The 71,245-nt window shown below is 46.2% G+C and overlaps 1 protein-coding gene and 1 long non-coding RNA gene across 4 annotated transcripts; one reads left to right on the top strand and one right to left on the bottom strand.

Moving 5' to 3' along the window:
* The first annotated feature begins 754 nt into the window (after positions 1 to 754).
* Positions 755 to 32,326, top strand: LOC143442270 (uncharacterized). Of its 2 annotated transcripts, XR_013110303.1 has the most exons (4): positions 755 to 1,717; positions 19,585 to 24,206; positions 25,514 to 28,309; positions 32,312 to 32,326. It is a non-coding gene; the product is annotated as an uncharacterized LOC143442270 (long non-coding RNA). The 2 variants fall into 2 exon arrangements; XR_013110302.1 differs by lacking the exon at positions 32,312 to 32,326 and having other exon boundaries at positions 804 to 1,717; positions 25,514 to 30,347.
* Positions 21,524 to 36,168, bottom strand: Errfi1 (ERBB receptor feedback inhibitor 1). 2 transcript variants are annotated; one of them, XM_076933698.1, is made up of 4 exons: positions 36,048 to 36,168; positions 25,099 to 25,293; positions 24,924 to 25,000; positions 21,524 to 24,086 (listed from the first exon to the last, which is right to left on the bottom strand). In XM_076933698.1, the coding sequence occupies exons 2-4, from the start codon at positions 25,218 to 25,220 to the stop codon at positions 22,903 to 22,905; spliced, it is 1,383 nt and encodes a 460-aa protein (XP_076789813.1). In that variant the 5' UTR covers positions 25,221 to 25,293; positions 36,048 to 36,168; the 3' UTR covers positions 21,524 to 22,902. The 2 variants fall into 2 exon arrangements, with proteins under 2 accessions (XP_076789813.1, XP_034358830.1); XM_034502939.2 differs by lacking the exon at positions 36,048 to 36,168 and adding an exon at positions 34,943 to 35,184.
* Positions 36,169 to 71,245: the final 35,077 nt, after the last annotated feature.

Raw genomic sequence — 71,245 nt, forward strand, 5'->3', positions numbered from 1 at the left:
CCTCTGCCATGGTGACTTACAAAGGCCACGGGATGCAGCAAAGAAGCACATCTCTTAAGGCATTTAGTGTGTGGCCAACTGTGTCATCCTGGAGGCTAGTCCCTTGTCCCACGTTCTAGTGAAGGTGCACCGAGGATCAAGATCATTGACTTCCAAAGCTCATTCTGCAAAAGCGTCTGGGTGTTTTTAGGAAGTGTCTCATCTCTGCCTTGGTCAGTGTACTGCAGCCATGCCTCAACCCCCAAGGAGCTGGCCAGGGCTGGCTCACACAGCCTGTTGTATAGGCCAGCTCCATCCCTTGAGCCCCCATGGGACCAGAGAGTGAGGGCCAAAGGAGCAGGAGCCCTTCCAATTTACCTGGGGCCTGCGAGTACATTTCCTGGTCCCCAGTGTGCCCTGGGTGTGGAGCCCTGAGATGTCCTGAACAGTTCTGAGCCTCAGCACTGGGAAGGGGGCAGATTTGGGATTTGGCATAAACACCTTCACCATCACTAATGTGCTCGTGGGCTTTTATGTCAACTTGACACAAGCTAGAGTCATTTTGGAAAGCGTCCCCACCAGACTGGCCTGTGGTGTGTTTTCTTGATTGATATAAGAGAATTCAGTTCGCTGTGGGCAGTGCTACCCCTGGGCTGGTGGTCCTGGATTTTATAAGAAAACAGGATGAGCAAGCCAGTCAGCAGCACCCCTCCATCAGCTCCTGCCTCCAGGTTCCCGCCCCTGTCCTGACTTTGTTCAGTGATGGACTAGGCTATAGAAGTGTAAGCTGAAAGAAACTCTCTCCTAAAGCTGCTTTTGGTCATGGTGCTTTATCACGGTAATACAAACCCTAACTAAGACGAGTTCGCCCCGAGTTGTGGAGTGTTGCTGTGACAGACCTGACCATGTGTTTTGGGAAGACTGCAGAAAGATTTTTGAACGACTGGAAGAGCCGTCAAATGCTCGGATCTCACTGGGCTGTTCTGTGGGAGCTTGGCACACTGGAGGATTAGGTGGTGCACATGAGGGCATCCTGGCTGGCAAAAGTTCCAGAAGGAAGCTTAAGAGCCCCTTAAGACTCTCTCTGGGCCACTGCTTATTTTGAGTTAAGAGTCTGTGATTCTGGTCAGCTGGGGCTGAAGAGTGAGCTGTGATTAACAAGAGACCAGCACTACTAACGTGAACGAAAGCCTAGCTGGCCTGAGACAACTGGCATCGGTTAGCTGGAGCTGAGAAGTTAGCGCTGGTTACGTGGTTACGAAGAGACTACATCCTGGAGGATGGTAAATCCAGATGTGTTTCCTTAGGGTCAGCACACAGAAGCTGTGGTCCAGAGAGGGCCAAGGCTGCATCTCACGCTGTCGTTTGAACTTGATAATATGTAGGAGTCACCCAGGTGGTATTGGTTTTGAAGACATGAAGGGGCCATGGGGAGCAGCTGTGGCCTCGTGTGGCAAGGCCAGAGTCCCTGTAGAGCCCAGGAGAGGCGGTTGGTGAAGATGCAGCCTGGTGGGCAGGAGAAGCCCCAGGATTGAAGGAGTCATGGATACAAGTTAGAGTTCCCAAGATTGCCCGGGAGAGGCTATGGGTGAAGGTACAGCTGGTTGCAGAGACCAAGATGTTTTGGAGATGTCAGTATCATGGAACGGCCACCAAGGACTTTGGCAGTGTTGGTACGAAGCTGGCCTGAGCTTAGGAGACAAGCTGCCGTGACAAGCCCTTTGAAGCCCAGAAAATCGTGAGTATGGCAAGTCTGACTTTGCACCTTAACTATTAGACTTTGGGCTTTGCGTTGATCTGATTGTGACTGTGCCCTGGTTCTGTCCTCTCGGAATAAAAAAAATGTTTAACTCACTTTGATTTTTCTTTGCAGGAGCCCACAGTTGAGAGACTTTAAAGGGTCAGAGAGGTTGTGGATATTTTAGAAAGACTTGAGCTATGGAGAGACAGACTCTGGATGTTTAAAGGAGATTGGACTTTGAAAGTTTTTGACTTTGTAAAGCTGGGACTTTTGAAAGTTGGGATGGTTTGCATTGTGATATTGATATGAGATCTTGAGAATGAGGAAGTAAGGAAACTTACGGTTTAACAGTGATGCATTTGTGAGACAAGAGGTCAATTGAGCAAGCCATAGGCTGTGTTCTTTCCTAGCCTCTGCCTCAGCTCCTGCCTCCAGGTTCCTGCCCTGCTTGAGTTTCTGCCTTGACTTCCCTCGGTGATGGAGCCTGACCTAGAAGTAAGAGAATAAACTCTTCCCTTGGTCAAGGCATCATTGAGGCAGTAGAAGCCCTGACTAAAGCAACTATCATTACCGCCATTGGCACCTCCCTCATCACTGCATCCTCCCCTTCCCCCCCTTTCCCTCCTTATTTCTGCAGTGTTCAGGGTAGAGAGAGCTTCAGCCTCCCCAACAAGTCCTGTCACCAGGTCAGAGACTGCACTGCCCAGGGCTGCCCGCCTGCCTGTCTCCAAGGAGCCTCTCAGCAACTTGATGTTTTATTTTAACTTCGCAAGTTTTTACTTAAAAAAAAAATTAAGTATTTGGGTCTAGCACAAATGCATGCTTGTAATCTCAGCATTCAGGAAACTGAGGCAGGAGGATTGCCCCGAGTTCCAAGACAGCCTGGGCTTCGTAGAGTGGCCCTGACTCAAACAAGCAAGTTTTTGTTGCTGTTTTTTTTTTTTTTTTTTTTTTAATTCAGTTTGTTTGTAGAGGTTTTTAGGTGGCTTAAAATTAAAGTCAGAGGGACTGGAGATTAGATGGCTCAGTGCTGGCTGCTCTTGCATCTAGACAGTGAATGGGAGACTCACACTTTTAATCCCAGTACTCAGGAGGCAGAGGTAGGCACATCCTTGAGTTCAAGGCCAACCAGCCTGGTCTACAGAGTGAGTTCCAAGACAAGACAGCCAGCCTTGAAAGCTGCCCTGCTTGACCCTCTGTCTTCCCAAGCAGAATACTGGACCCAGCTGGAATGTGGTGGTGTCAGTCCTGTGCCCTACAGACCTCCCTTCTGCAGGGAGGTTTTCTTGGGCTGGTGAGCCTGCAGGCTGAGCCATGCTATGTGGTCAGTTTGCACATGCTGATGGTCGGTCAGCCCAGGAACCAAGTAGGGAGGCCTGGTCCCTTGTGTTCAGCTTGCACATCTACCCAGGGGAAAAGGAAGTGTGCACAGCTCACAAGCAAGAATGAGGTCACCGTGTCAAGGACCTGGTTATGTGGCCTTACACAGGAGCCACAGCCTCTCCATACACTTACAACAATTATCCCTGGTGGCTGATAATACCGTGTCATTTAGTCTGTGAGACATCAGCTCAGTGCCAAGTCGGTCTTAGAGCACTTTAAAATGTTTTAATCGTATACATATGTCTGTAGAAAGATCTCAACCCATGAAAGCTTTACAAAGAGAGATTTGGAATGTCTCCTTCCTCCCCGCCAGTGTCTTCCCTCCTCCTCTCCAGGGAAGCCCACCTTGTCCTCCTTCCAGCCTCTCTCTATGAACTTAGAAGTCGAGTAATGGTGCATGCTTCGACCCACAGGGTCGTGCTCTTCTCCACATGTGTGACATTTATTTTTAAATGGGTAAACAATGGAAGCCATTGTGTATACTGCAAACGGGCTTGTTTTACAACGCTGTATGACTTGGACCCGTGCCAGGGCCAGACTGCCTTTGCATGAGCGTGGGGGAGAATTTCTATGGGACACCTATGCTGTCTTGTGTTTAACCATACTTCTATCAATGGGTTAACTCTCTTAAAATCCAACATGCTGATCACAGGATATAGAGAAATCAAGCCGGGCTGACCTGAGAACTTCTTCCTGGTGCCGAGCATTTGTAGTGCAGGCCTCTGGGGAAGAAAAGTTGTCAAGGATATTACGGCAAGCCCTTCATGCTACAGCACCGAGCTGCCAGTCAAGATGAGCCTTGAAGGTTACAGGGATAACCAAACACTAAGACCTACCTGCAAGAGGGAATTCATGCTTGGCACTGTCAGCCTGGACGGAAGCCCAGGGCTCCAGAGGTTACAGGCTGTAGTAGAGGAAGATACTGTGGTTGTTTTGCTAACCGGACTGCCTTTGGAATATTCATGTTTATGGCCCATCTTAGTTAAGGTTTCTATTGCTGTGATAAAAGATCATGGCCTAAAGCACCTGGGGAGGGAAGGGTTTACTTCAGTTTACACTCCATCCTCCACGCACCATCACTGAGGGAAGGATGCTGGAGCAGAACTGAGGCCATGAAAGCAGACCGGTTACTCGCCTGCTCCCTGTGGACTGCTCACCTACTTTCTTATGGGAGTCAGGACTGCCTGCCCCAGGGTGTAGGGGTAGGGGTGGGGTGAGGAGGGAGCTGAGATCCAGAGGTCAGAGGAAAACCTGCGGGGGTGGGTTCCTTCCACCAACGGCCTAGTGACTGAGCCACCACACTTGGCTGTCAGAACCTGCTTGTTCTTATTCTTTTCTTTCTGAGCTTTTTTTTCTTTTCTTTTCTTTTTTTTTTTTTTTTGTCTAAAACTAGACACTTATCTCATTAATTTTGAGATTTTTCTTCTCAGCTGGGTGCGCACACTTTTAATCCCAGCACTCGGGAGGTGGAGGCAGGCAGATCCTTGAGTTCCAGGCCCGCCAGCCTGGTCTATGTACAGAGTGAGTTCCAAGACAGCCAGAGCTACACAGAGAATTACTGTCTCAAAATAAATATATTTAAAATAAATAACTAAAAGGATTTTTTTTCTCTTCTAATGTAAACATCCAACACTACATTTTATATATCACAAGACATGTACATGCAATTCTGATTATTTTCAGGTTTACGTAGACTTGGTTTTGTTTCCCTGGGTCTTTGACTTGAGTATAACCCAGTCAGGAGCCTGCTCTTGGTTCTCAACTTTACAGTGGATCATTTTGGTAAACACTTCCCTGTGTGGTGGGGAAAGAACAGGCCTTCTCCTGTCCGAGCAGCACCAAGCCCTGAGGCAGGGGAATGACTGGAACCTTATGCAGAAGCTGGGAATGAACCACTTCAGGCAGCTGCTTAGCCATATCTGAAATCAGCAAATATCAGTGAAGCAACCCACCCTCCCCCAAAGACCACGTACAAGAATGTTGTAAGACCGGATTCACCCTCTGCTCTGCCTGGTCCCCTGAAACAAGAGCCAGCCAGCCCTGTGTCCTGGGTCCTCCTCACTGTTATAGCATATGGCAGGTGGGAAGAGAGGGTAATGGGGTGAATATGGCCAAAGTGGGGGGACTGTGTACATGTATGAAAGCTCATGATGAAATGAAATATTATGTACAACTAAGAAATGCCCATTTAAAAACAAACCTTCAAATAGGGAAATGGAGTCTCAGGGTAGCGCTGGGTCTGGTCTCTTTGGTTGGTGTTCTGTTTGTGACATCCTAGTAGCTGGAAATGGTTTTTCCATCTTTTATATTTTGTTTGTTTTCTGTTTTGTTTTTTTGAGACAGGGTTTCTCCGTGTAGGCCTGGCCGCCCTGGAAATCGCTCTGTAGCCCAGCTTGGCCTCGAACTCGGTGATCTGCCTGCCTCCAGAGTGCTGGGATTAAAGGCCTGTGCCACCACTGCCTGGTTTCATTCTATAGATGTCCTCACTCCATTCAAGGTTCCAGGCTCTAAACTGTGAGGGATGAGGTAGCTTCCAGCTGCTCTGCTCTGCTTCCTCCGGCCTCAGGACTTAACCGTCTCTAACAAATGTGCTTCGCCATCTGCAGAAAGAGGCTTTGACCTATGGCAGGGCCCATCCCTAGGGAAGCCTTAAAAATAAGGGGCTTCAGCTTCCTTCTTACCTTTCCCCTCTTCCTCCCTAACACCCCCCCTCTTTTATAGAAACCATGGCCCCATGGTCAGGTGCCACCCCAGCTTCCCACCCCCCCATTAAAGCTGGAGGGTGATTTTGTATCAACTCCTTTCTCTATCCTCTTTCTCCATCTCCTCAACAATCAGAATGGTCCTCCTATCTCTCTCTAGGGAGGAGAAACTTAAATAACCATCAACTGAGTGATGGATAATTCTCTCTGGGTTTGCTTTAAAGAATGAGGCTAGGCGGTGGTGGCACACGCCTTTAATCCCGGCACTCTGGAGGCAGAGGCAGGAGGATCTCTGGGTTCAAGGCCAGCTTGGTCTACAAGCTAGGACGACACAGAGAAAACAACCATCTTTCCAAAAGATGAAAAAAAATTTCTGGTTACTAGGGTGTTGCAAGCAGAACACCTGCCAAATAAACCAAACCCAGTACTATCTTTTCTTTTCTTTTTTTTTGGTTTTTCGAGACAGGGTTTCTCTGTGTAGCCCTGGCTGTCCTGGAACTCACTCTGTAGACCAGGCTGGCCTCAAACTCAGAAATCCACCTGCCTCTGCCTCCCAAGTGCTGGGATTAAAGGCATGTGCCACCACCGCCCGGCTTCCATTTCTTTTTTTGAAGGTTTGTTTTTTTTAAATCAGCATTTATTAGTTGTACACAATGTTTCATTTTGTCATGACGTTTTCTTTTCTTTCTTTCTTTGTTTCTTTGTTTCTTTCTTTCTTATTTATTTATTTATCTATCATGTATACAGCATTCTGCCTGCATTTATACCTATTCACCAGAAGGGGGCACAAGATCTCATTACAGACAGTTGTGAGCCACCATGTGGTTGCTGACCTACATGTATGTCTCTGTGAAGGTGTCGGATCCTCTGGAGTTTTGTAGACAGTTGTGAGCTGCCATCTGGGTTCTGGGAACTGAACTCTGGTCCTCTGTGAGAGCAGCCAATGCTCCTAACTGCAGAGCCGTCTCCCAGCCCCCTAATCTTACTTATTTCTGCCCCCCCTGCTGCTGGTTTCTTCATATATGGGTACAGAGGTGGTGAATTTGGTGGTTGGTATGAAACTCTCTTTCCTTGGACAAGCAAGAGTTCTTTTGGGAGAGTTAGCAATTCAGCCTGTTGAGCAGAAGTCTGAGTCTGCAACAGTTCGCCACTAACTACTACATCTGTGACCAGACTTATGTCCAGGTTGATTAAGAGAGCATAAATGAGGTCAAACAGAGCTATAATTGTTTCCTACAACCATGTGAGGCGGTAGCATCCATCTCTTCATCCCCTTCCAGGAGGAGACTGGCAGGACATAAAGGGGCCTCAGGTGAGAAGCTTATGTGGGGCTGATCCAGCAGCAGGGGTTGAGAGTGGGTTATTGGGGATTCCAGATCCGTTGACGTGGGGATCCTCCAGGGATTCTCTCCATGGTATGAAGAGTTATGACGGTTAGATTCTGTCCTAGGGTCAATCTGCTGGCCTCCTTAACCAACAATTTCACAGCCTCAATGATTTTTAAACAAGGGGGAGATTTTTCAGATTTATTTGTTTTATATATGAGTTGCAGACACACCAAAAGAATGCATCGGATCCCATTACAGATGGATGGCTGTGAACCACCATGTGGTTGCTGGGAATTGAACTCAGGACCCCTGGAAGAGCAGTCAGTTCTCTTAAGTGCTCTTAACTGCTGAGCCATCCCTCCAACCCCAAGGGTCCCATCTGTTTGGCTATCCCCCCTCCCTTTTTTTTCATGTATGTACAGGGAAAAAGGTTTTTCAGTGGGGTTTTGTGGTGTAAAAGAACCTTGGCAGATGAGGGACAAGAAATGACAGAGATCAGACCACATAACAGACCCTATGCAAGAGATTTACTGGGGAGGTATGATGGTTTGTACATGCTTAGCCCAGGGAGTGGCACTATTAGAGGGTGTGTCTCTGTTGGAGTAGGTGTGTCATTGTGAGTGTGGGCTTTAAGACCCTCATCCTAGCTGCCTGGAAGCCAGTCTTCTAGCAGCCTTCAGATGAAGATGTAGAACTCTCAGCTCCTCCTGTACCATGCCTGCCTGGATGCTGCCATGTTTCTGCCTTGATGATAATAGTCTGAACCTCTGAACCTATAAGCCAGCCCCGATTAAATGTTGTACTTATAAGAGTTGCTTTGGCCAAGGTATCTGTTAACAGCAATAAAACCCTAACTAAGACAGAAGTTTGCACCAGGAGTGGGGTTTGCTGTGATAGGCCTGACCGTGCTTTTGTTTGGAAGAATGTGGATTTGGGGACTTTGGATTTGGAAAGCAGTGGAATGCTTTAAATGGGACTTAATGGCCATCCTAGTAGGAATATGGAAGACTTTATTGCTGAAGGTGATTTGAACTGTGCAGACCTGGTCCAAGAGGTTTTAGTGGAGAAGAACTTCGGTATGTGCACTAGAGACTGTTTCTGTGGTATTTTGGTGAAGAACATGGTTGCTTTTAGCCCTTGTCTGAAGAGTCTGCCTGAGGCTAAGGAGAAGAGACTCAGACTAATGGCATTGACAAAGGAAGTCTCAGAAACGCCCATCATAGACTTTGTTCTCTGGTTAAGTCTCATAAAGAACATTTTAAACAAGCATAGCAAGCTGAGAAAGGAAAAAAATATAAAATATATAGTTTGAGTGTTAAAGGGGCACCAGGAAGTGAAATGGAGCTGAACCCTGTGTTCTAGGAGATAGCAGATGAAGGGAGTGGGACTTTGGGGCAAGATCCCACCCAGCTAAGTTTAGATCCAGGCATGGTGGTACACACCTTCAATCCCAGGAGATAGGCAAGCAGATCTCTGAGTTCAAGGTCAATCTTCGGAGCAAGAGCCAGGACAGGCAAGCTTAGGCAGGGAAGGAGTTGGGAAAGAGGAAGCTAGTGATGAGGTAATAGAACAAGGGACCATGTTCCAGCTCCTGCAAGCCGCAGAACTCAGCAGCTTCCGCCATGTGCCTCTGGCTTTAGAGTCAGGAGGAGAAGGAGACTACTGGGACAATTGATGCGGGTCAGCTGGAGCTGAGAAATTAGTGGTGATTAAGAAGGGACCAGCACCACTGAGGTGAAATCTTCCGGGAAGTGTTTTCTGAGAGCACAAAGAAGCTGTGTTTTAGAGATAGCCAGGGTTGTACCTCATGCTGTAGCTGTACTTGGTAATGTGTAAGTCACCCAGGTGGTACTGGTTTTGAAGGCATGAAGGGGTCATGAAGAGCAGCTGAGGCTTGGCACTGTGAGGGGTCATGGAAGGCCATTGGTGAAGGTGCAGCTTCAGCTGCAGTTGATGGCCCAGGACTGAAGGGGTCATGCAAAGGAGCTGAGGCTTGGCACCATGAAGAGAGCCTATGAGAGGCTACTGGTGAAGCCTAGTTGCAGCGGAAGACCCCAGTGTATTGGAGATGGCAGTGCCATGGGATGGTCTCCAAGAACAGCAGCAGCAGTGGAGTGGATCAACCTGAGCTTAGAGTGCTACAGAGGGCAGAGCTGGAGAAGTGACACCAGCCATTAGAAGGAGCCTAGAAGATCGTGTGCGGATCCCAGACATTGAAACAAATAGCTATAACACTGAAGTTGCCTTGGAGACCCCAAGATGTTTGTGATGCGAGAGCTGCTGTCTATCTGCTGAGGAAATCTACTAACAGGGAGTAGAACCAGCCCAACAGAAAGAAGTGTGTTGCAGTCAACAAAGATGAAAAGGGAGTTGGAGATGTGAAGATGCCTTTGACATCAGACATTGATATTGCTACAGACTATGGGGACTTTTGAATTTGGACTAAATGTATTTTGCATTATACTATGTTTAGGTGCCCCCCTCCCCCCACTCATGTCTGAACAAGCCTATGGGGGCCAGGGAGTAGAATGTGATGGTTTGTATATGCTCAGCCCAGGGAGTGGCACTATTAGAAGGTGTGACCCTGTTGGAGTAGGTGGCCTTGTAGTGGGTGTGGCCTTGTTGGAATAGGTGTATCACTGTGGGCGTGGGCTTTAAGATCCTCATCCTAGCTGCCTGGATGTCAGTATTCTGCTAGCAACCTTCAGATGAAGATGGAGAACTCTCAGCTCCTGCACCATGCCTGCCTGGATACTGCCATGTTCCCACATTGATAGTAATGGTCTGAACCTGTAAGCCAGCCCCAATTAAATGTTGTCCTTATGAGAGTTGCCTTGGTCACGGTGTCTGTTCAGAGCAGTAAAATCCTAACTAAGACAGAAGGTGCCTCTCCGAGGAGTGGAGAGGGAGATGGAGAGGGTTAAGTGTTCTGGCTCTGAAGAGAAAGGCTTCCCCTACAGAACTTATGCTCCAGCTTCCAGGAAGGTTTTCCCAGCCAAAGAGTTAGAAAAAGTATCCCAAATATCAGGAGGCGAGAAATATCACAAAGTCACCACACACAACAAACCTCACACAAGAGATTTATTGGGACAGAAAAACCCAGGACGATAACTTCCTGTGCTTGGGCAAGAATCAGCAGCGAACTAGGCCAGACAGAGGGTTTATACAGGGTTTCTTGGGAAAGTAGGAGGTAGAGGGACCTTCTCAGGGTGGCCCGGGATTGGTGGGATTATGCGTGCGGCCTGATCTTTAGGACAAGCCTCAGGGATTTATGTGGGCTTGCTTGTTCTTCTTGTAGGGCTGGGCCTGGTCACTCTCCCTAGGGGCTGGGAACTGAGTGAGAACAACCCCAGAGTCCTTAAAAGTAACCTTAGGGAAGTCTGGTTAATGTTGCCTGGCCACTCTCTGCCTTAAGGCTGGGAACAGCAGACACAGCTGTTTTAAGAGCCTGAGGCAGAGGCAGGAGGACTTATGAGTTCGAGGCCAGCTTGGTCTACAGAGTGAGTTCCAGGACAGCCAGGGCTACACAGAGAAACCCTGTCTCCAAAAACCAAAAAAAAAAAAAAAAAAAAAAAAAAAAAGCCTTTCTGGCCAGGTAGGGAAGTCTGGGGGCAGGGTCTGGCCTCCCTGGAGCTCCTCAGACTCGGGGAGGGGTGGGAGGGGAGAAGAGGGGGAGGGGGAAGGGAGAGAGGGAGGGGGAAGGGAGAGGGGAAGGGGGAGGGGGAGGGGGAGGGAAGGAGGGGGAGGAGTGGAGGAGTGGAGGGTTGGAGGGTTGGCTGAAGGAGATGACTGGCTACTTCCCAGATATATATAATTTACAAAGGGAGTCCAGGCTAAGAAAAGCCTTCCCTGGCTGCCAAGGTTGGCACAAAAAGCCAACAGAGGGAGAGGAGAGTGAGAGCGGTGGCGTGGGCTTTATAAAGGGTACTCCATGTGTGACGGACAGTCGCCATCAGAGACAATTTATCAAGGGTATTTATCAAGGGTAGGTGGGGACGCATCTGGTTCCAGAAAGCAGGCAGTTTTCCTAACAGGTACAGTTTTCCTAACAGGTACACAGTGGCTTCTGAGGAGGAAAAAGTCTCAAAAAATTCAGACTTGCCCTAGGGTTCCGCGTGTGATCACCTAAATGCTCTGGTTAGACAGATGTTTCTTTCCTGGGGTTAGTTGATATCTTAAATAGATAATCGGTAGTCTACAAGTTTGGGACATACAAATCTATGTCCCAGTTTTCCGAGAAAGCTGAGGTTGAAGGTGCATCTGAACAGCTCTCCTCCCAGCCTGCCACCGGTCAGCTAATGGAGCGGGGTCATTTAGTGGGCCCAAGTCCATTCAAAGATGAAAGGAGTGGGGGAGATGCTTAAAAAAGGATGTAAGCGGGGGTTTCTGGAAAGACCGTTTCGATGCCCTTCTCCCCCCCCCCCTACTTCAGGGCTTTATCTTGGAATCCCGTCTTAGTTTTTTTTCTGGATGGGTTGGCGGGTAAAGAAGATGGACTCAAACAGAGAAATGGTTTTACTCAAACAAAAAAGGGTATGGCTCCTCCGACTGTGAAAGCAAAGATGGAGAAGAGAGCAACAGAGGCCCTGAGTGGTCACCTCTGGTCTCGCTGGGTCTGTAGCTGGTGCGGCTTGTCTAAGGAGGTAATAAGGTGAGGTGGCTCGGCTTAGGAGCGCGGATTGTCGCGCTCTTCCGAGGAGGTGCGTGGACTGGGGAAGAGAGCGTTCTGTTAGGGAGGCTTCACCACCCGATCGAGTCTCACAGGTTTAGGGACCTTCTTAGGGTGTCTAGGTTTCTTCTTCATTTTCCAAAAACACTATCCTGTACTCTTCATGGTACGGAAGGTTGGTGGTGCCCTGGGACAGCCAGCCGACAGCAAAGAGGACCCGTTCCAGTCGCTGAGAAGTCTGCAGGTGGTACTTTTCAACATTCAGGGCCCGAGGATTCTTCGGTAAATCATCCCTAGTCGGCCACCATGGCCTCAAAGTCAGTGGTGGGCTTGGGCTATTCTCATGGTGGGGAGAAATTCACAAAAACTAAAGAGAGGTAAGACAAACCAGAAATACAAGAACGGTCAGTCGAACCTGTGGCTACTGTGGTCTCATCGGCCACGCAGACCAAATCAGGGTCACCTGAGGGGTGGGGGTAGGGGCAGATTCCAGACATGCCCCTAAATGTTGAAAATAGGGGTATTCAGTCAAGAGGAGCTCTTTTTGAATTTGAGCCACACAGACCGGGCCATGGATTATACACTCCCACGACCACCAGCCCAGAGGCAGCTGGAGATTAAAACCCCCGATTCTGCACTTCAGATTAACACAGCTGTTGGTAAGCATGGCGGGATGTTAACCTTTTGACAGTAGGGCACAGTTGTGACACCACAGTGTCCCAGGAGCAGAAGGCCTTAGAAAGTTACTTTAAGTACCCTCCGTGCCTCAGGGCCAGCCTGACCCAAGGTCAGATCAAGATTAACAAATCTGTCACTGTCGCTTCACTGCTAGTTTTTGAGACTCTATGGATATAAATGTTAAAAAACAGTCGAAATTTGCGGGGTGTGGTGGCGCAGGCCTTTAATCCCAGCACTCGGGAGGCAGAAGTTGATCTCTGTGAGTTCAAGGCCAGGCTAGTCTACATAGTGAGTTCCAGGATAGCCAGTATTGTGACACAGAGAAATCCTGGCTTGGGAAAACAAAACAAAACAAAACATCATCAGCAACAAAAATCAAACAAAAATACAGGCAAAATGAATTCACGGCATAGGGAGTGCAGGGCGGTTGCGGATGAGGAGGGAGGCAGCTCTCTGGGTTCTGCGAGGTTCTCAGTCCTGGCTATACAGATTTTAGTCATGCATTTTTAAAACCTTGTGTTCTATTCTCTCTATTGTAGGGCCTCAACAAAAGCACGCTTATTGGATTGCTAGGCACAGCGTCTAATTTTCATTAAACCACGTTTGTTAATTCTGTTGCTCAAATTGGCACTGCCGACTGTCCTTTCTCATTACTTGTTGGCCGTTCTGTCAGGCCTCCAGTGTGTTAAACCATCCCGCTGTGATGGCGGGTTCCTCAGCACTGATCGGATCAACACCAACCCCCTAAGCACCCTTTACAACCCTCTGCTCCCAAGAGCCTTTGCGAATCTGCCTGGTCCCTGCCGTCCTGTCAGGAGGCTCTATCCATGGCAACTGAGCATGTGGCTCTGTTGGTGGGAGGGCTAGCCTTGGCACACATCCATTCTGCTTCAAAAGCTGACAGTGGCCATCCTCTCTCTGCATGGGTCATGAAGGAAAAGTAGATTTTTTATGACTCAGGAGATAATTTTGCTTTACTTAGGAAAGGGGATGGTGCTGACAGGAGTTAGAAAACAAGGCACCTGACTTTGTAGGCAGTTTAGGGTTCTGGGCCCAAGGCAAACATGGTGCCTGCGTGCCCAATGGTGTCAGAAAAGAACAGAACCGGCATCTAGTTCTCAGGAAAAAAATTATTTGGGCCTTAAAATTATTCTCAGCCAGATGGAGCATATTCTCGGATGGAGCATTTTAATTTTTAAGAGGTCTCATGTAGCCTAGGATAGCCTTGAACTTCTGATCTTTCTGCTTCCACTTTCCAAGTCCCAGGATACTGGGTGTAGCCTGGGTTTCTATTGGTTGTGGGCAGGGTGGTTCATCTGACAGGCATCTCTCCATCTCTAGAATCTTAATGCATATTTAACAGTCCCAACAATGTCCCGGATTGATCAAATCTGCCTTTGGATTCTAGAGAACAAATCTGTTCTCGCCTTACTCATAGCTTCTTTCTCCTCAGCTTAAACTGGGATGTCAGTTCCCATTAGTCACTGTCAGTCATGCATGGAAGTCATTTTATTAAGTTGTCGTGGCTGCTTTGCTCAGCACTGCCACTGGACACCCCGTCCCTCGACTTCTTAGATTCTCTTTTTTTGTTCTGCCGGATTTCAGTTTGTGTCTGTCCGTTTTACGTCACTGTGACAAATAACCTGAGACAAGTCAGCTTATAAAGACTGGAGGTTGGTTTGTGTTCACAGGTTTAGGTCCATTCTTTTGGACTCAAGGTGAGGTAGTTCATTATTGGAGGGAGAAGAAAGGGGCAGAAAGCCACTTGACATTCAGAGCTAGGACGAAGGAGGAATATTTGGGTCCCAAGCCCCCCTTTAATGACACAGTCACCAAAGACCAGAAGACCTGCCACTCTTCCCACTTCCTGAAACTCCTACCACCTCCCAACAGCCAAGGTGGGGAACCGGCTGTTATCAGCTCGGCCTCCTGGTATTCTAGGTCTCAAATGGGAGCAGTGTCTAAAAGCAGACTAGCATAATCTTTTAGATCCTGGGGTGGGAGTTGGGAACTCACACCTGTAATCCTGCAGTGCGAAGTCAAGAGCCCCTCCCTGCCTCAAAAGACTGTACAAAGCTGGTCTGTGAGCCCAGTCTGGGTAGAGGTGCTTGCCTCCAAGATGGACCACCTGAGTCTGATCCTCAGAACCCATATGGTAGAAGGAAAGAACTGACTCCCAGAAGTTGACCTCTGACCTCCAAGGATATGCTGTAGCATGTACACCCCTCACCCCCCTCCAATACATAAAATAAGTGAATAGAAATTGAACAAGAGTAAGTGAGGACTAGAAAATGCACTGAAGTGGACTAAGTACAAGATATTTGATTCAAGCACGTTTTTCTCAGAACCTTGACGACAGTCAGTCTCCTGTGCTAGGTTCCTCTTGCTAACTGCAGCCTTCATTCTTTCTCACACTGAAGGCTTTACTGCTCTCAGCATTGGTTGGGTGGAGTTTTTGGAAGATGTATCTAGGTGTGGCCTTGTTTTCCTGTATCTCCAGGTCTGGACATTTTTTTTATGTTCTATTTATTTTGTGGTACTGGGGATTGAACCCTCAGATTCACACGTGCTCAACAAATGCTCTGCCATTGACTTACGTCCCCAGCCCCTTTTTCCTATTTATTTATCGATGGATGTGCAAGGGTGAGTGTGGGGGTGTGGGGGTGTGTCCCCGCCCCCCCGCCCCCCCCCCCCCCCCCGCGTGTGTAAAGGTCAGAGGACAACTTTTAGGAGCCAGTGCTCACCTCCCATCCTGTTGAGGCGAGGTCTTTCTCGTTTCTGCCGCTGCACAGTGGACCACTGACTGTCTGACCTGTGAACTTCAGTCAGCTCTGCCACCCACCTCAGCACAGGAATGCCATGTTTAGAGAGTGATGCCATCACATCTGGCTTTTTATGTGTGTTCCAGGGATTGAACTGTAGCTATCAGGTTTCTGTGTCGAACACTTTTACCGGATAAGCCATATCCCCACCCAACCCCGCCATGTTGTTATTATTCCTCTATGCAGTCTGTCCCTCTCTTCTCAGAGTCTACCCCTTGGGGTTTTTACATTACGCTCTGTTCTTGTTTCATGGATAGACTGCTCTGTTTAACCTCTGAGGATTGTTGTTTTAACATCAGTTTGCTTTGTGAAATGTCTGCTTGAGGGTTAGCTTTGTGGGTTTGGGTTTTTGTTTGTTTGTGTGCCAGTGTTGGTGATTGAACTGGGACCTCATAGATGGTTGGCAAGTGCTCATCTCTGGCACAGTTTTTGTTTTCTGAACTTCTTCCTTTCCTCCATTTTTATTTGTTTGTGTTTGGAGATAAGGTCTCACTCTGTAGCCTAGGCTGGCCTTGAACTCAAGGTGATCTTTTCTCAGCCCTTCAAGTCCTGGGGTTACGGTGAAGTGCTGGGGTTACAGGTGAAGTCCTGGGGTTACAGGTGAAGTCCTGGGGTTACAGGTGTGCACTGCCATGCCCAGCTTTTGTACTTTTCTTGACACTAATTTTCCTTAAGTGCTTAGTGACTTGTAACTTTATATATATGCTTGTGTTTGAAAATGTCTGCTTTCCTGTAGATCAGAGTTTCCATTTGATGACTCTGTCAGCCACGGCAGCAGGAAGAATGAGGAATGGACAGGGCACGGACCAGGGGAAGAAGGCTGAGGGCGCACACACACTTTTTAAAACAATTGTTGGGGAGGGGGCAGGACCTGCTGCTAGGGGAGAGAGGGATTCTTCTGTCCTCTCTGTTCATAAATGCAGTCTGTTCTTCCTCTAAGAACTTGGCTTTCTTCACAGACAACATTTGCAGTCTCTTTTGTCTACTCTTTCCTTTGGGTTAATCTATCCATCAGATTCAAACCGTCCACTTTCTTTCATAGAGTCCTGAATCCATCCCAGAGGTGTAGACCCTTTGGGTGCCCACAGACACCACTGGGATCTCATCTTTCAGATTTCCAGGACCCTCTGAGTGCAATCTCCACCATCCCCCATCTCCCCGTCTGGCTAGGGACCCTGAGAGGTTGCTGCTCTAAACCGCTCTGAAAACACGGGGCCTCGCTGTAGTTAGGATTCTTGCTTAAAGGGAAAATATTCCCTAAGGTGAAGCTTTCTAGCCTCAGAAGGAAGTGAAACCAGGTCCTCAGAGGAGCCACTCAGGCAGCCTGGACCTCCCATCACAGGCTGATGGATGCACAGCACACAGCTTTATGTGCAGCTGAGGGTGTGGTGTTTATGTGTGATTCAGAAAGAATAATATGAGTTTGTGTAGCTGGAACTACACATCAGGCATTGGGGCTGGGAAATGACGTAAGAATGGTACTGTGTGTGCTGGGTAGGCAAGGGAAGCCCTTTTGTCTTTACAGGGCTGTTCACTGAAAGGACTCGAGACACTTTTTTTGGGGGGGGGAGGGTCACTAAAGACACCAAATCCTTAACTATACAATATATGAGGGAAAAAAAATCCCCATGTGTGGTGGCTCACACACCTGTAATCCTGACCCCAGCAGTCTATGGTAGGGGGTTCACTACAGAGTTTGAGGCCAGGATGAATACAGAGTAAATTTAGGTTATTCTGGGCTAAGTATGGCTCTGCTGTAAAATAACAACAAATATTACATGAATAGAAGTTTCCCATAAGCCAGGTATAGTGGCGTACGTCTCTAATCCCAGCACTCAGAAGGCAGAGGCAGGTGGATGGATCCTTGTGAGTTCAAGACCAGCCTGGTCAACACAGTGAGTTCTATGACAGCCAGGGCTATGCAGAGGGTTTTTTTTTCTTTTCTTTCTTTTTTTTTTTTTTTTCTTGTCTCAAACAAAACAAAACAAAAAACAAAAAGAAGTTTCCCTGAGACTGGTATTTCAGGTTATAGAGGGAAAAAAAATCCTCAAATGAGCATTTTAGTGGCATAAACTAGTTGGGTGTGCACTAGAATGTGTGTGCACACGCGAGCCAATGTGGAGGTCAAAGGGCAACTGACTTTGTGGCGTTAGTTTCTTCCAGGAATCAAACTCAGGTTGTAGGCTTGCCCATCTTGCCATCCCGCCAACCCTAAATCAGTCTGTGTTTGAGATTCTTATCAGCCTCGTTGCTAGACAACAAATGGCAATCTATTGTTGAAGTCTGGTGGATTTTTGCAAAAAGAACACTCAGATTCATCATCAGCTAAGTTGGGAAGGAAAAAAAAAATGACTTTAAAAACAAAACCAAACAGATCTCTGTTTGCTGTCTTGTTTTTCTTACAGGCTCAGTCTGTGGCCCACAGCATAGTTTTCATGGAACACTGGCTGGCTCTGGCCCGGGCGACAGTGACTTCTTGATCCCTCGCTCTTGTATAGTTCTCTTGAGAACCCAAGTCCTCATGAGTAGTACTGCTGTTCCCCTACCCCCAGCCCCCTTGTGCTTCCCTTGAAAGGAAGTCCTGGTACCACCACACAGGATCTGGAGCGCCTGCCCTGTGCTTGGCAGACAGCAAGTTCCCGAAAACTGTGAGCTGTTCACACTGAGACATCTGCAGGCAAGTCAAATGGGCCACAGCTCTGCCACATGAGCCACCCAAGACAATGCCATATTGTGTGAAGGAAAACACACACCCCTTAGCTTCCTACCAAGCCAGGTCGGTTTCTGACTATTCTTGGGGCACATGGGCAGGTCTGTAGGGAGATGGCATTGTGTGGCAGTGGGTTCAGAGAGGGGCGTGATGAAATTGGAATGTGTGTCTAGATCCTCCTGCTCTAGGGGCCTCTGCACCAACCTTCAGTGACAGCAGACCTGTGCTTCCCTCAACCTCATCCCAACCCCCGCCTGGGCCCAGGCCACCTGGGCTCCTGCAAACAGCAGACATGTAATTAGAGGCTTCTGGGCTGGGCTGAGGCAGTACACAGGCAAGTCTGGTCCTGTGCTGGCCACCGTGGGTGCTCCTGCTCCAGAACTGGGCTCCATTACTCAGCCGGCTGCAGAAGCTGTCAGCTGGCTGCTGCTCAGCCAAGAACCCTGATCAATGAGGGAGGAGAGACACTGTGTACAAGGACACTGGTTCATCCAAGAACATGAGGCTAGCCAGGAATTTCAGAATAACAAAGTACAGCTTCCTGTGTGCTGTGCCCGAGGCGGTGCCATGGCTAGGCCAGAGGAAGGCTTGGCGCGGGCCAGAATGACACCACTCATTCTGCCTTTCACAAGAGGGGAGTGGACAAGTCACGCTGTCTTGAGGGAAGGCACTGAATAACCCTCATGATTGTGGAGAAATCCACAGGAGGCGTGCGATTAGATGTTTGCTGAGGACTGAAGGTGCTGCCTGGATCTGTGATGAGAATGCTGGGCACATTCCTAAGCAGTTCCACTTAGCGGGAGCAGGAGGGGGAGCAGATATGTGGATCGCTGTGGGTAATTGCTACAGGCTTTTGTGCTTGGGGTTCCCGGGTGTCTGAACTTACAGGGTGAGAGATGACAGCATTCGAGAGGCACGCTAGCTAAGCCTCTAGCCTGACAGCAGCTCCAAGACAGGTGTCAACTAGTACTTGAAGCACACATTCCTTCCCATCCGTCCCCAGCCCCCCACTCCTTACCAAACCCCACCTGCTGCCGTAGGGTGGTGACTTTTGAGTCACAAGGTTGCTCTGATGTAAGCTCAGGTACAGAAAAACACAACACAAGTATGTTTGCTGCTTCAGATTCCAAGTAGACATCTCGAAAGCCGAGGGGAGCTTGTTTAAACCTGTGGTAGCCGCAGACTCCTTGTGGCTCGGACACGAGTCTCCTGAACTTGAATCCACACGGGTGAAATAAAGTGAGCAGGCTCACCCTCACAATACGCAGCGCTAGGCACGCCTGAACTGTGTTTGTGTAGTCATAGGGAGGAAGAGGTGAGGGCAGCGGTGTAGACAGATTCTGCTCTCTTCCCCTTCACCCCCCAGAGCCCCAAAAGAATGGAATGACTCACACGGCAGGGAGCAAAGGCGCCAGAACATTCTGTCAAATGACCTGCACTACAAAGAAAGCAAGTCCCCAAGCACATTTTTAGTCTGAAGAAAACGTATGGCTATAAGGGCAAGAATACCTCAATGCTTTAGAGCTCAATTAAAAATGAACACTTCCGTCTTTCGGCTCTTTCTCGTTTCAGGTGTGGTACCTCAAGGCTCTGGCTATGCAGAGGCTTAAGTCTTCCCAAGAACAGAGACGACTCTGGAGCCACAGCATCAGGTCCATCTTGTCAAGTATCACAAGCACTGCATGTCTTTGCGTGACAGCTTTTTAAAAGTTTCATTGGCTTTTAACCAAAGGCCTGACGGAATGGCCAAGTCAGTTTCTAGTTTTAAAGAGTATGACCCAGTATCAGTTTGCAACTAAACAAAACATTATACAAGGATCGTGCAGGTATCAATTCCCCATTTGATAATTACATAAGATATTATACAGGGCTGTAAAGATGTCTTAGCCACTAAGAGTACTGGCTGCTCTTTGAGAGAACCAGAGTTCAGTTCCCAGCACCCACATGGGAGGTCACAGCTGTGTGTAGCCATGGCCCCACACCATCTTTGGGCTTCTGTGAACCTGGTACTGCATGCATGTCATGCACAAACAGGCAAAACACCCAGACATATAAGTTGGGAAAAAAAAAATTCAACTTGCTTGTTGTGCTGGTGGGGGAGTGGGTAGGCAAGTAGATTCCTGGATATTTCAGCAGTGTGCCATTAGCATGGTAGGGAAATACATCTCTTTGGCCAGGAAAAACTATGAAAAGTATATCCCAGAAGTTTAAGGGAAAACACAGAAACAGGTAAGGAAATGAGGTTGTAACTGATATAAGTACCCATGGCTTCCTGTGCCAGCCATGCTCAGCGCAGTCTGGAGCCTGCCTGTCGTTCTCACAACTCTGAAAGCCATGTGTCTCTCTATGCCCCCTCTTGTCACTCTGGTGCCAGTTTTGGGCCCTGGCCTGTAGCTTTTAGTGTTTCTGCGAATTTTGCTTCTCTGAAATGTTCCCCACACAACAGCCACTGTCATCTTTCCTAAAACAAATCACATCGTGTTCCTCTCCCACTTAGGATCTTTTGAGTTGCACCCACTTCCCTTTTCCATTGCTCAGCCTACTCGCCTGTGGCCTTCAGCTTCTGGACCATGCCCAGCTTCTTCCTGGCCTCACAGACTTGCCTCCTTCTGCTAGCATACCTTCTAAATGGCTACCTACCTCCAACTCTGAACGTAATTTCCAGAGGTAAGATGCCCTTCAGTCGCCTGCTGGATACCTTTTTAACACTGCTGAATCATACCGCTGTAAGCGCCCTTCTTCCCATATCCAACATGAGGCTGCTGCTCGACAAGTATCTGTTATTGAATGAGTTCCCAAATGAGAGTGACACCTGACACAGGGCCACCAGCTCTGATACAGCAGCCCAGCAGACGGCAGTGTGCAGGGCTCTCTGTGATGCCTGGCAGTGGGGATTAAGGCCTCAAACAAGCATGAAGTGAAGGCCACAAAGGGCCCAGAGTAACCCAGACTTAGTCCCGAAGCTCAAGAAGTCTGTACAGTGAATCTACAGACTGTACAGCCCTGGCCCTACTCACGGTCCTGTTTCCACAGACACACCAGAATCAAGTTTTACTTCATTGTTGCAGGTAAGACCAAAAGGCTTGATTTTACCACACATTTTGATTTTAGGTGGGTTTTTTTGTTTTGTTTTGTTTTTGTTTTTGAGACAGGGATTCATGTGGGTAACCCCAAATGCCATATGTAACCAAAGACGACCTTGATTCTCCAGCCTCTGCTTTCCAAGTGCTGGGCTTATGGGCATGTACTACCATGCCCAGTTTATGTGGTACTAGGAATCGGATCCAGGGTTTTGTGCATGCCAGGCAAGCACTTTTAACAACTGAGCCAAGTCTTCAGCCCCCATACATTTTTATAATACCCAAGTCAAGTTGCCCAGATTGTCATTTAGAAATCTACAGTAAGTTTCAACATGTATTCACCTCAAACACTGTTCTGTCATGCTTTAAAAATATTATCAGTTGCTTGAGACATCTTATAAGAGTTTAGACAAGACACATTATTAACGGTGTCATAAATAAGTAATATAACTTTATTAAAATGAAAAGACAATATTCAAAATAATGCAACAAAATGAATAAATCCTTTGTCCAATACTGTACACACAGTGCGGAGATCAGTGCATTTTTCTAAAGCATGTTTTAACCTTCATTTAGTTCATACTAAAATAAAGTAAGCTTTAAATAGCTCAAATAATGTCATTCAGCAGTTTAAACTGAACAGCTCGTTGGGACGTGGCAGCAGTGTCCCTGTTAGCAAGCACCTTCTCTGTGTGCTTATCTATACAAGATAAACAATCAGAGGATGTAAAAACTGGACACAAGCTACGTGTCTCACTGAATCTCAGGGCAGTGAAGCAGCCAGCCATGAGTTTTCAAAGTAGGATGCTGAAGTGACCTCTGGCATTAAGACGTTCTGTGCTATTGGTCAGAAGTGTTTCACTTAAAAAGCAAACAATCCCCAGGAAATACTGAATAGGAACCAGCAACACAAGGCCAGCTTGTGTTGTACTTTATTAAGTCTAAAAAACAAAAAACAACGTACCATACATCCCCACACAGTAACTCTCAGTCATATGGCTAATTGCTGCACTAGTCTATAAAACTTGTGTCCCAGACACTGATGGCCAACGCAGCTCCACTGCACTCTTGATAGCCTCTTGCTACCACAGGCTGTCTCAGTGGATGGGAAAAGCAGGGATAGTGTGGAAAAGTTATTCACCAATTATAACGATTTCCAAGACATGAGACACACAGGTGATAGCAGGGTCCAGAAACTGCTGTCCTCTCCTCAACAAGACAAAACCCCAGAGCGGCAAGTATTAGGCCATAGAATGATTTCAACAAGACGTTACAGGCCTGGTGAAGAACACGCCCTGTCGTGTATGGAGAAGACTGCTGGTGGGGGAAGGGGGAAGAAAACAAACTATATATAGCAGGCCTGAATGCCAGGAATCTTTAAACTTAACAAATTTATAACCTGATCTAACAATACTGCTTTCTCCCATTTGCTCAATTTTCACACTATCAGGAGCTGCTCCTCCAGCTTGTTTGAATTGTTCTGAATATAGATTATTCTAAGAGTGACTAATTGGTTATCCTGCAGCTATGGTCTATGGTTACACCGCACGTTTATACATAGGTATATAATGTAATCAAATGTAAAAGTCCCCCATTCTTCCCTCCCCTAGCACATCTTTAAATCATAGACTTTTTCTCCTATGCTGATAGATCAGGGACTCCCAGCATTAACAGCACCTCATAACTGCTCTAAGCCTTTCTCATTAAGGCGGAGTCCACCAACTTCATTTGCAACTTGACATTGTTCTATGAACCTCAGCTTGGAAGCCATCCGTTCCATGTAACTTCTGTTGAACCACGACCCCCATAGTTATGGAGAGACCACATAGGATAAGTGTTTGCGCTTCCCGTGGCTACCCACATCCATCTTTACTCTGGAGGCCAGCTTTTCTGTGGCAGAGGCCATACCACAGGCAGCAGGTAATGGCTGAATTTGGGTGTTTGGGTTTGTTTCTTCTGCTTCCCTAAAATACTTTTCATATTTGTCCAGGTACGGTGGCCTCTCAGGTAGTAGGTAATAATGCGTGGAACTAACCTTCTTCCCATTTTCGATAATGGGCAGGATGCAAGGAAGCTTGGTGCCAGATCCTTCGCTGCTCTGTCTCTGCAGGGCTTTGCTGCTGACGTACTTGGGGTCAGGAGCAAAGCTCTGTGTTGGGGGCATGACCCCATTGAGGTAAGACGGAAGGCTTTTAGGACTTGGGGTACGGGAGTTACTCCGAGACAACGGTTCTCTCGGGGGGACTTTGGGAGGCCTGTCCTCATCACTGTAGGTGTTGGAGGTCACTTCCGCTGACCACCGTCTGTAGTCTGGCTTTGCTGGCCGAGGAGGTATAGGAACCCTGGGAGGGATCTCAGGTTTGTCTTCATCTGAGCTAGGAGAAGCTCTGTGTGTGCAGCTAGATATCCGGATAGCTGGCTTGTTAAATGACCCAGCTGGTCCTGAGTGAGACCTCCTTAATCTGCGATGGCTTTGAGGTGGGGGAGGGTTTGGATCTGGAACAACTCTGCTCTGGTCAGATGCACAGCTAAGATCTGCCACAGAAACAGTTGGGCTGTCAAAATATGCATAGTTGATCTGTCCGCACCCACGGAAGCTTCGCCTGCCAGGAACATCATATTTGAAATCGGAAGGTCCACAGTCTTCTAAAAGAAAGTCTGTATCTGAACTGGTTAGAAATTCTACCTCACAGTCGGCCTCATCCACAGATAGGTCTTCAGAGATGGGCAACGGTGGGAGTGGCCGAGAGCCCCGATCGCACAGAGCTGCACAGGGGAAAGGGGCAGGGCAACCTTTAATGGGTGTAAGTGGAGGTGTGGAAGTGCAGACCCCATTCACTGAGAGTTTCTTAAAACCACACATAACTTGATCCTCTTCACGCTGTCCCGAGCTTTCACTTGGTGAGATAACAAGAGGGGGCAAGCTTGACTTTGGAGATGGACCACATTCTGCAAAGAAGTGGCTGCTCCCTGGAGCAGCCCGAGAAGCATATCCTGAAACAACAAGCGACGCTCATCAAGGACTGCTCTCCTCTGTCCTTCACCCTGTGAGCGCCCAAGTCAGGGAAACACCTGAGTGGTGTAACCCCGAGGACACCCATGCAACCACCACAGGTATAATTAGAGCCAGAGGAGGGGAACACACGTGATCTGGTTCAAAGAACAAGTTATCTCTGCCATCTCCCTTGGACATGTGCTTGGCACACACCCACACGTCCCAGGCAAGTCCTGTGACGTGTACAGAATTCACAGGAGATGAGCAGTGTGTAATTTACACGAGTGCCATGCTATAGCAAGCTTACGACATGCAACAATACAAGGCATGCCGGTGTGAGTAAGATGAGGTGAGGTGAGGGCCTTCCTGCCGGCATATCATAATTGAGCGAATGGACTCACTTGCAATGTGTCACCTGATAAAAAGCTCTTGACATAAATCCAAGGGACATAATGTTCAAATTCAAATAACTGTACAGTTTTCTAAGTCTGATTACCATGTGACTACTTGCACCTATTGCTTTCAACTGTGCATTCAGTACTAGTAATACACAAGACAGATACTGCCCAAAGTTGTTAAGTCTGCATCATACCTGAGAGTAAATTAATTCTTGATGTGGAGAAATCATAGTTCCACAGTTCTGTTTATGAATCAATGGCTCAGGTAGTAAAGGGTAAGAACCAGTTATCTTCAGAATCTGCTGCCACTAGGTGTCAGACTACTGTTGGAAACTGCTTAGGTTTCCTGCTTTAAGACATACTGCTGGAGGGCAGGGCAGAGGCAATCAGACTGCCAATTTCTTCACAGGCTATTTATCCCAAAGGCTTTATACATACCAATAGTTGTTAGGTGCTCCTGAGCAGGGGAGTTCAGATTGTAGGCCATGGTTATTGGATCAATATTTAAAAAATTACTGAAAGCAAAAGAAAACATATTGGTCATGAACAAGGACAATCCCGTCACTGCAGTGTCAAGCATGCACACAGAGCACAGGGGCACACTCTGACTTACTTTTCAAACTCACTGCGACTGCCCCAGCAGCTCTTCATATTCCCCAAGGCCTGGCCATTATGGAGAAATCCAGTTTTTAATGGGACTCGAATATCCTGAGCAGCAACTCCTGCTGTTGACATTGTGCCCGACTCTGGGATGCCTTCAAATTTGTGAAAGCCAGGTGTTTTTAAGTCAACCAGTAGCTTTCATTCCCTGGGGAAATCAAGAACAAATGGGAGAATAAACAACATAACTCAGAAGTAGGATAGTCTGTATTGTAGCCAAAGTAATTAGAGGTGGAGGGAGATGGAAAAACTTGGTTGTAGACTTTAGTTCTTATCATAAGGATACTTAAAATTTGGCCGGCAAAAATAATTTTTGTGTTTGTAAATACTAACCCGACACTTGAAAGGTTCTGTTTTTGTTTTTACAGAATGAGAAAGAATCCATTGCCAGAAAAGCCAACCCTTGCTGCAGAGCTTACCAGCTGCTTAACAAATCCCAATTGCTTTCCACGGCGTGGCAGGACCAGGAAGGAAGCACAGTGGATCCTACCCGTTTCCCCCAAGCTAAAAAAGGAATTTCAAGCTAGGCATGGTGGTGCATGGCTGTAACCCCAGCTCTTTCAAGGCTGAGGCAGGAGGATGGTAGGTTCAAGGCCTACTTGGACTACATAGCAAGTCCTGCTTTACCCTCACTGATCCCCCACCCTGAAAACAAAACAAAACAAAAACCAAACCCAAGTAATTTTAGAAAGTCCCGAGCTCCACAGGCTGAGCTGTCACTGGAACCCACTGGAAAGTCTCCAGCACTGGAACCCACCTCTCCACAGCCTAACTTTTATTTGGACTCTGTATTTCAGGGTTGTCACAGGAGACATATTCTCCAGTTATTACTTGCTCAAGAAAGATAGTCATATATGTGGATACGAATTTCTATTATCTTGTAAAAATCAAGTTCTTCAAGATTACTAGCTTCAGTGTCAGCTCTGGCTAGCTTCCACCCTTTCAAAGACAATCTTAAGGGACATTGTTTGTATTCTCCTTCGTGAGACACGCAATAATTCATGTCTTACTCCCTATAAGGCATGGATTACAAAAGCGCAAAATATGTGTTTTTTTAAACTAGTAGCTCTTCAATTTTAGAAATCCCCCTGTATCAGATATCACAGGTCTGGAGTTCCCATGTGCTCATTCTAATTTTACTTTTATGATTCAGTACTCTGCAGATCCTAAAAAACACCAACTCTGCTGTCTCCGATAGTTACGTGCATTTAGGAAGCTAGGCCTTTCTCCTTTAGACAGCAGGATGTTATATGTTGGCTGCCTAGAACACAGACCCCTTTGAGATTTCCACACATATTGTCTATACAATGCTGCCATCAATACTTGCAGACCTACCAAGTTCTGACACGGTTTAGGACTAAGCATGGGACTAGGACCAATCTGCACTGGAGGGGCTACACAGATGGCTCTTATTATTAAACTGATCAGCAACCAAACATCTACTTACAAATCTTAGGCCTAGTAAACTGTGGCTTCAGAACAAGTGGCTGTGGGTCCTGAGTACCTTTTCATCCCTTGCTGACCTGGCTCAGTAAGTGAATGCTGTCCACTAAAGGTCAACTATGTGGAAGGCATAGGGTTCTTATTTTTTTAAGCTAATCTAAAAAAATAACCCAGAGATGTTTCCAAAGCCATCTGTTTTGATACACGAGGCAGTTATTTTATGACAAGCTTACAATATTATTTCAAAGAGTCAAACCTTATTGTTTTTAAAACCAGTCTCTCAAAGACATATAATAAAATAATCTGTCACTTAAGAAACCCAGCATTGACAGGTCTTTGAGTCTTGGTTTTTAGATTACTGAAATGAAACAGATGTGTTATTTACCACTGAGTAATTTTAAAAAACACATTTTTAAAGAGGCTAGTCTCTCCCTGTGTATGCTTAACCAGGGTGTATCAAACCTTTTCAAACATTCACAAACATGGAGACTCCAGGGAAAGGATCTGTGGTAATATGAAAATGAAAGGCAGGCGAGATGGGAGGACTGTGGTGGTTAAGTGGTTTGAAAGCACACGTTTGAAGATGGTTCATCCCGATTACAGGACAATGCTGCGGGGGACGCGGGAGGCCCAGCCCCCACCTGTAGGCAAGCCAACAAGTACTACTAGTAATTACTGTGTCAGCCTCCGAATGCCATCTCCATCTCAGCTTTCAACAGAGTGATTGTGTAACCATCGCCTCTGCTCAAGTAGCCTTGGAACCCTAAACTTACATTTCAGTGGTCACTTAAAATTATTTATATGTTTTAGAAAAAGTTAGTTTTTATTCATTGTTTCCATCACCTACTTGTTAGCTTTCTTAAGGAAATTTTTTTTTTTAGTATAAAAAGAATTGTGTTCACTAAGCCAGCTCACTTCTGACCACAATAGTGTCTTTGTGTATTCATAGAAGGTGACCTGCCTCTAAGTTTCAATGGGGAATTGTGAATGGACCATGTTATGAAACCATCTGAACTTCCTACTTGCTTGCATGGCAGAAGCAAGGAGGGCAATACAACTGCTGTGCTCCCATCGTTTGGAAAATAACTTCAGGCTGTAAAACCCAAAAGAGCAACATGCCACAGGTTTAAGGTTTAGATACACATACATTCTCTCACCCCACCCCCAACATTAAACTAAGGTTATGTTAGAAAACTATTTGAAAATCTTCTACCTCACTTCAATAAACCAAAAAACCCACACCAGTATTCAGGTTGTATACCCCTGGTGGAGGCAGAGAAATCACTCTGGCCAAATTTTAGCTAATAAGTAAAACAACACATTTTGTACAAGTGAAATTTGACTAATGGTGCAATGTTTAAAATTTTATCCAAGTCCTTATACCTGTAAAACTAGCTCTACTTCTCAATTCATAAAGACAGTAACTGCAAAGATATATTTATGTATGAGTATCAATGTCTACAAGTACAAGATGACATTCTGTTATGAAGTCCAAGATCATCAAAACAAATGTGATGTAGGTAGCACAGTGTAAACCAGGACCCAAATAACCTTGGGTATAACAATTTATATAATCATGAAACAATTTTAATATTAATTGATTCAAAACACAGTTAAATACCAGTACCTCACTTCTGTTAATAATACTATATTTTTCTTAATTTTAAGATTTTGCTCTTAAAATCTTTTTGGCTTCAAATCCAAAGAACGCTCCTAAATAGGTAAGCATGGCCTGACTTCCACCTCGCATTTCTTATTGTCTGGTGATTATCTTTCCACTTGCATGGGCCTCTGATCTCTCACAAGCTACAAACCCAATTCCTTTGGTCTCTTAACTTACCTCCCACCCCTTCTTGATCCAGAGGCTCACATTTCCTGAGGTACTACTGTGAGCCTGAATTAAGGCCAATATACATTCAACTACCCACCTCCATACGTACCCACCTCCAATACGTAGTTCTTAAACAATTTCTCAAACCTCTTCCTTCTCCTACTGGTTCCAATTTCTAGTCTGAAAATATTTAAACCATACTACAGCCAACAGGAACAAATCAATATTCCTCAATCGCCACCCCACAAGAACCTATAAAGGCCTCCAAAAGCCCCTTGACTGGCACAGAGACCTTCATTAGCCCTTACTTAACTTGCTCCTTTCAGCTCTAGCCGTTCTAAGCTCGAAGGCTAGTTCTTCTCACACTGTGCTCCCTCAACAAGCTCCTCCTTTTATTAGAAACCAGAGCCATGTCTGTTTCTAGCTATTCTGTGCTATGCCAGGTTCCCCTCCTACCCTCCAAATCCAGGACTGGTGCCTGACATTTCCCCCTGTAGATACTGGCATATTTGCTTCTAATATTAAGTGAACATTGAGAAAATAGCCATCTCATGTTTTAAAATGTAATTGCACGATATTCTCCCCAGGCTGGAGAGGAGAGCTAAGGGGAAAAGCACAAATTTGTTCAGGGATTAACTCTGTATGTTCTGTATGTAGAGTTAGGCCAGTAATAACCTAACACATTTAGAATATCCTAAATTCACCTTCCAGTTCCTAAGTGACAGTATGTGGGCTGAGTAAAACTGTAAGCATCAATGGCTGTTAGCACGGCTTCCTAAATGGCTTGTTATTACAGACTTAAAGGAGTGAAAATCAATTTTACTTTTTCTTACATATTACTCCTTTGGGCTTGTAATCAATCTATCTTGGTTTTGTTGTTACTTTAAGGTTACTTTATTTTAAAAATAAAAGTCACAATATACCAATAGCACACTGTACACTTTCTAAGGTGAACTCACATGCCATTATCTTGAAAATACTTTACTTTGAAACTGCTTTACCGAACAAAGCTAGGCTACCTTAAGGCAGTAACCTAGATATGCTTACCTTGCCTCGAGATCTCATTAATACATCTCAGGAGCAATCCATGAGAGGAGGAGGGGCACATTTTTGTCTTACAACTCATCCAGTTCTGCCCAGTGCTTCCTTATTTAAGAGTGTGATGTAATTTCCTTCTTTCAATCTGGTTCTAGAACCTGATTTCTGTTTATTCAGGGTGATAAATGGTCTTTCCAGCTGCATTTAACAATTACCTACCTAACTACTTCAATAATCAGGGAAGACATAACTAAATAGCGAAAGTTTATCAAAAGAAACTGATTAGAAACACTCATTAGAAACATGACTTTGGATCTTCCTCAAATATACTACTTTCTATGCTCACTGGAAAGTCTGCTTGCCTTTGAAAGGAAATGGAAATCAGTTTTATTTGCAGTTTTATGGACTTATATTAGTAACTGAGAAAGATGACTGGGCATCTACCTGCACCCTCAGCATTATCAGCTAGCTACACAGGAGGATCTAAAATCACAGAATGCATCCTAATTCTAGTCAATGTCTTACACATTTTGGCTGTAAATAGTGAACACGTGTCTTCCTGGTTTGTGGAAGTGAAGATAACAAACTGTTAAACACAACAAAGACTGTTTTGCGTCACTGAATCAAGCAGTTGGCGTAATCTGCACTTATTTACTGAAAGCAAAAGGACGTTCGCACAGATATTTCTAGAGCAAAGGCCTGAATTCAAAGTTTTTCAGATTTCATTTCAGATTTTTAAAGCTATGATTTGGGGATAGGGAAAGAAAGGAGGCAGGTTAAGGAAACGTCTTTGTTACCTGCTTACCACAGAAAAGCAGAACTCGCCTTTCTGTTAGATGCATGAATGACTTCTAAAATAAAACGCAACTACAGTTCTCATGCATGGAATCAAGTAAGATGTGATAGCTTCAACAAATATTTAATAAATGCTGTCCAAACGGATGCAATGAAAGGACGATTTGTGTGTTCTCACCTCCACTCAAGGACCTTCAATGTGCCCCACACATACTGACACCTACAGTGGGGGAAAATGGAGGCCACAAGGAAAAAAAGCATTTATCTCCAGACTGTCAAAATAAAAGCCAAATAATAGAAATTCTTCAATAATTCAGAAAAAAAAAAAAAAAACTAGCTAAGTATTTTAAGAAATAGCAAGCTAGTGAAAGCCCCATTAGTTCAACTACTGTCTCAACAGCCTTGTGATTCAGTTTGTCCCTCGGGATTTTAGGGGGATACAATTACAAGCAGGGCCACAGCACTGAATTGTTTTGTCACTGGTATTTTTCCTACAGAGCACAACCACCACCAGTGCCATCCACAGACACAGGCGAACACACATGGGCTAGAAGAGCATTTCTTTCTGACATATGCAATGCACTGTACCTGTGAAAGATGTGTGGATTCTGTTGTAATCTTAATGACAATGACCACAATGATCTAATGATGGGAAGTGAGTCTTTAAAACTTCAAGTTTATTTAACAAGCATTTAAATAACCCAATGGACAACTCCAGGGAGTTAAAATTAATACATAGGCGATAATAACAACATTCATAGGATACTGTCTGTCAGGAAGGTTTTTTTGTGTTTTATCCTTGTAGTAACCCTGTAAGGTGGGTGGGAAACCATTACTACTCTCAATCACAGATGAGGAGCTTCTGGAATTTGGTCCAACTCAGCTTGGGTGAGCCAAGGTAATGCCAAGGCTTACTTCAGAAAGTCTGGCTTCAAAGTTCAGGCTCTCGGACCATATGGTCTCTTTTTTAGTCTCTCAGGCTCTTCAAATTGCTGGAATAAAATGACGTAATATACACACTTGACTCCTCTGGATACGGCAGGTACATTTTTTAGAGGGATTCTATTTAGTGTTTCTTGGGTAACTGGTAGCCTATGAAATTCCCATTTCACTTCCTCACATTTTCCTACTAAAAGTTATCAGTCATATACTTGGCCTACATATCTGAAGTGGGCAGATCAGGGTATAAATTAATCTTGTATCACCAACTGTAATAATTCTTTTGATGCTCTTTATCTTTACTGATACAATGATGCCCCACCACAATGGAGTCTTATACATAGTATCTGACGTAGCACAGGTTTACTACATAGATACAAGCAGCTTCCTTAAATACTCTTCCATCACATGGGTTCCAATGACACCATTATAACTTTGCTCTATCATAAAACCTCGAATTCAGTAATAGGATTCTTTTATCTGTAAAGTACTCTACAAATTACAAAGCCCTCTCTTATATACTATCTCACTCGATCCCCATACATCCCTTTAAGAAGGAGAGGCAGGGATTATAATCTCCATTTTGCTTTAAAGAATTGAAGTGAGCCGAGACACCCTGTTCTGACTGAAGCACCCTACCTGGGCTATTCTGCACTGCAAGCCAGCAGTGCTCTCCTCACCCACTCCTCCTTTCTATCATCATTTTAGGCAATAGCCTTGGTTCTCCTAACATTCTGCTGACCTAAAATGATGTTACTATAAAAAGGAGGGATACTTAAGACCTATGTTCTAGCTAACTGCAGAGGCAGGACTGGAACTTGGCTTTCTTCAGGTCAAACTCTAAGGCAGCAAACATTTCCACAAGTACATTCAGAATGCTTCTTCAGGTTAGACACATCAGATGAAGAAAAATGGTTGTTGCCTGATGAAACCATCTAACAAGGACGGGGATAATTTCAGATGGGGCTAGTTCTCAAGGAAAAGAGCAGGGTGCTACGGCAGGAGAAGGAGGCAGAGAGCTTGTTTACACAGGTTGGGGGGGGGGGGGCTCCAGAGATAGGTGACTTTCATAACTAATTTCCTTGTTTTATTTATTTTATTTTTTGTTTTGTTTTCCTAGACAGGCTTTCTCTTTGTAGCTCGAGCTGTCCTGAAATCACTCTGTATACCAGATTGGCCTCACAACTTGGAGATCTGCCTGCCTCTGCCTAGTGCTGTTGCTAGGATTAAAGGTGTGGGCCACAGTACTGAGAGCTGATTTCTTAAAGAACACAGAGACAAGCCATGAAATGAAGCAGGGAAACAACATGCGGACTAAGAACCTGTGACTTGTGAAGTTTCTTCTTAGCTGTGGGTTGTGAATAAGAGCTTTTGAACAGTAAATTCTAGTTCTAACCACCCTATTTCCAAACTGAAAAGGGCCCTGATTTCATATTTTAAAGATATATTCACCAAGGCCTGGAAAATTAGTCATTTTGCAATACTCCCACCCTAATTTTATAGTATAAAGAAATTGACTAAAATATCAATGAGGACTCCAAATCTCATCTTTTGAAGTTTGAATCCCACACTTTTTCTTTTCTTAACACCAATCTTGTTAAGGTAGTAATTTATAGTTTAGACCCTGAAGGTCACCAGTTCTATCCACACCAAGTTTAGACTGTGTGAATAACGCCAGAAAGCCACAGTCGGATTGTATTTATCTAGTTACTGTTCATTAGCTTTCGTATATCCTGGCCAAAGGCCTGCAAAGGATGCTATCTATGTGCATCCAGATGGTGAGGTACCAGTTCATATTTATGGAGATTAGGAGCGGAGCTGCCTCTCTGGTAGAAGGAGCCAGGGACATTCAAATTCCGAGAATTACCCTGGGCACCACCTTTCCCTCCTCTGCTTGCCTTTCCAAAGCAACCTGATGTAGGTATGCTGACAATCAGGTCAGCTGCATGTTGGTGGAGTGCACCTGTAATTTAGGGAACTTGCTTTTAAAAGCTACTATTAGCATGAGCAGAAAGGCAGTATTACCTAGGACAGCTCAGGAGAAGTGGTGATAAAGAGTCAGTTTCATATAACAAAAAACACCTAGAGACTGCAACATAATTAAGTCATACAAAAGGCTCGCCAGTATCTACTATGAACCCAAAGTAGGAAATTCAACTCGTTAAAAAAACAATAATTCTACCTCTCAAAAATATGAGTAATCCAGACATTTCATACAGCCACTAAAAAGGAACAACAGATTTTCTTTCCAAACCTTATCAGTGCCTGGGCCAATCCTGTTAAGCTAAAAATGTAAAACATGCTTTCCTACATTTATTTAATCAACATTAACTATGTGCAAGGCTGTGTAAAATAAGAGCCGTTCAAGGCAGTTCCTGCCCTAAGGAGTTTACCATCTGATTTATTTGTCAAGATACAGATTTACAGTTCGAGATTTTTACCACGTATCAGCAAATGTTCACCAGAGCCCAGGAGAGGTATCGAAGGCAATGACAGATAGTATCCAGTCTCTTTTAATTAAAAAAATCTTCATGGATTTCCTCTCAAACCTGATAATATCCCCAAAGGGATGGAGTGACATTCGGCCAGAGTTGACAGGTTAGTAAGAAAACAGCTTATTCTTTTTGTCTTTACAAAATTTGCTCTTTTGCTGATATACTCATTTAGGCTATTTTTGGTCTGTACTTTGGTAAAATCTCTCTTAAAACCTCCATGTTTTAAGAAAGGTTTTCTTTAAAAGGCAAGAGCTGACACAGTGAGCTCAAAAATATCCCAGTCTCAGTAGACACATATCCATCCACTACACCTGTATAGACTTAAGGAAGTTTAAACTGTAGAACCCTTCTTCCCCCCACCCCCAGGAGGTTAAAAAAAAAAAAAAAAAAGGCAATTTATACCTCACCTTTCTTCACCCCTGACAGTTGCCTGGAAACCAGTCCTGCCCTACCTGTGCTGCAGGTGTACCTCCCGTCACATCTTTTAAAGCTACAGTCTCTATTCTTACTCCACTTAAGTTTATGACTAACAATCTATTCACATTTTTATCAGGTAGGAGACTGGTTTCTTTCAAGCAATGATGAAACCCTAATAAAGACTGAGGAAGCACCCATCCAGCACCGCCAATCACGGTTAATTTGAACAAAGATATGATATACGTATAAATACAGGATAATGCCAAGGAGCACTGGCGTTTGAACAGTTCCTACTGCATTTTCATTCCGTCTGTAATATTTAAGTCACTTAAGGCAAAGAATCATGTTTCTGGAGAGAAAAAGGCCACACAACAACTCGGATGAATTAAAAACTAATAATTAAAAAAAAAAAAAAGGGGGGGGGGAAATGACCTTCGTCGCCGAGTCGCACCGAGACTCAAAACTGGTACCAACCAGGGACTAGCAATCTCCGAGCCCGCCCGCAACAGCTTCTCGCAGAAGCTTTCCGGGCCGGACCGACCGGTGCGCGGGGTGAGAGGGAAGATGGAGGGAGCCGCAGCCGCCCCGCCGCATCCCCCGGCCGCAGCTGCGCCGGGAAGACCGTGGAGCCGCCGTTCCGGAGCCCCAGGCTGTGGAGACGTGTCGTGTGCGCGCGGGTGCATGGCCCCGGCGGGAAGCCGAGGACGCCCGCGGCCCGCGGCTCCTTACGCGCCCCGGCCCATCCCGGGAAGCGGAGCGCCGGCGGCTCCCGCTCCAGCCCACCGCCCGTCCGCCCGCCCTCCGCACCCCGGCCCCGCGGCTCCCGTCAGGCCCCTTACCCCAGGGGAACGGGGCCCCGCGGCGCCCTCCCGCGCATGTCCGTCCCGGCTGGCTCAGCGCCGCGGGCTCCGGGGCCCGAGCATCGCGCAGGCGCTTCGCAGCTCTCTCGCCCTCTCTGTCTGCTCGCTCGCAGGCGGTGCTCGCACTCGCTCGCTTGCTCGCTCACCGCACAGCTCACGTTCCCTGCCTCGCACTCGGCCGCCGACGCCGGCGCGGCCGACGCCCGTATTTATAAGGTGAGCCGACAACGTGACGTCGACGCCCGCCGCCCCGCCTCCTCCGCGCAGCCAATCCGAGCGGCCGACCGCTTAAAGGGGCGATGCCAGGACCGAAGCCTTTGCGTGGGGCCCGCCGGGCGGCGCTGCCCGCCTCGTCTCCCGAGGGGACGTTTGTGTCTGGGCCGCCTGTGTGCGAGCTGCCTAGCCTAAGGACACCAAGTTTTTCTCGAAAGGCTGTGAGCAGCCCTGTTTCCAGCCCCGGGGAGGAAAGGGACGCTGAGATGCACTTGGGACCAAGAAGCCTAGGGAGCGGGGCAATTGGGGCTTGAGGAGGAGAGGGGCACCCCGAGGTACAGCGAGGGAGGGTCGAGGGATGGCGAGGAGAGTGATGAAGAACGGGGGGGGGGGGACATTGAGGAACAACGAGGGACTGTTGTTAGGATGCAAGACGTGAAGGATGGCAGGGCGCTACAGCCAGGGATGGAGGACCATGAAGAAAGTGGGGTCTGGGAGAGAGGGCAGTGAACTGAGGGGCACTGAGGGACAGCATGAGCATGCGTCTGAAGACAGGAAGGGACAAGAAGTGCCTGGCTAAGGACAATAAGGGATGGAAGGGTGGTGAGGAGCAGTGAGCCACTGCAGGACATAGAGATGCCAATGAATATGGGCAGTTAAGGGACGGTGTGGGTAAGGGAGGGGCAGAATGAAAAAATGAGGGACAGCACGGGAAGGTGAAGGACAAAGGGTACGGGACAGTGGGCCATGCTGTGTGGGCAGGATCAGGGAGGCCTCACTCCAGGCTCCTCTGCTCTTGGCTTGGCCTCCAGCAAGGCTAGGCTGATCCTGGGCACCTCCCTCAAACCTGCCACCAACCCTTTTGGCTTACCTGTCAAAGTGCTGTTCTCCATGTCTCTTGGCCCCAGGGTGGCCGCTGATGCCCAAGGACGAAAAGCCATCAAGTCTGCAGGGAGGAGAGTTCTTGGGGCAGAAATCCGCGGTGATGCAACTTAGGTTTATAGTTTAACCGAAAAATAAATAATATAATGATAAACCAAGAGTAGTTCAAGAAAAAAAAGCAAACAGACAGAAGCCCTCCAGTTTGGACTAGTACAAATTCCCCTTAATGGCGCTCGCTCGGCAGAGTAGAGATCGCAGACCTGTGGCTGACCTCTGTGGTCTGCTCACAGAGCCCTGCCTGCACTTCAGCAAGAATGCCTGATAGTTATATGCTTAGCACCACCTAATTGAGCCAGTTTAACATATGGAATGAGGTGCTGGCCTCATTATCAGGTTAACTATTAACATTGTGCCCCACCAACCGAGTTGCTTCTTCCAGTATTGACTTGCATTCTTCTTCATTGAACTCAAAGGCCCTAATTTTACATTCACGGCCTGACGCACCAGATTTTTAAAAAGAAAAGAAAACTCTGAAGTATTCCTTTGCCCACTCTCAGCGTCAGGCTACCCGGGGGGGTTAGAAGGCTCCCCCCGGCCCCCTCCTCTTTCTGATGGTCTCTACTGGCTGCTGGGTCTCTTCCACACCCATGCTCCTAGCAATTCAATTCTCCCATCTTTTTATCGCCATTCATCTAGTCGTATTTTGATCTTATGGAAATTAGTTTTTCTTTTGCCAAATTAACTGGGCATTTAATATTTACTTGTTTATTTAAGTTTTGATATTTTTAAAGACAGTTTTACTCTGTAGCCCAAGTGGGCCTAGAACTCACTCAGGTTAATCTCAAGCTTGGTCATCCTTTGGCCTCCATAGCACTGAGATTTACAGGCATGAAGGCAGCATGTCTGGCTTGACTAGGTTCTGAAAGTCACTGAAAGTCCACACACCCCTCACCTTTGCTATTAGTGTTTTATTCATATGTTATGCTATTTCCCTTTTTTCCCTCCCTTTCCCTCCTTCCCCTCCCCTCTGCTCCTTGTGTGTGTTTGTGTGTGTGTATGTGTGTGTTTATATGTGTGTGTATGTGCATGCATGTGTGCCTGTATGTGTATGTATGTGTGCATGTGTGTATGTGCGCGTGTGTCCTTCCCTCCTTGTATGTGTAGGTGTGTGTGTGCGTGTGTGTATGTGTTTCCTCCTGTGTGTGTGTGTATGTGTGTTCTACCCTCTGTGTGTATATGTGTATGTGTGTGAGTATGTGTGTGTATATATGTGTGTGTTCTCCCTTCCATGTGTGTGCATGTGTGTGTGCATGTGTATGTGCGTGCATGTGTGTTTATTCTCCCCTCTGTGTGTATATGTGTGTGTGAGCGTGTGTGTGTGTGTGTGTGTGTGCATGCGCGTCTGTAAGATCTCCCCCAGAACATCTTTTTAGCCCTCACAGTAGAGCATTTCCTGAATGGGGATTCAGTGAGGTCCAGTTTCATTGGAGAAGAACCCTAGTTACTCTAATTTCCAGTTGCCACAATGCAGTTGTAATGTGTGCTCTAGGCTTATTAGCATGCTTTTATATTCCCCTATTCACAAAACAGTGATAATCACCACAGCAACCGTGGGACACACCCCTGTAGAGAAAGAGGACCAACAGGACACTCATTCTGCACTTGGGAGCTGTAGGACTCGCTAACGTTTTCGTAAATCATCATAAAACAAAACGAAACAAACAAACAAACAAAAAAAACAAGTCACAAAGTAGCTTGAGTAATCCATGATTAACCTGGGTTTTTTCCTTCCCTCTACTTTAAACTTACAATAAACATTTGGCTTTCAAGTTTTTTGGAGGGGAAGCAATTAGAACTTCTACTTCACTGACTTTCCCTCATAGTTATTCATACAGTGATGCTTTCTCGGCTGTGGAGGAAAGCTTGTATTCTGCAGGCTACGTAACAACGTTGTCTAGTAACACGGTTACACCAAAGACATTGTAGACTAGTTTGACAAGAGTTTGAAGTGGGAATGCTCTGTCAGTCATGTGACATGATTCTGGTGGATTGACCACGTGCTGTTCATTGACCTTTAATAGTTCAAACACCAGAACAGAGAGAAATATTCTTTTTCCCAAGCCCCCAAGCCTATCTTGTTTTAAATTGTATCTACCTAGAAATTGAAAGCTCATTCTCTCTCTCTCTCTCTCTCTCTCTCTCTCTCTCTCTCTCTCTCTCTCTTTCAAGATAGGGTCCCTCTGTGTAGCCTCAGCTGTCCTGGAACTCACTTTGCAAACCAGGCTGGCCTTGAACTCAGAGATCCCCTGCCTCTGCCTCCCTAGGGCTGCGGTTAAAGACTTTAGATACCATAGCCAGGCTCAAAGTTTTTTATTTTACTTTGTTAAAATCTTTCAAAATTTGTTTCACTTTGAGGCCATTCCCCAAGGAATTTTGATTAGCTGGTTTCTTTAAAAACAGAATTGAACACAGTATTTTAAAAGCATTAGTTTTAGAAATCTGTCAGTTTGCACCATCCCACCCCTGGAGTAAGAACAAGGTTGGGGTTCTGGCTCAGGAGCCTGAGACTCACATGGGTTACGTTTCCCTTGCTTTCTCAAAGAAATCCAGCATGTCTTGCCTAAGCGTGAATGTGTTGCATGGAACCTTAGTGGATGTATGTTTATATTTTGCTCTTGGAATCCTATAAAAATAAAAGTACACACATTTTTGTGTTTATTCTTCTTGATTGTGTTTTATATAGTTCCTTTAAAAAGAAGTATTTTAGAGAGAAATATTTTTTGTATTACCTTATTAATCATAAGGCTTTTGTTTCTGCCGATACGTGATATATATTAGATACTTTTTTACTAGATATAAATGAACGTAATAAAAACACAGGCACTGTAGAAATTTACATTTCTTAGGCCTGTTTTGTGGGCCACACTGTGGGAGATAACCTCACATAGGCATACATAGGCGCACACACGTCTGCGGCAAACTTCATTATTCTAAAGCCTGCATGAGAACCTGAGATTCAGAGTCCAGATGGGTCAGCTGGTCAAGGTGCCGAGTGCCAAACCTGATGACCCGAGTTCAGCCTCTGAGACTCACAGGTTGGAAGGAGAGGGCGAAGTCCTTCACGTTGCTCTCTGACCCCCACATGTACTCACCCAGAAACGAGTAAATGCAAATTTAGAAAACTGTAAGAGATGCCTGGGGAGGAACTGAAAGGGGTGGGGATGGGGTGGACTTGATCAAGTATATTACAGACATGGCTAAAATCCTCAGACAATAATAATAATGAAAGAATCCTGAGATTCATTCATAAGGAGTGCTTCCTGATAGCAGAAGCCTCCGCTGAGCCATGAAGTTAACTGCTCTGTAAAAAGTAGCACACATGCGAGTGTGTGCGCACGCGCGCGCGCACACACACACACACAAACACACACACACACACAATTATTTACATTTCTGTTTTTCCTTCTATAATTCAGGATTTTGTTGTCCTTTCCTAGATTTTCTCTTAAAAAGGGCTACATCCCCCCCCACACAAGTACCACATATGCATAATACACTCCCACATAACACACTATACAACGTATACACACATGCACCATATACCACACAACACACAGACACACAATGCACACACACATAATACACATACACCAAACACAGGCATGCACCATATACCACACAACACACACACACACACACACACACACACACACACACACACACACAGGGTTTAGGGGTAATAAGTGATCTGTGAGAAGACTCAGTGTGCTAGTTGTGTTAGAATTTTCTAGTCTGTTGTTTGGAGTGTTTTAGGGACAAGACTTCTTTTTCTCAGTATGAAGGCGGGCTATGTCACTTGTTTTTAATTGAGTCACCTTTTGTGTACCTAAAGTTCCTTAACAAACATTGCTTTTCCAATTCTAGCCAAGCTCTAGACACTTACAGATTTAAGACGTTTTCAGCAGCCTGTGCGTTAACTTACTTAGGTACTGAATCTGGATGGGTTTTTTTTGTTTTTTGTTTTTTGTTTTTTTTTTTTTGAGTAAGTTTCCTCAAGTTTCTTTAAGTGTTTTCACGGTTAAGCTTGTGTCTGAAGTACACACTGTATTTCCTATTGGCTGGCCAGTAGGGTGTGCTCTAGTCCCTTGCCAAATTAATTAATTAAAATATTAATGTAAACTCCTCATTAAGAGATTTCAGAAACTTATTTAACGTCTCTATGACTACCGACACATGTAGGGTGTGTTTCCATAGACACACGCTGCACATACATACATAGTATAGGTTAAAAAGTTAAATTATGTTATTAAATAAAGAGAGCCTTATCTGCTTACTTGTTTGGCTTAGCCCTAAAATAATTTGGCGGTTTCTTTTATTCCGAGTAAAGACGAATAGAGGAAGTGGTACAGTAGCAGGCATGGGGTTCCATGCTTGCAATCCCAGCAACCTAGAGCTTGAGGCAGAAGCCTTGAAAGTCTAAAGCATCCTGGACTGCATAGTGAGACTCTGTCTCAAACAAAAACAAAGCAAGCAGGGGTGGGGGATGCAGTCTGTGGGACCTGGGGATTTGTGTTTGAACTGGCTTTAGCCCTCAGAAGCAATAAATATATGTCTTTGTGCAAATTATTTAACCTCCGGGTGTCCAGTAATTTGGAAATAGGAGCAGTTCTTACTCCAGCAGGGCTATTAGACAAACATTAACATAGAAAGCATGTAAAACATTGCTCAGGGCCAATTAGAGTTCAATAAATGTTGTTATATTATTGGTTCTATTGTTAGCTTCATTGTTACTGTTATATATTCTCCGAGAGATGCTTAAATACCTTTTGCTATAAAATCCCCCAATTCCAGATTGCTATCTATACCTGATAAAATCTGTGGAAGGGATGATTTCATTGCCTCCAGAGAGCAATGATTGGTGGGACGTTTTCCCTGACCTGCAGCATCTCCCCTTCTGAGGCGGTGAGGTCTTAAGACAGAGAAACGGCTGCACAGGGGTGAAGCGGCAGGACCCAGCTTCTCACTGACCTGAAGGCAAGGCATAAAGTGACTCTTAACTCTGGTGTCTACCCCTCAGCTACCATCTGCACATGTGCGGATGTGTATTTCCCTTCAGAAAAAAAAAAAAAATAGATTCCATCTGCACAGAAGCCTAAAGCCCCTGCAGAACCCTCTATGTGAATGGCTTCGAGGATTTCTCTGGGATGAGAGGACAATGGATATGCCGAATGACTGGGTATTAATATGAAGACATTCGTATACAAATGTTCATAAATACAAATCCATACACACACATACATAACCCATGCATGCCGCAGCACTGTAAAGCTGAAAGCTAGGTTTTAAAGTTAATGAGATGACCTCTTTTCTTGAGTTTTCTCATCCTTCGTGGCTGCCTCATGAAATGGATTTCTTTGCAGATTAGTGAACCCTCTGCTGTGGCGCTCCTTCTCGTGAGTGAATCTGGAGTAAATTGACCTTCCAGTGCCCAAGTGGGAGAAAAAGTGGCATCAACCGGACTGACTGCTGGTTCTTACAGAAGAACTAAGTTGAAGCTTGGAACAGGGAGGTGGAAGAGTGGTGAGTGACTGTGAAAGCGGGGAACCTGTTGTGTTTGCGGCTCATGGCAACCCTGGGGTGCCCAACTAAGAAAACTTGTGAGCATTGGAGTTTAGTCTTTGGTAAGGGATATCACAAAACATTCATTCACTCAAGTCAAATTTCCAAGCTTCCTCTCACCTGCCAATCACAGATCTAGCACTGGGTATACACTGGTAAAGAGTAGGCATAATCTTTGTTTATATTATATTCGTTATATAGAAACTTACAGTCTAATGGGAAAGAAAGACGACAAACGAAGGTGTGGCATGGTGGCATACACCTTTAATCCCGGTACAGAGGCAGAAGTACGTGAATCTCTGAGTTCCAGGCTAGCCTGGTCTATGACAGCTATTGCTAAATAGTGAGACCCTGTCTCAAAAAAATAAAACAAGTCCTAAGCCAGAGGATAATGGTGGCGGGAGACTGAGTGTGTCAGGAGACTGGATGTGTCAGGACAGTGAGTGTGTCAGGAGATCGAGTGTGTCAGGAGACTGAGTGTGTCAGAGGACTGGGTGTGTCAGGACACTGAGTGTGTCAGGAGATCGAGTGTGTCAGGAGACTGGATGTGTCAGGACACTGAATGTGTTAGGAGACTGAGTGTGTCAGGAGACTGGGTGTGGCAGGGGACGGAGTGGGCAAGGCTGGCAGTGGATGGGAGAGACATTCTGAGACCCGGGTGAAGTGTGACAAGAGATGGTCTACCTGAAGAGCCCACAGAAAGGAATAGCCCAACGTGGGAGAGAGCTTCATGCAACAGGACAGCAGAAGGCTCAGGCTGAAAACAGGAGGAGGGCACTGTAGGTGTCTCCAGCATGAAACTGATAGCAAGACAGGAGGTGGCAGCAGTCGGAGAGGAGCAGAGTGAGAAGATTCTAGAGACACAGATTCTCTCGGATCTGGAATCAACAGGCCTTCGAGATCTCGCCCATGAGAAACAGGAAGGGAGAAATCAAGGATGAGTAGTGGTTTTCAGTCTTTAAATGGCTGGATGATCATGCTTATTAAGACGTAGGGAGAGACGGAGGGGACTGGGAGGGAGTTAGACCACGGGAGGCGGGTGGGACTGGTTTGATTATGAGTGTTAGTTGATGATTTGTCCATCCCTGTGTGACCATTTGAGATGTTAATCTCTTCCTCAGTCTGACTGTGGCATTAAAGCCGCTGCTCTCCATCCCTCAGGCCATGCTTCTCTTGTCATACCGAATGTGTCTGATACCGTCAAGGTTGCGTGGTTGTGCACGCATGTGTGGGGGTTTCCAAGTTCTTGATACGATATTAAGAGGAAGGAGTATTCCTCTGCTGAGCCTTAGGGGAATGTGAGTAGTGAAAGTCATTGGGAAAACACAAATTCCTGATCTGGAAATATAAGAAAAACAGCTCTGTTAGCAAGCTCTGCCTTCTGCATCAGGAGGTGACCATTGCTCATTCCATGAATGTTTACTGAGAACCGGTCATATGCGTTTCTGATGGTCGCACCTTCTCAGAGTAAAACTTAGAGTAGTTTCGAGTCATTTGAGCTTTCTGGAGGCGTCTCCTCTCTTTCAACGCTTTCGTCCGACTCCTTAATTAGAGTGCAGGGCACGTAAGCAGTAGCAATTCTTCAGTGTCCCTCTGGTACATGGCACCACCTTGATCATAGGTACAGGCTTTAATCCTAGGACAAGATGTGGGTGAGCATAGTGACATAAGATGCAAAGGAAGATTCACTGGAGAAAAGCCAGAGACTCTACATCTTCACAAAAGTTTCGAGAATCAGATAGTTCTTGGAAGCACTCTAAAGTCAGGAAACAATTGCAGACAGAGAAAGCTTTATGCCCAGAACCCTCAATCATCATGGTGGTAAGCTGGCCCAAGTAGAAAATGGAACGCCTATTCATATTCTTTCGGAGCTTTTATAAATAGGATGAATGTCCGTATTTGGGGATTAGCAGTAATACCTAATAATAGCGGATGCTTTTGTAGCGTTTGCTCAGAACTGGGCATGATGTAAGGCTTTAGATAAATTAACTTCCCATGCTCTTATACCCAGTGTGGAACGAGGGGACAGTTAGCCAAGTTCTGTCAGCATTATTTTTTGCTAGTAACAGATCCCCTTCCCTCATAAATAACAAGAGGCATTCAGTGGGTGAGCATGAGAGGACTAGGGGTGAAGCCAAAGGCACAGTTCTAACTGGGTGTTCCCAGGAGGCTGGCCAGGGCTAGCTGGGGCTGGCCGGGCCTGGGCTTCACTTGACTTTCAGCTTCCCTCCTCCATGATGGCTTCATCTTAAGGGTTCTTGGTGGTATAAGGATTGACAGCAGACCCTAATGCCCTCCAACTAAAATATAAAGGATCCTATTTTGTGGCTTGAATAAAACTCTGGATCCGAGTCTCTCTAGACCAAACGGAAGGCCAAGGAAGTACAAGTGCTTCCATTGAACAAATCTGGAGTGGAGAAGGTGGTTCTCGGATTGGCAAGGGCTGAGCAGGCACCCAGCTTTGTGACTGGCAGTACAGATGTCTCGTTTTCTCTCTGTGACATCGGGGCATGGTCACTATGTAGACCAGTCTGGCTTTGAATTCGCAGGGATTGCCTGCCTCTGCCTCCTGAGTGCTGGGATTTTTCACTCTGTATTTAAACATGTTTATTTATTACATTTTATGAGTGTCTTAGTTACTTTTCTGTTGTCCTGGGGGGAAAAACAAAAACAAGAACAAACCCACAACCAAAGCAACTTCTAAACATAAGCATTTAATTGGGAACTTGCTTACAGTTTCAGAAGGTGAATCCATGATCTTCATGGAGAAAGCCCAGGAGCAAGCAGGCAGGCATGACACTGAAAGAGTAGCAGAGAGTGTCTGATCCAAAACCATGAGACAGAGAGGGGGAAAGGAGGGAGGGAGGGAGGGAGGGAAGGAGGGAAGGAGGGAGGAAGGGAAGGAGGGAGGAAGGGAGGGAAGGAGGGAGGAAGGGAGGGAAGGAGAGAGGAAGGGAAGGAGGAAGGGAGGGAAGGAGAGAGGAAGGGAAGGAGGGAGGAGGGAGGGAGGGAAGGAGGGAGGAGGGAGGGAGGGAAGGAGAGAGGAGGGGCATACATAGAAACAGAGAAACAGAGAGAGAGAGAGACAAAGACACAGAGAGAGACACACAGAGATAGGTTGGGGGAGCAAAGGAGAGAACACTCAGCAATCAGTAACTAGGAATGCCTCAGACTTCTGAAACCTCCAAGTCCACTCCCTGGGACACATACACCTCTTGTAACAAGGCTGTGTGCTGCCCAATCCTTCCCAAACAGTTCCACAACCGGGAACCAAGCATTCAGCTGTATGATCCTACAGAGGCCATTCTCCTTTAAGGCACCACGATGGTGTCTTACCTGCATATATGTATGTGCAGTATATGCAGGCCTGGAAGAAGAGGGCATTGGACGCCCTGGAACTCAAATCGCAGACAGGTATGAGCTGCCATGTGAGTGCAGGGAACCAAACCCAGGTCCTCTGCAAGAGCAGGTGCTCCTAACCACTGAGCCATCTCTCCACCTGCTCCTCTTACCTTGAAAACTGTGTGTGTGAGTGTGTGTGTGCATGCACAGGTACACGCATGTGTGTTCCTCCACAGAGCTTTCAAAGAATTGTCTTACCAGCATCTCATATCATCAAGATTGATGAAAAATTACTCATGAGTATATTGGTTTTAATTTTTTTTATTATTATTTTATTTATTTATTTATTTGTTTGTTTGTTTTTCGAGACAGAGTTTCTCTGTGTAGCCCTGGCTGTACTGGAACTTACTCTGTAGACCAGGCTGGCCTCAAACTCAGAAATCTGCCTGCCTCTGCCTCCCAAGTGCTGGGACTAAAGGCGTGAGCTACCACTGCCTGGCTTATATTGTTTTTTCTTATGGTCATTAAGTATTCTCTGTTGTACATTACAATTTCTTTACAGCAGGTCTATGGCAATTATTTTTATTCTAAAGATAACTGTGTTTTATCAAAGTTTTATTCATTGTTTCAATTGCCTTCCCTGTGAGATGAGTACTTACTCTTGTATCTTTCTACTGTTATATGTTTGACTTCCTTCTTCCTTTGGCTTTTTGTATAATGTCGTCACACCTGTTCTCCAATCTGCTACTGCTCTCTTCAGGTCTCTCTGCTACTTTAATTGACACCAATTGTATGCTTAATTTTTTTTTTTTTTTAAGAACTTTTAGGCACAGCATTTGGTTCCATTAAAGCACTATTGAAGATTTTTTTTTTTTTTTTTTTTTTTTTTTGGTGACTTCTTTCCCCTGTTTGATACATTTTTTGTTTGTTTGTTTGCTTGGTTTTATTGTTTGTGGTTTTTGAGTCAGTATCTTAGTCTGTAGCCCAAATTGTCCTCAAACTCACAATGACCTGCCTGCCTTAGCCTCCAGGGGTTACAGGTATGAGCGTAATGCCCAGGCTAATGTCTTCTTTATTTCTTTAATGATAGCTAATACATTCAAACATTTGGTACCTAATAATCTCAGTGTCTGTAACTTTTGTGACTTATTTGTGCAGTTGGATTTGCCCTTACTTCTACCTTCTGTAACTCAGTTTCTCACCTATTTTGTGCTGAATAAAACTGAATTTTAGGTTGGGAGATAAACTTTTTCCCTACCAAACAGATAAAATGCGTACTGACTTGTTCGAGGTCAGCCTGTGGTAAGGTAAGGAATGCTAGCCTGTGGTAAGGAATGCGCAGGGGAAGCTCTTTTCTTTCCATGGCATTCCAAGACACAAATTGGCAAGCATTGGCTCAGTTTCCTTCAGAAAAAAGCTTCCTGATTCATGGGCTGAGGGGTTACCTTTTAGGGTTCCAGATCACCCATGTGTTTTCATAGGTCATCCTAATTCTATCTCCCAAATTTCCCCAACTCAAACTCAAGTCCAGGTGTGAGCACGGCGTTTCTCAAAGGGTCAGACTATCATTCAGGCTCTGTACACTGTGTGGGCCCTGCTGTAACTACTCATATCTGCCACTGTAGCTGTGAACACAGCCAGACAACATATAAATGTCGGGGTGTGGTTATGTCCCAATAAAACTTTATTTACACAACTGGGTGGCAAGCTGGGTGTGGCCTATGGCCCATCATTGCTAACCGTGCTAGACCGTTCGGAATTGGCAGATAACCTTTGGGGAGATGGCAAGCTTATCATTTTCTAGGCCATTTGGAGTCAGCCTTTCTTTGTCAGGTCTTAGGGGCAGCCACATTTTGTCAACTCAGCCATGCATTGATGACGATGTTTGAAAATATCTTGCTTGGAACTGAGATGGTGTGTACCTGGAGGGCTTGTCTCACCCTCCTCACTGACAATAACAAAGGCTACTTTCTCTTACTAGGACAGATTTTGCCAGGCTCTCAAACCGCTCAGGGCTGTTTCATATTCACCTAAAGTAGAGTCTGAACCTCCGCTAGCTGGCACTTTTCTCTCTGGCTTTTTTATTTGTTTGCTCTCTCTTTTTTGTTTTGAGTCAAAGTCCCGTTAGCTAAGGCTGGCCTTGAGTCTCTGGCACTTCTGCCTCTACTGGGTGCTGGGATTATGGGTGTGCCCCACCCCACCCAGTTAATTCTCTGATGTTTACCCACCCGCCCAATAATCTCTTCGCATTTACTTCCTTACATTGGCTCTGTTTTAGGCACACAGCATGTTTGTGCTTTCCTGAATAAGCTTTTTCCCTCAGCCCTCTTTACAAATCCCTGGACCGCCCGCCTGCATGCTTTGTTACTAGAGTTCCACACAGCACAGCAGCAGTAGCCAGTTAAAAGATGACTCTTCTTTGTATCTCAGAACGGAAACTGTTCCCGTTTTAACCCAAGTGGTTGCTCTGTCTCTTTCCCTTGATGGTCTTTACAGCAAAATGGTTTACAAAGTTGTTCTGAATATCCCTGCTAAAGTGTAAGCTCAGTAAAGCCAAATACCATTGGTTCTCCAACTCCGTAAATGTCTCTCTTTCCTCTCCCAGCCCCTTGCAGAAGGTTCTGACTGTAGCAGGTATGCAACTGTTTGCAGAATGAAGAGACACACAGACTCCATTTTGCTCTTGCAAAGCTGCTTTGGTTTTCCAGTGGTGCCTCAGTGGTTCCGTCGGCTGGCAACACTTGAGACCTCCAAAGGGTTCCCTCAGGCGCAGCATTGCAATTGCATACAGTGAACCTCCTCACGGTGTCAGAAGGTTAATGTCAGCAGATGATAAGCCTGATCCAAAAGGACTATGATGAAAGCCAGATGTGGTGGTTCATGCCTTTTCTCTGAGTTCGAGGCCAGCCTGGTCTACAGAGTAAGCTCCAGGGTGGCCAGAGCTATACAGAGAAACCTTGTCTTGGAAAAAAAAATCCGGCCGGGCAGTGGTGGCGCACGCCTTTAATCCCAGCACTTGGGAGGCAGGCGGATTTCTGAGTTCGAGGCCAGCCTGGTCTACTGAGTGAGTTCCAGGACAGCCAAGGCTATACAGAGAAACCCTGTCTCGAAAAACAAAACAAAAAAAAAAAAAACAAAAAAAACAAAAAAACAAACAAACAAAAAAAAATCCCCCAAAAAAACCATGCTGATGGTGATGATGGTGGTGACGATGATGAATGGTGTATATTGTCAACTTTCTCAGTGCTGATAAGTACTGTTCCATGACGATTTTTCATGACTGCTTAGTAAGCTGCCATGCCTGTAGCATAATTCACATCTGACTGATTTAAAGTCTTAGGTTGTTTTGTTTGTTTGTTTGTTTGTTTGTTTTGGTTGTTGTTAAAGAAACAGGGTTTTACTATGTAGCCCTGGTTGGCCTGGAACTCATAGAGATCCACTTGCCTCTGCCCTCCTAGTGCTAGGATTAAAGGTTTGTGCCATCAGACCTGGCCAATTTTTAGATTTTTTTTTTAAAATAGAGTGTGTTTATAAATAACATTTTATTTTTGATGATTTGTTTATTTTATGTGCATTGGTGTTTTGCTTGCATGTATGTCTGTATGAGGGTGTTGGAACTGGAGTAACAGACAGTTGTGAGCTGCCATATGGGTGCTGGCTACAGTCAAGGAAACAAACATGAGGCGGGGAGGGGATGAAAACCAATACTCAGGAATCAAATTCTCAAAAAGTAATGAAAACAAAGATTCCCAAAGAGAACTGAAAATAAGGGCTCACAGGAACCGCAACAGTAGCGAGATAGAGTTATTTGGAAAAGAAAAAAACAACAGTACAGATTAAAAGGGGTATGCTCTCGAGATCAGATCGACAGTAAGGGGTACGCTTTCTGAGATCCACAGTAGGGGGTACACCTTTAAGATCGACAATAGGGGGTATACTTTCAATATTCACAGAGGAGGGTATGGCAGCAAGATTGATCGATCAACAGTAAACCACATGGGTTTGGTGCTTCCTTAAGAAAGGAAATGTTGGGCACTAAGGGGCTGGGTGGCAGGGCTGGGTCATTTTGTGCTCTGATCACTAGATTAGGTACCTGTTCACTTTTCTCACTGTACAACTGTCGCCCGGAAACAGCCACGCTCCTCCCAACCAAAAGATAGGGATAAATTCATGATGGGAAATCTCTAAATGTCAAGTTAGGTTTGTTGGGTCTTGCTAACTATCCCAGGCTGGCTTCAGACTTGCAATCCCCCTGCCTCAGGCTTCTGAGTGTTAAAAAAATAGGTCACTGTCATCATGCCCAGCTTATGTAAGGTTAATTTTTATATAGTATGTTTTCTGTAATGTTATGAGCTGGGAATTGATGTTAAACCAGAAAGCCTTAAGATCTAGTCAAATATTTTAGTATAGGACTGAGGATACAGCTCAGTTAGTAGAGAGTACATGTCTAGTATGCATGATGCCTGGGTTTAGTCCCTGCCACTACTTAAAACTGGGCACGGGGCCCAAGACATGGCTCAGTGGATGAAGATGCCTCCCACCCAGCCTGATGACCTGAGTCAGATCCCAGGTCCCTCGTGGTGGAAGGAGAGAATGACTGACTCCTGCTAATTGTCTTTAGACCTCCACACGTGTGCCACAGCATGTGTCATGCATGTGCATGCACACATACACACGCATAAATGAATAGATAGATGGACATGATAAGGCAAGCAAACAACTCCCACTGTGAGTGGTGGTATTGTAGGAGGAGCTAAGGTGGGAGGAGTAAGGAGAGGAAGAGGAGGAGTAAAGAGAGGAGGAGTAGATGGAAGAGAAGGAGCTAAGGGAGAGACAAGGACGAGGGGGGGACATGGAGGCTGATGTTCGCTTGTCTGTAGCAGTCAAAGTTAGTTGGTATATTTAGGTTGGGTATTGGGTCATACTTCTGAATGTATGGGCATCTTGTTATTGATCATTACTAAATATATAAAGCCTTTGGATAATCAGAGACAGTGTGGAAGATTGGCAGAGCCATCTCCCACGCTGGCGTCTTATGGGTAGCAGGGCTGGTGTTTCTGGCTGGCCGTTTCTAGCTGTGGCACACACGTGGCCTCTGGCCACGCAACATGGCTCCTGAGCTAGGCAGAGCCGCTGCAGCTTAGATAGTCGGATTGACTGGAGGCTGCTTTTTAAATAATTACTTCAACAGGTACAGGCCTGTAATCCCAACACCTTGGAAGTAGAGGCAGGAGGATCAGAAGCTCAGGGTCAGTTTCATCCATTAGTGAGTATGAGGTTAGCCTGAGCTATGCAAGACTCTATCTCAAAATTAATTAATTAATTAACTAACTAACTAATTAATTAAGCATATTCTTTGAACTAAAAAGATGTTCACAGCATCTGTCTGGATGTGAGAACATCCATACGCCCCCATCTGAGATGCAACTTCGATTTTTGTTTGTTTGTTTGTTTTTTAGAATTATTTGTCAAAGAAATATATTTTCTTGAGTAGTGCTTTCATTGCCTGGTGATATTGATTCTTGATTTCCTTCACCGAATTAATAAACCTCTTGACTGTTAGAGCAGTAGGATTCCCCACATCCTATATTTGATCTTTTCCAGGAACCAATAAGAAAGCTTAGCAAAATGAATTCCAAATGATTTATTTGTACAGAAAGGAAGAATTTCCTCTGAGTCGTACATCCGACACCCACACAGTACCTCAGCAGTGACGATGGGAGGGGGCATTTTCAGCAGAAACTCAATGTCCAATTAGCGTGTTTTAATTTAGTCAGTGGCTTTTCCATCTGGCTCTTATGTGTCTCCTGGAGGGGTGTGGGGGGGGGGTCTAGACCAGCATGAGGAGCTCTGTTAGGCTGTAAAGGGGTGAACGCCCCATGGGAGCAGGGTCTTACAGGTTCTCCAGGGTTCTCTCCTGGTTAGCTCCACTGTGGAAATGACAGAGAAGTCACACGCTCCTCATTCTGATGTCACACAGCTTTACACAAACAGTGTAAAACATCTCACCAAATATACGATAGAGCAAAATGTCTTCTGCCCAAGCAAACTGGAAGTGGATGAACAGCTAGGCCCCCGGCAGGTGGTGGGGATGAATATATAGATACTCGGTAGGTGGGTAGTGAATGGCTAGCACCTGACAGGTGGATAGACAGTCCTTGTTCTAAGATATACGGCTCAGACTTGAATCAAAACGAGTGCATCACAGATAACTAATGAGTCTCCTAAAGTGCTTTAGTTTTGGAGACAGAAATAGATGTAGACACATACAATGCCAGTGTGTGTGTGTGTGTGTGTGTGTGTGTGTGTGTGTGTGTGTACCTGTGTGTGTTTTCAACCTTTGAAACCGTCCTAAAGCGGTTACATTTGTTCATTCATAAAAACTTTATAACCAAACTCAATACTCAAGTACCACAGAAAACTCAGAGAGAGAATCTCCCTGAAGGCTTCAGTGCCTGCTAGACCTAAGTAAAGTGGAGGGAAATCTGGATGTAAACAGTGTAAAGAACAAAGATTCTCTTTTCTATGTGACAGAACGTCACTAGTTCTATCCAAGTTCATGCCATGTTTCCAATGACATTTTTTGACCTTCTGTTTTGTTTTGGTTTTGTCTTTGTTTTTTCACACGCTGGACTGTGGGCTTCGGTAGCCTGCACGGTTTCTCTTTCTCTCTCTCGTATTTGAGACAAGGTCCTGCTATAGTCCTGACTTTTATTTAATATGTTTCCAGCTGTCCTATGGTCAGACTTCCTCCCCAGCTTCCCCCTCTGTAATAGTTTTGCCACACTGCTGAGTAACACCCAGGCTTGCTTATCTCTTAATGCCCTCCCCATTCCCAATGCCATAATTGCAATGCAAGTATCCTCTGATGGCCTGTGCACTGGTGAGCTGATCCTCAGTCCATTGTGCCATTGGGAGGTGGTGATCAAAAGATGCAGTCGATGGGCTACATTATTTAGTTAGTTAGTTAGTTAGTTAGTTAGTTAGTTAGTTAGTTAGTTTCAGAGTAGGGAAGCTAACCCACACACCAGACCAGGACAACAAATTGACATTCATTTTATAGATATTTTGTTTTCCTGAGAATACCACCGTCAGAAATGATTGTGGGATGTTAACTTTGCAGAGTGAGGTCCAGATGGGTTTCTTTTGATGATTCTTGATTTCAGATGATCAGGAATTCATTACTTTTTTATGAATAAAAGGCAATTGTGTGCCTATAGAATGTTTAAAGATGGACCTTTGCTAGTGCATGATTCTGATTGCATTTAATCACGACGATTCAGACAGAATTGAACAAGCCCTAGGCACAGAAGTTTATGACTCAAACCTTCAGTCCTTCCAGGAACCCAACCAGAAGTTTCTCCATGTGTCTGTAGACACTGCACCTCAGGATGTCTGTGAACACTTTACTGTGTCCCACTGTGCCCTTGAGTTTGTTTCCCAGCCATGGAAAATGCCCATGAGAAAACATTGTGCAATCGCCAGCTGTTAGTCACTTCTGTTTCCTGTACGCTGCACTTAATTTCCCTGGTAGCTGGCACCGACACTCAGGGTTTAAGTTGCTGAGGGGTATTCGGGAAAACCCACATAAATGCCTCAGATGAGGTTTGGCTGGCTATGAGTCTCGGTGACCTAACAGGGTTATAACTAGAGATTTCATCAAACAGAGCAGGAAGGAAACCCCCAACAGTGCCAAACACCCACGGAGCTCCGTAATCCAAGGACCATCATTTGTTAAAAATGGATTCTCCACAGTATTTGATTTGATGAAGCTGCTGGAGTAAAGGTTGAACTTGGGTTTTAGATGCAAAGAGATTACTGTAGATGGGGGGATTTTAAGAGTCTGATTAAAGAAGAAAGAGAAGAAAAAGACAGGAGGGGAGGGGAGGGGAGGGGAGGGGAGGGGAGGGGAGGGGAGGGGAGGGGAGGGGAGGGGAGGGGAGGGGAGGACCGAGTGAGTCCCCTGCAGTGGTGCTTCCGGAGCAGTATGGTCCTGCTCCAGCAGGGCGACCTGAGCTTGGAATGGGGGCACGGAAAGCTGTCCAACCGAGCACATCAACCATGACCATCTGTGGGAGACCCATTTTGCCACCAAGCTTTTCTCACGCCCAAGAACCTGATGGACAGAGCGTCTAATACATATGAAATGATAGACAGACTCATTATACGTATACATCCCATGCAAATTGGGCGCTGTATTTATCTTTATCGCTACTAAAAATGGTCCGATGTCCTCTGAACCTGCTCGCCTCCTGAGGACGGGATGGTTCATAGGCTGGAGGTTTTCATTACGTCAGGGTACCTTTTTTTCCCTTTTTGTTCATGTTTTGTTTTGATTGTGGTTTTGATCTAAGGATGTGATTAGGTGCTGAGACAGACCTGGATAACCATGTACTAGCAAGGCATGTACACGCCACTTAACAGAGTCACACTTGCTAGGAGTGTCAATGTTGCATGCTTATACACACCCAGATGGCGTAGCAAGCCATTGCCTGTGGCCTCTTAGAGCAAGGAGAGATGCAGCAGACCCATGACCAGGACCAATGCCAGCCACACACATACTGCTTTACGGCAGGCTTGTTTTTAAAGGTACAGCAGGAGTATGCTCTACGGTAATGACACATTGTATGGCAGAGTGATAAGCAGGCACATAGACGCTTATTAGCAAGTGTAGTCCCTGGACATAATTGTAGGCACCAAGCTTTTATGTGACTGGCAGCATAGTAGGTTGTGTTGTGGGTTGCCCGGACGCTATTTGAATTCTGGTGTTAACTCTGCTTCCTCAAGAGGGGCTGCCCCTGACGAGCAGTCGATCACACACGCAGGTGAGCTCATGTGAACATTCTCCCCATTTTGACTGGTCAATAAAGGCTAGAGCCTGTGTTTGGGCAGCGGAAGGGAAAGGTGGGATGGGAAGTCTTAGACAGTGGGGCAGGAAAGGGAGGAGGAGGAGAAATGAAGGAGAGAGGATGGGAGAGGAGGAGGAAGCGAAGATGGAGCAGAACTGTGTGGCCGGGAGGTACTGCAAGTAGCAAAGGGTCCTGTCGCTGGGGAATAAGTTGGTATAGTGTTAGATCTGTCCAATCTAGGCACATAGCTTATAAATATAATAACTGGATTGTGTGTTTTTTATATGGGCTTATTGGGGTTGGAAATTACTACAACAAGGTTGACTTAATCATAAACACACCAGGCAGGCACTGTGCTGGGACACGAGAAGGCTTTGATGTCACAGGAATTCCACGGCTCTGTCATAGTTTTATGGAGCCACCATTGCTTCCGTGTCTGTGGCTGACTGAAGGACCATCTCGTGAGGCGACAGCACACATGTCTGTCTGCTGCGCTTTCATTATTTAAGGCCGTTCTATTAACTGGCCCATGAATCGATGGCTGGGTTCTTGACGTTTGATGTGGTGGTTCTGTCTGTGAATGTTTCTTGCATTTTTTTTTTCCCTTATGTTTCCCCCACAGCTGGGTGATCAGCCGGGCTCTCTTTCAACTGACTTAGGCATCTAGAATGTAGACTGTGTCCTTACTTCAAAGGTTGGCATCTGCTGTTGTTTACTGTTCCCTGAGACAACAAATGATTGGGTTTTGTTGCGTAGCCAAGCTCCGTGTTATGACGCATCTCACTAAGTGTGCCTTCAGTCCCGAACACCCCTCAAAGTGGATCGAGGATGTCTGATAAGCATCTGCATTCATTTTTTTAAATGGGGGTGATGGTGGTTCACAACCATGGCATTTCCCCCCTCAGTTCTGGTGGCAAGAAGTCCAAGGCTGTGCACCCTCTGAGGTTCCGGGCAAAATCCTTCTCGGCTCTTCCTAGTGTCTGGTTGTGCCTAGATATCCCTGGCATTCCTTGACCTGGATTGTACCGCCCCAGCATCTGTTTCCACCTTCACAGGGCCCTTTTGCAAGGACACCCATCATTAGATTGAGAAGAAACATGCCTGCCACAGCTACAGTGACTTCCAAATGGCACCCCATCCTGATACATGGGGATTAGAACTTCACTGTCCTCTTGTGGAGCACAATTCAACCAATAACAGCATCTCTGGCTCATGGGTCAAAACTGAAATTTTAATTCTCGCCGTGTAAACCTCCTTCTGAGTCTCATCAAGCAGTGGCTAACCTCGCTCTTCCTCATCCGCGCATCACAGAAGTCAGCTTTGACCTGTCTCCTTGGCTCGCACGCCACAGCCTTTGTTTGCCCTCGGTGTGCTTCCCCGCCATATTTTCTTGTAATTCACCATATTTCTTTCCCGTGTTATTTCTACTCCTCTGCCAGGCTTTCAATATTTCATCTTGCAGTTTATTTTAGTTATGGAAACTTTGACCTGACTTCCCCGGGAGGGTGAATTGGATTTGTTTCTCGTTCTCTTTCTTCTCCCAGTTACTCAGTAGACCGCCATTCTTTACTGCGATTCTGTGAATGTCTCCTAGTTTTTGCAGCCTGCTTTCTGACTGCTTGTAAGACATCAGCTTTGCCCTCTACTGACCCGATCTCTCTGCAGTGGCGCACGCTGTAAGCTGCCCATTTTATTTAGTGACTGAAATCAGGGGTGTCGTGGGTCTATATTGATTACAAACTTTGCCAGTCCTGAAAGTATTTTCCAGAAGCTTTTGAAGTGACAGGAAACTGGCTTGGCCACGCATGCAGAGTGGCTGATCTTTACCTCCCGGGCTTCCATTTAGTTTCTTCTGGAGCGGAAATCTTGAAAGCCCGTATGAGGCCAGAAGGTCCCTTCCCCAGGCACCGTTTCTAAAGTTGCACATTTTCTTTCATAGCCTAAAATAATTTGCTGCCCGCCTTTTCTTTCTAGTGTCAGGAATTGAGCCGAGGGCCCAGAGCTTACCAGGGGAGAACTCCACCACTGTATTGTACAATGCCCGCATCCTCATCCTTTTTGAGACAAAGTTTTTGCTGAATCACCTCAGCTGGCTTTGAACTCTGTCTATGACCTAGGCAGCTCGTGAGTACACAGTCCTTCTGTCTCAGCCTACCAGGTAGCTGAGATTTAAGGTGTGCACCACCAGGCCTGGCTTTGACATAATTTGTCTCTGATGGTCTAAAGAAGGTACTGGGAGGTTTGCTATGACAAGTCTCTCCTGATTCTTTCTGTCTTGTTCTTACGCTCAGAACCTCTGTGTTCATCCCATGGTATTGATTTAAAAACTCATTCCAGGTGGGCTGAGATTCAGTCTTGAACGAAGTTCCTGCTCACTGGTAGCATGCTCACATTCCGCAGACCACACCAAATCTGTCATATGCAGAAGGGGCGACAGGAGTGGAGGGGAACAGTAATAAAAGGACTGGTTCAGACGGGATGGCCTCTGATATGCTGATAAGGAACAGAGCTCTGAATCTGATCTCTTGGAGTATGTGCAAAGGGCCTGTGGCAAGATTATGATGGGTGAGTGGGGGCTGGGCTGTCTCAACCCACTGCTGTGTTGGACTGGCCACCTGGCCTGTCACAGGCCTACATACACCTGTCTTTACTACTTTGTCCCTTTCTTTCTTGCTGCTATGTGCACTGCCAGTGTCTTTGTGTTGGCAGTTGTAAGAGTGCTCTTGAGCAGTGGTTAAATGGCACCTCCCTCTATCACTGTCTGTCTTGCTACCTCAGAAGATTTATCACAGGGGCAGATGTGTGTGTGCCCCAGCACTCTAGCCAGCACCAAGGGCCCCCCTCGATCGCTTTGTTCCAAGAGCAGGTTTGTGTGATTCCTGTGTGCTCTGGGACCTAACAGCTTGCCCCAGCAGTCCTGGGAATGAATGGGCAGAGAGAACCTCTATCAGCTAGCAAGCTTCCCTCAGTCTGTAAAAATCTCCTTCTTCATGGGGAGGAGGGAAGGAGGGAAGGAGGGAAGCAGGCAGGGAAAACAGTCACAACCAAATTTGTCCTTACCTCGCCCCCTCTTATCTCTACCTCCCATGTCCGTTAGCACGAAGCAGGGTTGGTATTCCCAGGCTTCCCCGTTTGCTTTCCTCCATTCCCATGACCTCCACCGTGTCCCTTGGGCTCCATTCCTGTTCCTATGTAGGTCAAGCTCTGACCCAGCATACTTTCCCACTGCTCCTCTGTGCTCTGCCCGTGGATTTGATCATATTGTTGACTGAATGGGGCATATGCATCTTTCTGGCCTGTATTTAAACAAGGACACCATCGAAGTCACCATCCACAGCCGCCAAGTGTCTTAGTAAATCTTTATCTTTAAGTTAGTCCTTACTTCTGACTATATTTACCAGGTGTGCACATCACATGTAGGCACTGGACTTGGTCTGCGGGTGCTGGGGTCATCTGAGCAGGGCACACATAGGACCTACCCTACCTTCCCCCAAGCTCTTTTCCTGCAGAGAGCTGTCCTAACCACTGGCTTCGTAAGAAGTAGAAAATATCTCAAGGTAGATGCCTTGCTGAGTATATCATGGCCCTGGGTTCAATTCTCAGAATCAGGAAAAAAAACCCCAAAAAACCCAAAAAACCAAAAAACAAAAACCAACCCAACAAAAAGTACATGGATTATCAGGTTTTTTTTTTTTTCCATAAGCAATATACAAAGTCTAGGGCACTATGAAAGTAAGTGTTTTGAGTAGTGTCTGAGCTGTTCTTGGAGAGTGGCCAAGAACAACTTCTCTTTCAGTTATCTGCCCAATAACAATTCTTCATGAGTTGGAGGCCAGATGAGGTTACAAAGCAAAATAAAACAAAAACACAAAATGAACAAGAAAGACTCACGGTTTGTATCCCCCTTGCACCTACAGCATCTCTACCTGGTGTCACTAACAGCCAGTGGGAGTGGCTTGGGGGTGTCTCAGACACAACCCCACTTCTTGGCTCTATCTCTTTCCGATGCTTTCTTTCCAAGATATGCTCAAGTGGTGACCACAGGACCGAAGTCATGTACTGGAGGTCTTCTACCAAAAGAATAAGAATGCCCATGACCTTAGGATATGGTGACAACTACAGCAGCCATGGGCTCACTGTCCCCTGACTGCTTAGGGGGTGATAGCAACACTCCCATACTTGATGGTGCTACCGTGGGTAGCTTCTACTATTCATTGAACATACTTCCTTCGGATGCAGCTGCCTTCCAGAGGGGATGCTGAACCTGTCTATGAAAGATAGGAGTAGATCTAACAGGACAGAGGAGACAGGCAGCGAGCACTTCCTTCATGGTACTCAGAATGAGGGCTTTGAAACTCAGGCCTTACGACCTGAGTTCATGATTGTCGGCCTAGGATTGGTTTCTCAAAGCCTCTGTTTGACCCTGAGGGAGAAGAGAGCCCAGCAGAAGGAACATTGCTGATTACAGTCACGGCAGCCGACAAGTGCAGTGTACCAGCCATACACATCCTAAGACTCTTCCAGGTCTCCAGAAGAAACTCTCTAGGACCCCCTGAGCACAATTTTATTGTTGGTCCCAAGTGAAGAAGAGAAAGGAGGTGACTCGATTGCCTGGGATTGTGGCGGGAGACCTGAGTAGATTAGCGTGTGGTAGACAGCAGGACCAACCGTTGGCATCGCTGTGTGAGGATGAGGATCCCTGAGATGTGTCACCCACACAAGTGTTGACTGCCCCTTGAAGGAGAGCTCCTGTTTTCAGGAGCGCTACTGAATCAGTTTTCTCTCACGGGAGACGTTAAATCAAAAACAAAACAAACAGGGGAAAGAAAAAGAAACTCTAGATACTTATCCTCATTTTTTTTGTTGTTTTGTTTTCTTTGAAAAAAAACGTTTCTTTTTGCATTTATTTATAGTGTATTTGTGAAGAAAAAGATACAGCAAGCCAGATGTGGTGCCACACATGTGTCTGTGGAGGGAGGGGCACCTTGAGATCCAGGCTAGCCTGGGCTATGCAGCAAGACTCTGTCTCAAAACAAAACTGAGGAACAACCTAAACAACAGCAAAAGAGGCCATGGCCACCGATGCTTCCTTTCTGTAAGTCAGCGTGTGATGGCGCCTTTCAGTGGGCCCCACCTACCTTGTGCACACCAAGCTTACTTTAAGCCTTCTGGTCTTTCCATCTGCAGGAGTCTCCTTTTCATTTGATTTAAAGGATCTGGGACCAGGCACTCAAGGGATTTTGTGTTTTGTCATACTTCAAATGAAGTTGGGCAGTAAAGAAGTGGTTGGCCTAAAAGTGGGAGGGGGTCCTCAAATAGCTTAGCTCTTAAAGGTGTGAACCAGAGAAATTCGGGGAGACATTTTAGGCCAGCCATTGTTAGCTTGTTCAGGCCTTGGGGCAGGCCTTGGGGCAGGCCTTGTGCTGCTACACATATTATTTCATTTAATCCGTATGCCACCTCCAAAAGAAGGTATGAATATCATCACTTCCCAGATGCAGAAGTAGGCTATCTGAGGTTAAGCAACCAGGCCAGGATCTCTGGAGTGGCCTGCCTGGTTTCAAAGCTTGTGTGCTCTTGCATGTCCCCATAATTACTTAGAAACAGCATCTGTTGCTAAAGGAGACCACCGCTGGATCTAGAAGAATCTTTCAGGGACCTCTGTCATCTTCTAGAACAGCCTTCCTCATTGTTCCGATCTCTCCCTGACCAGTAAGTGTTCCCTTCAGACATGGCTGCCTGTTAGTTACTTCAGAAGATGGCACAAAGGCCTGGCTCAGCCCAGGCTGCCTAGCAAATTGCAATTTCAGCTTTACCTTGGGATCTCCAGGGAGAAGGCACACAAAGCCTCCTTCTCTGGATCTAACTGGACTAAGTCAGACTCGATGAGTGGAGGTTGTTGCCAGCTTCGGGGGAGGTCCATGTCCTGTCTTGGAGACCTTGGGGCCTATTGTCCGTGCTGCTTCCAGTATGAGCTTTTCAGATGTTGCCTTCTGCTGCCTTCAGGGTACTTAATTTGGCGAGTTTGGTAGTTTTCAAAGGTTTTTTATTACTTAAGTATCCGTCAGCTAGTTCATAAACGAATGAGCCGTTGAAAGGTATTTTTATAACTTTTTATAGAGTTAGAATTGAACGAAGTGCAGTTCAGGAAAGGAAAAAAATCTATTTACTGCGCACTGAGCTGCCTGGCCTGGTGTTAAATAGCCCTCTGCAGTGAGTATTTATAATTGTTTCCTTTAGATAGAATCTGAAAACTGAACTAATTCCTCATGGTCAAAACACAGCTAAGAAAGTAAGTCCCAAGTGCAATGTTTTATGTGTAAAATCTAACTGGATTTTCTCCATATTTCAAGGAAAAAGTAAGGCGACTACAGAGCTAAAGTGGAGATTCTTTGGTATTTGAATTGTTTCATCGAAATAAAATCTGTGCTTGAAAAACCTCTTTAAAACTAAGGTAATGTTTTCAAAAATAAGATCACCTAGTTGTTCCCTGAACTGAGTTTGACTTCTTTGACTCTTTATAAATCCAAATCTAAACAAGGTTTCATAGTTTGTGCATGCAAAAACCCACCACTAACGAGGCTGAGGCAGGAGGATCGTGAGTTGGTATGCTGTCTCCAAAGGCAAAGGGCTGGAGATGAGATGAGAGTGGTAGAGCACACACTCAACACGCCCAAGGCTCTGGGTTCCAACCCCAGCAAGGAAACATGAAATCTACAGGTATTTTGAATACAGAAAAGATTCTCTATTTTGTTTACTTTGAGAAGATCTAGCGGTTAAAAGTCATTCTGGATGTTTTCAGCTGGAGGACAGAGGTCAGCAAGGAGTAACTTGCCCCTTAAGAACCTAAGTGGGGATCTGGGGAGATGGCTCAGTGGTTGAGAGCACCGACTGCTCTTCCAGAGGTCCTGAGTTCAGTTCCCAGCTGAGGAGGAATTTGCTATGACACTCCTGTGAATGTGGCAGAATCCCTTTCCCTAGGACAGTTGTCTCTGTGACCCGACTGGCCTATAAGCCTCATAGCTAATTGGTGATTAAGGCCTTGAACGCAAGCCACTAAATGGCTTAATTTGTCCCTTCCTCCACCCGCCATCTCTGCCCTTGCACTGTCTCAGCCTTCCCTTTCTCTAATCCAGGTTTTGCCATACCGCCCACAGTGACTCTCTGGACAGCAGTCCTCTACCGTGACCGTCTGCCTGTACGAACCTTTCCAATATCACGTCTCAAAGTGACAGAAAGGCAAGAGGAACCACAGCCACAAAATAACCCAGAGCCCTGCCTTCCTAGATATCTGAGCCTCAGGGATCATTATACCTGGGTCTGTCCTTTCCCTTCACAGTAGGCTCTTGGCCTGGCGTGTTCTTCACTACCCTCCCTCCTAGGGGATATTTGTCACCATCACCCCCCACCCCCCAGTTATCCTTCTCTGGTGCTGCTTCCCTCACCATGCCTTCTCTCAGAGGTCTCAATCTACTGGATCTAGGTTATAGACATTGTCTTTCCTTCCTGTGTTTAAGGATTGTATCTTCCTGACAGTGCCTCGAAATGGGAGACAGGTGCAAGGATTTGTGACACCCAGGCCCCTGATCCTGCTACTTGGTTTTTAACCTCTTTCTTGAGTTATTTCCTTGGGATAAACCAAAGTAAAATGATCAGATCAAAGGAAACAATTAAATCTTTGGATACTAATTGCTAGTTTGACAGCCAGATCAATTGCACTAAGTTACACTTCCCTCCAAGGTTTGTGTTCTTCTCCACATGTTTCTGTCAGTGAGTGTCTTGTTTTGTTTGAAATTAAAAAAAAAAGTTCATAAGGAGAGAGAGAGGGGAGGAGAGAGAGGGTGGTGGGAGAGGGGCAGTGAGAGAATGAAACCACACAGTCCTCTTTCTTAGTTGTATGTCTCTGAGCAATTAGTTTTATAACAATCTGTTCAGACTCCACTGTTTTTTGATCAAAAGAATTTAATACTTGAAATCTCCCATCTGGTAAGTTTTAATTGCTTGAAGCACATGTGATTAAGAAAAACCACAGGACTGTAAACCCCAGAACCTGAGGATCTTCTTTTAAAAAGGGCCTTAGGCTTGGGGGAAGAGCCCAGTGGGTGAACTGCTTGCTGTGAAAGCCCAAAGACCCAAGTCCAGATCGTCAGGACCACGTGACCACCCCTCCCACCCATCCTACCCCCCCCCAACATCCCCCCCTCTTGATGGCGCAGGCCTGCAGTCCCAGTGCTGGTACAGGAGACAGGAGGATGCAGCAGCAAGTGGAGGTGGGGACAGCTCGTGAAGCCAATTGGCAATCTCCAGATTGAGTGAGAGAGGCCTGACTCTAAAAACATGATGGGAAACAGTGGGTGAGAACCCCTGGCATCAATGTGTAGTCTCTACCTTTGAACATACAGGCACACGCATGTTGAAGCGCGCACACACACACACACACATGTTGCATGTACACATGTACACACATTACTCATTTTTAAAACAAAGAAGAAAAGGACAACAGGGTTACCAACAGTTGGAATCAGACCCTCTGTCTGGACCTTGGTATTTTCATCCCCTGGTGGGAAGGTATAGAGCTTCAGTAGCCACAGAGGGACCCGGGTCATTTAAGAGATATCCAATACACTGTGTAAACAAACTCACGTGGTGACAGAGAAATGATTGACTAGAGCTATTAAATCGCCCCCCCTCCCCCGGCTAATTTTAAATCCAGCAAAAGTAGACAAGAAGCTTTAGGACTAGCTAATAGCTTTTCGGGAAAGGGCACTGACATTCCCACCTGGGCCGGCATGATTCAGCCCGAGCAGAGGATGACGTGCAGGGTTACCTACAGCAGCTAGACACTGAATTTCCCACTGAAGGTGGACTCTGAGGACCTGCAGGCAGGAAGGGGTTAAGCCAGGTGCAGAGCGAGCTGCAGGACAGGGGCCAGGGCTCATTAGAGATCTGGTATTTCAGGTTGGACTGGACTTTGGGAATGGCTGCTCCTTTGTTCAGGGGCAAACACACTTTAGATCTAGCTGCACTCTCAATGGTGGCTTGTGGAAAATAGAGGCTTTTGTAGCTGTAGAGAGTGAGGCTGGGCCTCTGAGCAGAGTTTACAAATCTCAGACACCAGTACCAGGGTTCCCCAAAGCTACATTGTCCTGTGTAATTATAGTCACCAAAGAGGTAGCTGAAGTAGCCGGCCGCAGTCAGGAGACTGTGCGGGGCGCGCTATCTGCAGAGCTTCACAGTTTGCCAGTCTACTACTCTTATATTTTTAGTCCCTTTCTGGTTCCTGTGAGATTAATGCTAACGCAAAGATGAGGTGGATGTTGCTGGGTTCACTGTCAAATCTTATCCCTCCGTTTTAATGTTTTGAAATTCATGTATTTAGATTTCCCTAACATCGACACTCAACACCACTGTGTTGTGAATTCTGTCATGTAGCCAGCTTTCCGTCAAAAGTTGCTTCACGTTACCTGTGACTAATAGCTCAAACAAAAACACATAAAACAAAACAACATAGGCTCCACCTCTCCAGGGGCACACAATGTCCCAGCCGATAAGACAGGGGTGGGTGGCCTGCTTCCTTCCTACCTTTACCCTCTCTTTCCTTCAAAACCGGAAATGCAAGCCACCTGGCCGGTCCTAATCTATACTGTGCTCAGAGTGGGTTGCTTGTGGATGGAACTAGCCAGGAATGTCGCAGAGCACCTACCTTTCATTGACTTGGGCATTGTTCTGGAAACGTCCCTGAGTTGAGATTTGTTCTTGAGCCAGCTCCTGGGTGTTGGGGTGTGTTTCCTCCCCCTGCCAGTTCCTCAACCAAACCTCAGGAATAAACTGAAATTAGACTAGCTCACAAGAAGTAAGACATCTTATTAGGTTCCTAAGTCTTGCAGAGTACACATGTATACACACACACACACATATACATGTACACACATATACACGCATATACAATATACATGCGCATACATCTATACATTCATACACGCATATACATGCATACTCACACACACATATATACATGCACACACATGTACATGCACACACATATACATGCATACATGTATATATATGTGTATTCACACGCATACATGCATACACACATATACATGCATACATGCATATACATACATACATACATGTTGTTAGTATTCTGTCTAAACTCTACCTCCACAGTTACCTGGCAACAGCCAGGTATGCTCCTCCCCACAGTTACCTGGCAACCGCCAGGTAGGCCTGGTCCACTATAAAAGGGGCTGCTTGCCCCCTCCTCTCTCTCTTAATCTCTTACTCTCTTACCCTCTTGCCTCTCTGTCCCCTTCCCCCTTCCTCTCTCTCCACGTGGTCATGGCCGGCCTCTACTTCTCTACTCCTCTGCTTCTCTTCTCTTCTCTTCTCTTCTCTTCTCTTCTCTTCTCTTCTCTCTCTCTCTCTCTCTCTCTCTCTCTCTCTCTCTCTCTGCCTCTACTACCCTCCTGGCTCCCCTCCCCATGCCCTCAATAAACTCTATTCTATACTATACTGGTGTGTGACTGGTCCCTCACGGGAAGAGATGCCTCTACATGGGCCCGCTGAGACATCCCCTTCCCATACCTCTCCACACACCCACAGAACATACTCTCTTTATCTCTTTATCTTTTTATAAACACTTCACATGTTCACACACACACAAGTATAAGGCTCAAAAGCAGCTCAGGCTTTCTAGAACTAAACAAAGGGACAAGGGTGTGGCTTCTGGGGGAAAGGGGAGCAGTCATGGAGATTCACTTGGGGTGCAGTGAGGTCCCCTGGTGACAGTCATCTGGGTCCTGTCTGTCTGGGTGGATGTCTGAGTCCTTCTTCCTGGGAACAGTTGTTTTGTTTTTCCCTAGGTGTGGGGCAGCAGAAGGAACGGACTCTGCCTGTGCTTATTTTTTTCATGGAGACTGGTGTAGCATTTTTACAAGAGAACAGCTTTCAGTCCTTCCTGCCCCTGCGGCTTCTCTGGAAAAAAGGACAGGAAGCAAGATGAGGAAGTGTGTTTGCGGGAGGGGCGTCCTGAGGGGAAGCACATCTTCATCTCCCTACTTGCAAAGCAGGAGAGGGACAAAGTAGATAAGAGAAAGAACAGGTCGGAAAGGAGGCGGATAGGCAGGGACTGTAAATTAAATGAGAAATTTGAAGTTTCAGGGAGCAGGCCATTCACAGATGTCCAATGACCACCCCTCCACCCCCCCACTCCCCACCCCCACCAACAGACCCAGCTCTCCCCTTAGTTGCTCAGAATTACAGGTTGCTGTGTCAGCCCATTCTGCCCCTCATGAGGCATTGTTTAGGTGCTTGGATGACTTAATCGCCAAAGTTTGAGGAAATGAATCCCTGAGGCACAGATGATGACCAAGAGCAAGCACTGCACGTGCACACACACACACACACACACACAAGCTGAGCGTCTGACCTTCTGACCTGCTCCCCTCTGTGCTTGCCTTCAATTCTCCAAGGAGAACAAATGCTAAAGACTCTGGGCTGCGGTACAGCTCAGAGGTACAGCGAGCCTTAGCGTGGGTTCCGACCCCAGCAAACATCCACGGACGTCACATTGTGCTGCTCTGCTGGTGAGGACAGTGACTTCTCTGAAGTCACGCTCTCCTGTGACCTTAGCTTGATGCTCTTACCTTCTAGAAGCTTCCTTCACTGTGACATGAACGTGTGACACTGCCCTGCTGGGCTTCTGTCATGTGGGGAGTTGCAGTCTGGTTCTCCAAATCCCCGTCTTGCCCTGGTCAACTGCACTGGTCTCAAATGCTGTATCTTCACAGTGGCCTTCTCTGACTTCTAGACCAGACAAGTGTCCTTGGAATACGCTCTTTGGACATACACCTTTCCTGACACCTGCCATCCCTCAATATCCCCTTAACGTCATCTAGACTGTGAACTGCTGGGCACTCCAGGACAGTGGTCCTCTCCGAGAGAGGCCAGTAGCATGTTGGCTGGAAAGAGGTGTCACCACCTCGCCCCAGGTGTAACGTTCTCCTTGTTACCTAGGTATGGCCCCCACTCTGTGCTAAGGTCTGCTGTACAGGCCGGAGACACTGCGCTGACCAACACAGGAAAAAAAATGCCTTCCCATTTTTGATTCTAACAAGGAGAGACCGGCAACAGAGTAAGTAAAACATGTAGCGTGTTATAGAGAGACAATTCTCTTTACGAATGTTCTGAATCACACATGTTGGCCCCAGTAGAATGAGTGTTAATTAGAGCTAGGCTCTCTTGTAGACTTTCACATTTGGGCACCTTTGCTGAAGCAGGCCAGAATTCCATTCCTGTCAGAGAAGGACAGCTCAGAATGCAGTCAGTGCCGTGGGCTGGGGAGCTCAGGAGAAGAGCAAGCACGTGTACTCTTCTTAGACATGTACTTAGGATGTGCCATGCAGAGGTTCCATGGCCAACAACCAAACCAAACAAACCAAAGAATTCACATAAAACTGGTGAAGTAACAGGGCAGTGGTGGCGCACGCCTTTAATCCCAGCACTTGGGAGGCAGAGGCAGGTGGATTTCTGAGTTTGAGGCCAGCCTGGTCTACAGAGTGAGTTCCAGGACAGCCAGGACTACACAGAGAAACCCTGTCTCGAAAAACCAAAAAAAAAAAAAAAAAAAAAAAAAAAAAAAAAGAAAGCTAATTTATTTTTTGGTAAGCTTTTTCAGGGATAAAAAGGTCAAAGGTTACTTTGCTTTGCCATGCATCTGCTCACTGAGGTCTGAGGCATCCTTTCTAGTCTATTGCAAACCACCACTCCTCAGTGAACGCAGACAGAGCGCCTAAGAAGTGTTCTCGGTCTCTCAAGCCAGTCGGTCAGAGACCAGAGATGCATGAGGCTTTCTCTATATCATTGTGCTTTCGGAGTCCACTTGTTTTGTTGGTAGTCACTCCGTTTTTAATGCCTGAGCTTTGTCCTGTCCGTTTTGACGTTCTGAAGCAGACTTCTGACTAGCAGGGTGGACAGCCACTTCCTGCGTAGGTGTCATTAGAGTCTCAGTTTCTCTCTTTCAACTTTAAGCTGCTCTCATTCTAGCAACTGGCTTCTAAACAAACAAACAAACAAACAAACCAAGACAAAACATCGTCTATGTGTCCGTGTGTGTGTGTGTGTGTGTGTGTGTGTGTGCTTATGGGTGTAGCTTTGGGTTCTTAGGCTTCTAGACTTCTGTCTTGGTTGAGTAGCACTCAGTATTTACTTTGACCCTGACGCAGGAGCCGATGAGACGTGAGGAAATGGCTGTAGGCATAATCGGGAAAGACCGTGCCTCAAATGTCTTCTGAACATTTACTGAGCTGACGGGATTCTAAGAACAAAAGAAATGCATTCCGGTGATGTTTGCTGGTTAGCCAGTTGTATGTTGTGTCCAGCCTTATAAGGCCAAAGCTGAGCGCTTAGTGTGTGTGTGGGTGGAGGTGGGGGGAAGGGGAGAGGGCAGTGAGGCTGGAGAGGAGGCAAGAGAAACAAACTTGAAGGTCAGGCAGGCTCGGATCCTTCCTCGGCTGGGTGATTGGAGGACAAGACAGTGATGGTCAGGAGTCCCCTGCTTGTGGCTCTGCAGAGGAGAGTTTCCTCCCAGCTATTCTGGGCACAGTCTGTTAGGCCTTCTCTCACTGCCCAAAAGCAAACACCGGTCTTTGCACCTACAGTGCTGGTCAAGAGTGGCCGCTCCTTCCTGGGTGACTCACTGACCTTCTGTAACTACTATCCCGAGGCTCGGGCCTCTCTTCCTTTCCCCCTAGCTGGTTGGCTAACAACCATGGTTGTCACCTGGATGGGGTAGCCAAGAAAAGGCTTAGACCGGATGCTTCCACTAAGTTTTATCAAACCAGACTTCTCAATTGCTACACAAACAAAACAAACAAACAAACAAACAAAACAACAACAACAAAAAACCCCAGAAGACACAGCACACATTTAGTCTTAGTTTCAAGCTTGAGGATTCGAACAGCCCAGTGCAGTTGAATTTATTCTAACATCCTGACACAGCCGAATTTATCTGTTTAAAACTTCATCGCTGGCCCTCGTCTCTGGGTATCCTGGGGCAACTGGATACCAACAGCCGAATGCTCAGATCCCGTCAACAAGACGCTGTGGACTGACCACTGTTACTGCCTAGGGAGTAGTGGCCAGGACAGGATGCGCATGCTCAGTGCAGACATGACTCCTGCCCTGCCCCCCACCTCCAGATATTTTCTGTCTGAGGTTGTTTAGAACCATAGGCACAGAACCTATAGTAAGTACTGAGTGCTGACTGTATACCCTGGGATGTGACTAACTGAATGCCTGCTGTATACCCTGAGATGTGGTTCCCAGCCTCTTCCTTGAAGAGGAAAGACTATGCTTAATTTAAAGCCTAGCTTTTCTTTACTACTCTTTCTTTCATGCTAAGGGTGAGAGGTCATGTCTAGAAACTTGCTTTACTCCTCCTGCCTGAGCCAAGCCTCCCCTTCCCCACAGAGGCCCCGGTTCCAGGTTACTCTAGCAACAGGGATGCTATTCCTGTCTCCAGGATGCCCCCCACATGCCTCTAGTTTAGGATTACCACAGGAGACTCAGACCCACAGAGGAGCAGAAATAGATACAACTGTAAAGCGACTCAGAGAAAACAGAAATTCCCTAGAATAGTTTGTCTAGAGTTTTACTTATTCTTAGTATTACTGGACTATAAATACTTCAAAGTGGCCTCTGGGTCGCTCTCCTGCACTCACTCCTCTTTTCCAGTCTAGTTCATTCAAGGTCTGGCGCTCACACTACAAAGCTATGAGCACTTGTTGGCATCCCTGACCCAGGAAGCTTTGTGGAAAGGGAGGGCTGGGGCTCTGGCTTTCAGATGCAGAGAGGGCACTGGGTCGGTACCGCACCGCCCAGCCCTGAGTCATTAGTTCTGTGCCTTGAAGGTTGGAAAAGTCACAGCGGAGTCAGGATAGGATGGCTGGAGCAGGGTAGGGTGTGAGTTTGACAAAATGTGGGGTCACGGTGGAGGCCAGCCAGGCTACGCACTGGCTATTGTTTAGAAAAATAACTGTGGCCCAAGGAGGGATTTGCCAAGGAGCTGGGCTTGGCTCAAGTGCCCTTCTCAGTTCACACTGAGGACACAGCCATCCTCCTGTCCCCCAGCACATGTAAGGACTTTTATTGTTTTGTCCTGGGATTGCTTTGTTCTCAGGAAAGACATTGATTGTAGTTTGAAAAAACAATTTGAAAGTTGGATTAGGGAAACAAAGTCCTTCCTTTAGGGAAGGAGACCAGATGATTTTATGGAGTGCAGCCGGTGTGAGCATTGACTTAGCCAAAGGAGCATTCAATCTGGGAGAACAACCAGGAGAAGAGAAAGGCAAGGCACAGGACTAGGTAGCGACAGTGCTCAGGGTATGGAGGAAGAGGGCTAAGTAAATATTTGAGGTCAGACTGGAGTCAGAGGGAAAATGGAGGGAGAGGTAGGTCTAAGCAGACAAGGTGGCAGTTTTAAAGATGGGTGGGAGTGTAGCTTCTTGGGGTTACTGTGCCTAAATGGTTGGCACAGAAGGCTCAATTACCCCCAGGGATCAGAAGCCACCGTTCTGTGTGTCTCTGTTTGGCATGCCAGGATGGAAAGAGAAAAAGGAGGTGGGGTGACATCAGGTTGGGAATCCAGGGAGGTGACTGTGGAGTAAGCAGAAGGGACCATGGAAAAGGCAAGTCAAGGAGGACACTTCACTTCTTCAGAAACCAGCGACCTTAGTAGAGCCTTGACATTGGAAGTAGTTAGTGAGAAAATGTTGGAGCTCAGAGACTGGAGACAGCCAGCCCCACCTCCTGCGGTCGGATTTCTTAAAACAATTAGCATCCTCCTCATGAGAGGTAAAGTTTGACAAGGTTGGATGTTTCCTGAATCCCTAAAAAGACCGACATTGTACACTCACACAGTTGTACAAGTGAGAAAAAGTAACGTGAGTTTTGCTTTCACGGATGGGGGGAGGTGCGTCTTGGGATTGAGAGGCATTGTTCAGGTGGGAAGCAGAGAAAGCCCATCATACATGCCGATCACACTTGGGAGAGAGGAACATGGAGTCTGGAGCTAACATGTCCCAGTAGGAGTGGTCAAGAAGGATCCTCTGAGCTCAGACCTTAAGGACAGTTAGGAGTGTTGTGATTAGGGGTGCAGCAGAGAGCAAACTGTCCAGGGACAGAGCAAGAGGGACCTGCAGATTCCCTGGGTTGGGTCTTTAAATCGAAAAGGTTGAGGGGAATGTGGGGGGTACCTGTAGATAACCAGGCAACGCTGATATGTAGACATTGCTACTCGGCCTATTTTGCATTTTTGAAAGAGCCCAGAAGAGAAAAATCATGGCCTGGGCTGGGGTCCTGGAAGAGGAAGAGGGGCAGATAGGTTCCAGGTCCAGGTGGGAGGTAAGGCTAGCACAGAAAGAGAGAGAGAGAGAGAGAGAGAGAGAGAGAGAGAGAGAGAGAGAGAGAGAGAGAGAGAGAGAGAGAAGAGGCTACCCACAAAGAAGAGTGAAATGCTATACTCTGTAAGTGTATTTCTCTGGCAAAGTCCGAGTTGTTGAGAGAAGCCTAGGGATGGCCGCAAATCTGTCCTTCGAACAGTCCTAACATGAACAGTAGGCGGGATAGAGCCTTCTCCATCAGCTGCCCCTGCCTAGGAAAGTTCTCTTCTAAGGAAAAAGGGACGGAGTTTGGCTTCTGCACAGGCAGTGTCCTGGTTGCTCGCAGTTCACCCGGGAGACTCTGTGGGTGGTTGTGCACTTCCCTACAGCCCTGCTGCTATGTCTGCAGGCCTCTGACTCTCAGGAAGCACTCAGAGCATCCTGCCACTTTCCAAGCCTCTTGCTCTGTGCAGGACCCACGATGATCAGGTATGAAGTGAAGTCCACGTGGACTTTTCACCAGTTTACTATGTGGACTGAGACTGTTGACCGGAAGGAAAAGAGTAAATGTATGTTCTCTTTGTTATTCTGGAGTGTGGTGGTAGTCCTTGAAGGAACAGGCTTGTAGAAGGCACTACAGACTTTAGAGGAAGAAAGGAAAGCTAGGAGCTGGTCCACAGAGAGGCGGGGCTGCTGTCACGAGATTGAGTACGCATCACACACGAATGATTTGCATATATGCAAACAACGTCCTCCCTCACAACATCCTGCAAAGTCCCCATCTCAAGCCTGCAGTCAGGAACTGAGGAGGGTGGGGGTGGGGGACAGCGGGGGAGCTGGCTCATCAAAGAGGAGGCCTGTGGCTCTTGGAGAGGTTCTGGGTTCAGTTCCCAGCACCCACATGGTGGCTCGTAACCATACTTAACTCCAGTCCCACACACTCTTCTGACTTCCACTGGCATGGTGGCAGAACGCTCATACACATAATAAAATAA

The sequence above is a fragment of the Arvicanthis niloticus genome, chromosome 5, assembly GCF_011762505.2.
Source record: "Arvicanthis niloticus isolate mArvNil1 chromosome 5, mArvNil1.pat.X, whole genome shotgun sequence".
NCBI classification, from domain to species: domain Eukaryota; kingdom Metazoa; phylum Chordata; class Mammalia; order Rodentia; family Muridae; genus Arvicanthis; species Arvicanthis niloticus.

Coding starts and splice junctions, on each gene's coding strand:
- Errfi1 (XM_076933698.1), bottom strand. CDS start 25,220: ATGTCAACAGCAGGAGTTGCTGCTCAGGATATTCGAGTCCCATTAAAA. Junction 25,001..25,098: donor AGTCGCAGTGAGTTTGAAAA/GTAAGTCAGAGT, acceptor TTTTGCTTTCAG/TAATTTTTTAAATATTGATC. Junction 24,087..24,923: donor GGAGCACCTAACAACTATTG/GTATGTATAAAG, acceptor TTGTTGTTTCAG/GATATGCTTCTCGGGCTGCT.